The 71,696-nt window shown below is 47.8% G+C and overlaps 1 protein-coding gene and 1 non-coding gene across 2 annotated transcripts; one reads left to right on the top strand and one right to left on the bottom strand.

The window, feature by feature from the left end:
• Window positions 1-19,878: 19,878 nt before the first annotated feature.
• Window positions 19,879-67,045, bottom strand: SFRP1 (secreted frizzled related protein 1). The gene is made up of 3 exons (XM_050800427.1): window positions 66,189-67,045; window positions 61,074-61,151; window positions 19,879-23,417 (listed from the first exon to the last, which is right to left on the bottom strand). Exons 1-3 carry the CDS (start codon window positions 66,730-66,732, stop codon window positions 23,095-23,097), a joined length of 945 nt encoding a protein of 314 aa, XP_050656384.1. The 5' UTR covers window positions 66,733-67,045; the 3' UTR covers window positions 19,879-23,094.
• On the top strand, window positions 55,675-55,781 carry LOC126961895 (U6 spliceosomal RNA). The gene has a single exon (XR_007728478.1). It is a non-coding gene; the product is annotated as a U6 spliceosomal RNA (small nuclear RNA).
• Window positions 67,046-71,696: the final 4,651 nt, after the last annotated feature.

The following is a 71,696-nucleotide window of genomic DNA, read 5'->3' as shown; positions in this document are numbered from 1 at the left end:
TTTGCCCTATGACCTCATTTCTCTTATGCATCTAAGAAGAATGGTTGATTTTTCAGTTTGTTCAGCTCTTATTGTTAGGACAGAGTGGCAACTTCTAAGTTCCTTATATGGAGAACAGAAAACCAGGAGTTGCATTTTTCATTTCAGATACTACATTTTTCCACTCTAGAATTTGTTTGTTTTTTTTATATCTTCTATTTCTCTCTCCATTATCTTCATATTTTCCACTAGATTTTTAAGCATATTTATAATGGGTTTTTTAAAATAAATTTTTATTTTAGAATAATTTTAGATTTGTAGGAAAGTTGTAAAGGTAATATAAAGTTACTGTACACCATTCCCTAGATTCCCTTAATGTTAACATCTTGCATGACTATGGCACATCTGTTAAAAGTATGTGTTTTAGCCGAGCACAGTGGCTCACGCCTGTAATCCCAGCACTTTGGGAGGCCGAGGCCGGCAGATCACTTGAGGTCGGGAGTTCAAGATCAGCCTGGCCAACATCGTGAAACCCCATCTTTATTAAAAATACAAAACTTAGCTGGACGTGGTGGCACACATCTATAATTCCAGCTACTTGGGAGGCTGAGGTGGGAGAATTGCTTGAACCCAGGAGGTAGAGGTTGCAGTGACTCGCCACTGCAGTCTAGCCTGGGCGATACAGTGAGACCCTGTCTAGAAAAAAAAAACAAAACAAAAGTATGTGTTGTGAGTTAAACTGAATTCCCCAAAAAAGATATTGAAGTCCTAACCCCTGGTACCTGTGAATGTGACCTTATTTGCAAATAGGGTTTTTGTAAATGTCATTAGTTAGGTTAAAGTGAGGTCATACATACTAGAGTACAGTGGACCCTAACTCCAATATGACTGGAATACTTATAAGAAGAGACACACAACAAGAAGGCTGTGTTATGAAGGAGGCATAGACTGGAGTGATGCATCCACAAGCCAAGGAATCCCAGGGTTCGCCAGTGACTACCAGAAGGCAGAGAGAGGCCGGAATGATTTCTCCCTAAAGCCCTTCAGAAAAAGCACCATCCTGCCAACATCTTCCTAACAGACTCAAGGCTCCAGAACTGTGAGAAATACATTTCTATTATTTTAAGCCACTCTGTTTCTAATACTTTGTTACACAGTCCTAGAAAATTAATACAAGGAAGATACTAACATTGGTACATTACTATACAGCAAATTCCAGACTTTGTTCAGTTTTCACCACTTTTCCCCTTAATGTCCTTTTTCTGTTCTAGAATCCAGTCCAGGAGACTGTGTTTGCATTCAGACACTGCATTTATCCTGTCTCCTCTGGACTGGGACACTTTCCAAACTTTGCTTTCCATGATCTTAAAAGTACTGGTCAGCATTTTGTACGTGCTTCTCAGTTAGAGTTTCTTTGATATTTTTCCTCGTGTTAGGCTCGAGATATATGGGGTTGGGTTTTTTTTAAAAAAAATACCAGAGAGGTGAAGTGCCCTCTTATAACATCATATAGGGGATAAATGATATTAACCAGATATATCAGCAGGTATATAAACCTTGATCAACTGGTGAAGATCGTATCTGTCAGATCTCTGGCTGTGAAGTTACCATTTTCCCCTTCCATCCTCTATTCCTTGCAAGTGAGTCACTAAGTCCGGTCACACTCAAGCGGATGGAAATAGGGAAAATTAAATTTCTTTTCTGCTAATTCCACACGTCTGTCATTTCTAGGTTTCTTTTGACTACTTTTTTCTCTCCTGGCTATGGGTCACATTTTTCCTGCTTCTTTGCAAATCTAGTGATTTTGTGAATGTTACATTCTTGAATGTCAGATTTTGTTGCATTTCTTTCAAGAGTGTTGGACTTTATTCTGGCTTTCGGGTAAGTTATTCACACATCAGTTGAGTAGTTTGGGCTTTAAAAAAAAGAAAACCTTTTTATCAGGTAGGAGGTCTAGAGAAGTGTTACTCTAGATTAGTGAAGTACCACTCCCAAGATGTATACCTTCTGCGGCTGTTCTAGTATTAAACTAGGCTTCTCCAAGCTACCTGGTGGAATTGAATGAGTCCCAGTCCTGTGTAAGCTCTGGAGATCTCTTGGCCAGCAGCCTCTCAGCAATTGTTCTTTCCCTAGTGGTTGTTCTTTGCCCAATCTCAAAGATGCCATCCTGCTCAGCCCCAGACTCAAGAGGACCCCTCTGCACATTTCTGGAGTCACTTTCTGAGTAGTTTATTCATCTCTATTCTCTGCCTCAAAAGTCCCAGCTCCCTCAGCCTCCAGAACTCCAATCTCTGCCTCAACAAGACCACTGGGGATTCACTCTCCCTGCACCCTCATTCAGAAATCCCCCACAAGCAAAGAGTCAGGGAAATTATAGGGCTTACTTGCTTCATTTTCCTTCTCCCAGCAATCACAGTCTCAGGCTACCCACTACCCAGTGTCTGACAATTGTCATTGCACGTGTCTTTCTTGTCCAGTTTTTCAGCTGTGCATGACAGGGAGACAACTGCAGATGCTGTTACCACTCGTGGCAGGGGTGCTTCTAAGTTTCTTTCTTCCCTTTCTTTCTTTCTTTCTTTCTTTCTTTCTTTCTTTCTTTTTTTTTTTTTTTTTTTTTTTTTTTGGCAGAGTTTCACTCTTGTTGCCCAGGCTGGAGTGTGCAATGGTGCAATCTTGGCTCACTGCAACCTCCGCCTGCTGGGTTCAAGCGATTCTTCTACCTCAGCCTCCCGAGTAACTGAAGTTTCCATAGTTCTTCTCTGCCCTCCAGTCCCTGAGAGGAGTAACCGCTTGCTATAGTCCCTGCCTTGTAATACCTTAGGAGTCGGTTGAGCCTTTTCAGTTTTCCAATACAACCAGAGAGCTGTGTCGCTAACAGGGATTTACACTGCGCTCTCTCTCCACAGTAGTAATGTGTGTTTCCATCTCCCATGAGGACTGCCCACCTTCCTTCAGTGTAAAAGAGAGAGATGGAGCGGAGGGCTGGTGGTTTGGTGACAGGTGATATAGATGTTCACCTTTTTCTGCCAAAAGCAAAGGGGCCTACAACTAGAGGGGAGGCCCAGGAAGAGTTCCCAGGGGAGCCCACAAGGTGTTCCCTGGAGTTGAGAGGCCCCAGGTCAGGTGTCCAACCTTTACAGGAGAGCCAGACGGCCAAAGCATGGGTTGCTATGTGGAAGGGCCAGCGATGAGAGGGTTGTCCTGGAGTGCCTGCCAGGGACTGGCAGGGCCACAGAGCCAGGTGCTTCCTCTGGGTAAGCCATGCTAGCCAGGCACGGTGGCTCATGCCTGCAATCCCAGCACTTTGGGAGGCCAAGTCAGGAGGAGCAATTGAGGGCAGGAGTTTGAGACCAGCCGGGGCCACATAGCAAGACCCTGTCTCTACAAGATATAAAAATAAATTAGCTGGGCCTAATGGGCTTAATGGTGCCTGCCTGTGGTCCCAGCTACTCAGGAGGCTGAGGCAGAAGGATCACTTGAACCAGGGAGATCAAGGCTGCAGTGAACCATGACCTCAGCACTGCACTCTAGCCTGGGTGACAGAGTGAGACCCTGTTTCAAAAATAAAATAAAATAAAATGAAAAATAAAGGCCGTGTTCACAAGAGCACCCTCCAGGACCAGATAGCCCCAGCAGACAGGTACAGGCCGGGCCTCCAGGAGCAGGAACTGAGGGAACAGTGTCACGTGGAAGATGGGAGGTCCCCAAGGGGAGGGGAGAGAGTGTCCAATAATTCCTAGAAGTCCCCAGAGAGAAAGCATCGCCTTGGGCACCAACCGGCCCAGTTAGAAGGCACCTACTCAGTTCCTATCGCCAGCCAGGGATGACCATTTCACCCCTTTATTGCTCCCCACCTCCCTCTCACCCACCTCCCAACAAGCAGGAGAGCCAGCAGCGGCTGTTGAACTAAGTCTGGTCTGAAACTGCCTCTTTGACTATTTTAAGTTTGGCCTCAAGTTCTTTCCGTGCATAGTGAGCTGTAAGCTACCTGGAGGCTAAACAGACTGCAGCCTACTCTTGTGCCAATCACCGAGTTTCTGGCAATTGAAGGCGGCCAACTGTTCAGACTCTGTTCACACAAGGCAAGTGCCCAGCTGCAATCACCCTGCTGTTTCTGCACCTCACTTCTGTGTTCTGGTCCTCACTTTCCCTTCTTTGTCCATAAACTTTCTTCCACCACATGGCTATGTTGGAGCTTCTCGGAACCTATTCTGCTCCCGGGTCGGCCCAATGTGTGAATCATTCTTTGTTCAATTAAAGTCTGTTAAATTTAATGTTTTTTTAAAAAAATTTAATGCTGTTCAAATTTACAAGAAAAAACCAAACAACCCCATCAAAAAGTGGGCAAAAGATATGAACACACATTTCTCAAAAGAAGACATGCATACAGCCAACAGGCACATGAAAAAATGCTCGTCATCACTGGCCATCAGAGAAATGCAAATCAAAACCATAATGAGATACCATCTCACACCAGTTAGAATGGCGATCATTAAAAAGTCAGGAAACAACAGGTGCTGGAGAGGATGTGGAGAAATAGGAACACTTTTACACTGTTAGTGGGATTGTAAACTAGTTCAACCATTGTGGAAAACAGTCTGGCGATTCCTCAAGGATCTAGAACTAGAAATACCATATGACCCAGCCATCCCATTACTGGGTATATACCCAAAGGATTATAAATCATGCTGCTATAAAGACACATGCACACGTATGCTTATTGCGGCACTATTCACAATAGCAAAGACTTGGAATCAACCCAAAAGTCCATCAGTGACAGACTGGATTAAGAAAATGTGGCACATATACACCATGGAATACTATGCAGCCATAAAAAAGGATGAGTTCGTGTCCTTTGTAGGGACATGGATGCAGCTGGAAACCATCATTCTCAGCAAACTATCGCAAGAATAGAAAACCAAACGCCACATGTTCTCACTTATAGGTTGGAATTGAACAATGAGATCACCTGGACTCTGGAAGGGGAACATCACACACCGGGGCCTATTATGGGGAGGGGAGGAAGGGAGAGGGATGGCATTGGGAGTTATACCTGATGTAAATGACGATTGGTGCTGACGAGTTGATGGGTGCAGCATACCAACATGGCACAAGTATACATATGTAACAAACCTGCATGTTGTGCACATGTACCCTAGAACTTAAAGTATAATAAAAAAAAAATTTAATGTTGTTTAAGGTTTTTCTTTTATCACGGAGGAGGAAGAGGCATGGAGAGGGAAAAGACATACCCCTTCCTCTACTGTAGGTTTAGGAGGCTATGGGGCAGGGGAAGTGGAAAGTTTAACTTCAATAAGAACGTTAAGGCCGGGTGCGGTGGCTCGCGCCTGGAATCCCAGCACTTTGGGAGGCTGGGGCATGCAGATCACTTGAGGCCAGAAGTTCAAGACCAGCCATGACCAACATGGTAAAACTCTGTCTCTACTAAAAATACAAAAATAAACCAGGCGTGGTGGTGCACACCTGTGGTCCCAGCTACTCAGGAGGCTGAGGCAGGAGAATCACTTGAAACTGGGAGGAGGAAGTTGCAGTAAGCCAGGATGGCGCCACTGTACTCCAGCCTGGGTAACAGAGTGAGACTCTGTCTCAAACAAAAACTAAAATAAAATTAAATTAAAACATTTAAAAACTCCCTTAGATTAGTCTGGACTATTTGGCACAGGAAGACGAGACGGTGTCTTAGTACCTGCAAAGGACCAGAAAGCAATGGAATCTAAATGAGGCCCCCACGACAGGGATCCAATGGAGCAGGCGGGAAAGGCAATCAGGTGGAAAATAGAAAACTATTTCATTATTTCAGCTCCAGCCTAACTCCTTCAGTAAACCAGTTACAAATATTAGACGCATAAAAATCTTCATAGGAAAAGAGATGGAAGCCCAGAGTCCTGAACAAAGAGCAGGTTGCTGCTCTAACTTCCCTCAGTGCCCCGCCACCCCGTGGCTTCCCCTCCCAGCCACCCTTAGTTCCCCTGCACCCCACCCCATGGCTTCCCCTGCAGGCTGCTCTGTCTTTCCTGAGTCCCCCACCCCATGGCCTCACCTGCAGGCTGGTGGCAGTCCTCAGCTCTAGACCTTCCCCATGACCCAAGGGTACTCTCAGGGTGGAGCCAGAAACACCAGCCCTAGCTCCCACACATACCTGAAGACCTGTGTCCCTGCCTAACCATGTGGGATCCTAGCACAGGTATGTAGATATGACAGGCACCTGCACTCCAGCTGAAGAGAAGAAATAGATCAGGTGTCAGTCAGCAGCCCTCAGCAAAGCATATGAGTCTAGAGCACGCGTCACCCTAGGAAAATGGAGCCTCTTCCATGAAGAACATCTTCTCAAACCACCTGTCAGAAAGACCAGTTGTTTTTCTGTCCAATCTGTCACAGATCTATATTTTGTAAAGTGCAATACAAATGAGTTATTAGGAGAAATTGAATAAAAACAAAGCACACAAAATGCAAGCTGAAGATGTGTATTATTAGATTGGATGGACATAAAATTACTCCATCAAATAACAATTTCTGTACTTATTTCTTCATGGACCAGGCACAGCCAGTTCACAGACCACGCTGTGAGCAGCCCCAGCCCAGCCAGGGACTGTTCATGGCAGCCAGCCCTGGCCACTGCACTGCCCAGGAGGCCGGTCATGAAAACTTGCAGGCCATTTGGCAGACCTAGGCCATGCCTTTCGTGTCTCCCTGCTGGCCTCTCCGCCTCCTTAAAGCCACTTCTGATTAGAGCAGTCCCCCTGGCATCAGCCGTCAGCAGACCGCCCAGCATGGATCCACGTCCTCCTTCTCTGACTGCTGTGCCCTCTTCCTGCCCTCGCGTATCCAGTCCTGACCACTCTCAGCCTCCACTTCACTGCCCCACCTTGTGAGTCCTCCCGATACCGTCACTCTGAGGATTTTCAGGGGAGTTCATCCACACTTCTCTTATTTCTCATTTCACTTCCTACTCAGCACTGGGGTTCTTACACCAACCTCTTACCTTCCCTGTGAGATTGTAAAATCCTTGGAGGTAGAATTCATTTCTGACTTATCTTTGCATCCTTCCTAAGAGTTGGTACAGTGGCTACTGTCAAACCACTGACTTTTATTAATGATTGAAAACAGTAAGGCCAGTCGTAGTGGCTCACGCCTGTGATCTCAATACTTCAAGAGGCCAAGGTGGGAGGTCAGGCATTTGAGAACAGCCTGGCCAACACAGGGAAACCCCATCTCTACCAAAAAATACAACAATTAGCCAGATGTGGTGGTGTGCGCCTGTAGTCCCAACTACTCTGGAGGCTGAGGCAGGAGAATCACTTGAACCCACGAGGCAGAGGCTGCAGTGAGCTGAGATCACACCACTCCAGCCTGGGTGACAGAGTGAGACCCTGTCTCAAATTAAAAAAAAAAAATATATATATATATATATATATATATATATAAAACTCTCCCTGAGTCTGGATGGAGTCATTTGGACAGAGATAAGCAGCTGTTTGTCTGTTCTTCCTACCTCGAGTGCCAGTAAGGCCCAGACCCTGAAGGCTCCCAGCCCGGGAAGTTCCCTCAGCACTGGGGAAAAGGGTCGGTTGCTAAGTGGACACTTTGACTTGCTCTGTGCCTCTCTGAGCCCTTCAGAAAATGAGGACACCAGCTGTCCCCTGTCTCAGTTGAGCAGGACGTCTCCTTTCATTTCTCCTGGGCCTCTTACTCCCTAGCAGGGTGTCAGAGCCCACTGCCAGTTGTCCCAGGATGGGGAAGCGGCCCCGACAGATGGAAGATAGCTCAGTGCTGTGTGAAGGGAAACGGCTTTTGTTTCAGCCCCCGGTGTGTGTGGCAGGCACGAGGCATGATGACAGGGTGATGAGCTGTGGAAGGAATGCACCACAAGGCTGGAACACAATCGTGCTTTGTTTGTGTTCCTGCATCTGAGAATGCCCCTGGACTGATGGCAGCGACCAGGCCCAATGTGCCACATTTCATCCTACAGGCGCCAATCCACACCCCCCGCCCCCACAGCAGAGAGGTGGCTCTTCCTGCAATCCAGCCGTGATGCGCCTGCTGTAAATCAGCGTGGCTCCCCCCAAGTCAAAGGCCGTCTGAACAAGGTGACAGAGAAATGCAAGGAGGACGGACGGCGTCATCTGGCTCTGGCTTGGAGGAGGAGACAGCCTGGCCTCCCACAGCCGGGACAGGTTCCCTGTGTGCAGCGCCGCCTGCGAGAGGGTCCCCAGTGTGAACTCCTGCTGTATCACCCCTCAAAACCGGAGTCCTGTGCCAAGGACGGTATCTTTAGCTATGAAGGGGAGTCAAGAAAGAGAAAAATGAGGAGAAAGCAAGAAAAACAGAAAGAATGAGGACCGGGGGATAGAAGGAGGCAGAAGGGGAGAAATGAAGGAAGAAGATTTTTAAAAATTAAAAAAAAAGAATGGACACAGCAAACCACCATGGCACATGTATACCTATGTAACAAACCTGCACGTTCTGCACATATATCCAAGAACTTAAAGTAAAATTAAAAAAAAAAAAAAAAAGAGTGTGCGCAGGGTGCCTCCTCTTTACAAAACTGTCAGAAAAAAAAAAAAAAAAAGGTATGGACAAGAAAGAAAAGACGGGAAAAAGTAAGGACGTTTTTAAAAGGGGGAGAATAGACAGCAAGTAAGAAACGATGTTGGCAGTAACGGCTTTTGAGAGCCTCACTGATTGATAGAAAATATTTCTTAGATAGGTTTCCCCTCTAGGAGAGGACTCTTCGTCCTAGCTCCCTCCTCTCATGCTGGCCAGGAGCAGGGCTGCAGAGGAAGCTGTGAGTTTCTCAGAGAAACTCTTCCTTCTAGGCAGCCAAAGTCCTGGGAGAACCAAGAAAGCAAATTCCAAGTTCCACTCTATCCCACAGGGAGGCTGCAAAGTGGTGTCATCTCTCAGACGAAGTCAGCTGAGCTGGCTGGAAAGTGTGTAAGAGTGTGTGTGTGTATGTGTGTGTGTGTGTGTACGCACGTGCTTGCAACTTGTCTGCCAGAGTTGGAAAATCAGAGGTCTGATCACTTTTGACTCTGGTGTAGGTGTTTTCCTCTTGTAATCCTCAGTGCAGTGAGCAGAAGGTGGTTGAAAACACACTCTGTGAAGTTTTTTTTCCATTAGGAGGTCACTAAACTGCATAACTCAGAAATAAGGTTCTGCTGCACACATAGCTTTCAACTTACATATTCCTGGACTTTGGACATCTTTTGTCCCAGAAATGAGAGAAGTAACAATATTTTAAAATTATTTTTAATTTTTAATTGTGGTAAAATACATATAACATAAAATGTACCATCTTAACCACTTTAAGTGTACGGTTCTGTGGCATTAAGTACATTCACGTTATTGTGCAACCATCACCACTGTCCCTCCATAGAACTCTTGCAAAACTGACACTCTCTACCCATTAAACAATAACTCCTCATTTCTCCTTCCCCCAGCCCCTGGCAACCTTCAACCTATTTTCTGTCTCTTTGACTTTGACTAACGCAGATACCTCACATAAGTGTAATTATATAGTATTTGTCTTTTTGAGACTGGCTTATTTCACTTAACATCATGTCCTCAAGGTGCATCCACATTGTAGCATGTCAGAATTTCCTTCATTCTTGGAAAAAGCGAATACTATTATGTAGCACGTATAGAGCACATTTTGTTTTCCCACTCATCTACCTTTTGGCTATTATGATTAATGCTGCTATGAACATAGATGTACAAATAACTCTTTGAGTCCCTGATTTCAGTTATTTTAGGTATACACTCAGAAGTGGAAACTGCTATACTGTTTTCCACAGTAACTGCAGTGTTTTACATTCCCATCAACAGTGCACAAGGGTTCCAATCAATTTCTCCACATCCTTGCCAACACTTGTTTTTTTCCGTTGTTTATTTTAAGAGATTGGGTCTTGCTATGTTGCCCAGGCTGGCCTCGAATTTCAGGACTCAAGTGATCCTCCTCCCTTGGCCTCCTTAGTAGCTGGGATTATAGGCACATGCCACCACACCCAGCTAATTTCTGTTTTTGATAGTAGCCACGCAAATGGGAAGGAAGTAATATCCCATTGTGGTTTTGGTTTGCATTTCTCTACTGATTAGTAATGTTGAACGTCTTTTACTTGTTTATCTGCCATTTGTATATCTTCTTTAGAGAATTGTCTATTCAGGTCCTTTGTGAATTGTTTAATCAGGTCATTTGGTTTTTGTTGTTGTAGAGTTGTAGGAGTTCTTTATGTAGTCTGGGTATTAATCCCTTATGAAATGTATGATTTTCAAATATTTTCTCCCATGCTGTGGGTTGCCTTTTCACTCTGTTGATTGTGTCCTTTGATGCAAAGAAGCAGTACTTTAAGTCAACTGCAATACTATGGCACTTCTCAAGATGCCACTAAATGTGAGAAAGAGGCCGGGCGTGGTGGCTCATGCCTGTAATCCCAGCATTTTGGGAGGCCGAGGCAGGTGGATCACAAGGTCAAGAGACCAAGATCATCCTGGCCAACATAGTGAAACCCCATCTCTACTAAAAATACAAAAATTAGCTTGACATGGTGGTGTGTGCCTGTTGTCCCAGCTACTCGGGAGGCTGAGGCAGGAGAATCACTTGAACCCAGGAGGCGGAGGTTGCAGTGAGCCGAGATCGTGCCACTGCACTCCAGCCTGGCAACAGAGCGAGACTCTGTCTCAAACAAACAAACAAAAAAATTAGAAACAACAAGATAAAACCATGCCCTGATGACTATAAAGTGTGTGCACCCCCATCCATCAGTATTTCAGCCTAGCCTCACCAGAGCTCATTGACCAAGTTAGGACAAAATCCACCTCTTCCGTTCCCTTCCCTATCAGAGTCTGTATGTGAGGTTCCCAGAAATTCCTTCTTTGCAGATCTATGGCTTTTTTGTTGTTTCGTTGTCTGATTGGGTTTTGTTTTGATGTTGGTGGTGTTTTGGTTTGTATCTCTGCCTTCTGACTATGGTTTTTCAAGTCCTGCAGCAAGGAATCTTGCAGAATTAACTTCACATAAAAGATTCAAATGAACAACTTATTCAGAAGAAAACATCCCAGGTTTGCTGGCCGGCTCAGCTCTCCACACTTTGCACTGGCAGGGATCATTCTAAAAAGTGATCCCAAGGGGAGTGAGCCAGATGCAGACATTTAACTGTTCTGCAAGATAAGGACTTGAAAGCATCTTATAAGTGAGCGCTCAGCATTCAAGGTCCTGGCTCTAAGTTTTATGAGCCCTAATTCTGATCCAGTGTCAGCCGCTGGATTCTCAGCCAAAGAAATACTGGAAAACCAGCTTTTCTTCAATTTCATTCGTATGTCAGCCGCTGATGGACATCGTCTGTGAAGCCAGACCAACCTTTAAAACATCCAAATATACTGGAATGAGTGCATCATTTTCCTTTAGTAATGGAAAAGCAAAGCTAGTTTAATGGAAGATGACGTCAACCCAATAGTGCCAACAGGGGGTGGGGGAGAGGCTCCCAGGCAGGGACAGGAAAGGTCCTGGAGTGCTGCCCAACTCTCCCCACTTTAAAGTCACTTGCCTTTCCCCAGGGAGCCCCACCAGGCCATGCTCTGCCACATTCTGAAGTCTAATTGGTTCATTTCATTCCTCTTCTTTCTTAACCACCCCGTACAAGTTTCTTGAATTTAAGGCAAGTGCCAGGCACTGTACTAAGGTCAATGGCAGTGGGGAGGGAGACACAGAGCTCATATTACACATGGCAGCTGCCCTCATGGTGCTGACAGACAAGTGGAAGCGATGAAGAGACGTTCAAGAAAAAGAGTGATCAATACAAGCCGGGCGGGGAGTGGTTTACATCTGTAATCCCAGCACTTTGGGAGGCCGAGGCAGGCCTCACCTGAGGTCAGGAGTTCGAGACCAGCCTGGGCAACATGGTGAAAACCCTTCTCTATAAAAATACAAAAAATTAGACGGGTGTGGTGGTGGGCTCCTGTAATCCCAGCTACTCTCAGGAGGCTGAGGCAGGAGAATCGCTTGAACCTGGGAGGCAGAGGTTGCAGTGAGCTGAGATCATGCCACTGCACTCCAGCCTGGGCAACAGAGTGAGACTCCGTCTCAAAAAAAAAAAAAAAAAAAAAAAAGGTGATCAATACAAAGCAGACTTGGTACCACAGTTTAACATTCCACTCGACCCCAAGTATGGTAGGGGCTTCCAGCAGAGGGGCCAGTGAGGAGAGGCAGTCCCAGTGGTCTAGCATTGGAGCCACATTGTACACACAGACACCAACGTAAACATAAGCACACATCGCAATGCCAGCACCCACACACGTTGACACTGATATGCACCCACACGCATAAACACGCACCCTAAAACAGAGATGTGCTCTTCCCACACCAGTGCAGGGATACATTTTTTTTTTTTAACATTCCTCTCCTAAAAGAAATGATAAATGGGTTGGGCATAGTGGCTCGTAACTGAAATTCCAGTGCTTTGGGAGGCCAAGGCAGGAAGATTACTTGAGTTGGAGACCAGCCTGGGCAACATAGCAAGATGCCATCTCTACAAAAAATACAAAAATTAGCCAGGCATGGTGATGCACTCCTGTAGCTTCAGCTATTCAGGAGGCTGAGCTGGGAGGACTGCTTGAGCCCAGGAGTTTGAGGCTGCAGTGAGCTATGATCATGCCACTGCACTCCAGCCCGGGGCAACAGGGCAAGACCTGTATCTAACATAAGTAAATAAATAAATAAGAAATGATAAATGGACAAAAGCCCTGGGCTTCCTAAAGCAGTCTGGAGGCCCAAGAAGACAGCACGGCTGAATTTATAACATATCGCTATCTTTTGCCCCATTCTAGACAGGTTTCATATGCACCTTATAAAAAGTACACCGCAAGTTCCTTGGGGTGGGGTGGGGTTTTAGAGGAGTAGATTAATGTTCATGGGAGGTAGCTGCTAGAATTCCAGGTGAGGAAGAGAGGCACCAAGCTCAGAGTGTTTTTTGTAGAATTCCAAGTCCTCTCTGCAGATGTTCATTTATTCTTGTAAGTGGATGCTGGGCTTTTGTTTTATGTACCCTGGCTCAATTTCAGCGCAGGTCAAGTTCAAATGCTTCATGCAGCGTGGACAGTGATGAGCCTTGAGAAAGTCCAGGTGGTTCTGATTAGGTCTGGAAGCACACAACTCGTCCAATAGAGAACCCAATCAATTGCAAAGGTCTAGGTCCCTGTTCCTGCCTCCTGGGTCCAAGTTTCATTCCTGTTGGAATGTAACTTCCCGATCAAAGACAAAATCTTTGATTCCTTCTTCCCACCTACCCTCCCAACAAAAAGTCACCAAGAAAAAAAAAAAAAAAAAAAGCTGGCTTGGAATTGAGGCTCCAGAGGTTTATTTGGACACCACCCACCCTTTGTAAATCAACATTTTAACGAGTTAAGTGCACATGAATCAGAAACACAGGGTCACATTTCCTCTGAAATACTTGGGGGTGGGGGTGCAAAATGCACTCCGAATTTGGCCTAGTCCAGAATCAAGAGGCAGGCCAGGCCCTTGTCAAGATTCTCTCATCCCAGCATTTGGCCCAGCTGCTGGCACCAGTACACCCAGCCGTCCTCAGCTGGGTCAGGACTGAGCAGAATGGTGCTTACATGCCCTGCCAGCCACAGCACTAGGATAATCCATGCCAACCCCACAGAATGGGAGGCAAGCGATACTGAGAACAATGAAGGGGTCTGACATGGAAATTTCAGTAGGAAACAAGCAATTACATGAGAACAAACATTCCCAGTGCCACTTACAACAATTGGAACACAAGAGTGATTATAAAAATGAGAGCAACAAATTGAAAGCTGGGGCAGCTTGCACCTTAAAACAAATTGTCCTCCTGGGGCAGAGCTGCGACCCTCTCCCTGGGCAACTGTATGACTCTGTATTTGTGTGTGTTTGTGTGTGTGTGTGTGTGTGTCTAACACATGAATTTTATTTGCCTTGACTTAGAGACTAGATCTTTTATCCCTGCATTAGAAACCACTTCTCCTGAGCAAACTGGTTTCCATCCACCAGGCAGGGAGGAAACAGTGAGAAAACTAGAGAGGATTTTCTCACTGTGGGAAAACATGCACAGCAGGGGAAAAGGCCCATCTTCTCCAACTCAGGGCAGAGGCAGGTTTTCAATGAAGAGGGCCTAGGAAAGAAATATTTTGCGTGGAGCCAAATGTACCAGGACACACCAGCTTTCCTTGTTTTCTTCATCAAGATCCACAGAACAGTCAAGCTAGTTCCTAGGGTTCGAAAGGTACATTATTTTCTTCCATCGGTTGAGTGAAAATCGGTGCAAGTCTCTGGGTCCTCGTACACATCTACTCAGTCTCCATTATGGGATGCCTTCCTTATCCAGCTCCAGCCTGTGTTTCTCATTCGCAGCTGTTGGTTCTGGCACTGCAGGGAGGAGGCGTCTGAAAATAAGGCGGCAGCCTGGGGAAGTCGGAGAGAACGCAGGGAGTTTCTGCGTGCAGTGGCTGGCAAGGGGTGGGCAGAGCTAGCAAGGCTTCACACTGACATACATTACAATTTACAGGCTGGTGCTTATTTTTTTCTCTAGGCAACTACTGGCTGCCTCCTGCTCCTCTTCTTCTGTAGGGCCCTTGGGCCTCCCTCAAGCCTGGCCCAGTTCAGGGCCTGATTTGTACAGCTAGAAATCGTTGAGCAACCTGTCAAGACTAGCAGCCAAGTTTGGATTCCCATGGCCTTAACTGCTGGCCTTGGGAGGGAGCACTGACCCCAGAGGAATCCAGCTAAATCTGTGGAACCCACCCTGGTTGTCCTTGGGCCACACTGTGAAACAGGCACTTGAGTTGTGGGTTGGGTTGTGGCATGTGATCTCTTTATTCCTTCAGATGATGGGCCTACTCATCTAGGTGATGGGACAAGATTACCCAGATTTGCATAAGCCCCCCCCAGAGAACTAGGCAGCAAAAATGGAAACTGAGGCCCCTAAACCACCCTTCCACCCTCAATCCATTCCCAGGTACAAACAATAACAGCAGATGCTAGTGTAAATCATTAAGAGGTGCAATGGATGGCCGAGCACGGTGGCTCATGCCTGTAATCCCAACACTTTGGGAGGTGGAGGCAGGAGATTGCTTGCATCCAGGATTTCAAGACCAGCCTGAGCAACATAGTGAGACTTGTCTCTACAAAAAATTTTGAAAATTAGTGCGGCTTGGTGGCTTATGCCTGTAGTACCAGTTAATCAGAAGGCTGAAGTGGAAGGATTGTCTGAGCCTGGAAGGTTAAGGCTGCAGTAAGCCAAGATCACACCACTGAACTCCAGCCTGGGCAACAGAGCAAAACCTGTCTCAAAATAAAAAAAAAAAACTAAAATAAAATAAAAAGTGCAGTAGAGATGGGGATCATGTGCAAAGCATTTTAGCAGAATCTCCTGTTTTCTTTCTAATTCTCTTCCTTATAAGGAAATTTACTGTGCAGTTCTGGGTTTTTTTCTTCTATTTCAATAAATTTAGGGGTACAGATTGTTTTTTGTTACATGGATGAATTTTATAGTGAAGTCTGGGCTTTTAATGTAACCATCACCTAAACAGTGTACCTGTCCCAATAGGTAATTTCTCATTCCTCACCCCACTCCCACCATCTGCTGTTCTGTGTCTCCAATATCCATTATACCACTCTGGTGCCCCTGTATACCCACAGCATAGCTTCCACTTATAAGTGAGAATATGCCAATATTTGGTTTTCCATTCCTGAGTTACTTCACTTAGGATAGTGGCCACTAGCTCCATGCAAGTTGCTGCAAAAGACATTATTTCATTTTCTATGGCTGAGTAGTATTCCATGGTGTGTGTATACCACATTTCCAATATTCACCCATTGGTTGATGGGCACTTAGGTTGATTCCCTATCTTTGCAACTGTGAATTGTGCCGTAACAAACATACAAGTGTAGGTGTTTTTTTGATATAATGACTTTTCTTCCTTTAGGTAGATACCCAGCAGTAAGATTGCTAGAGCTAATGGTAGCTCTATTTTCAGTTCTTTGAGAAATCTCCATAGTGTTTTCCACAGAGGTTATACTAATATTCCCATCAACAGTGTATAAGCATTCCCTTTTCACTGCATCCGTGCCAAGCTCTGGGTTCTGATTGCTTTATTTATATTTAAGCCTGACACCCAGGGGTCTCAGAGAAGCTGGATCCCTGGATCCCACCTGGCCAGCCAATGGGCAGGCTTCCTGAGGGTTCACAGCTGTAGGACTGTGGACTCAGGCACTCCAGGGAAGCAGGAGATAAGAACTTCTCCTTAGTGCTTACAATTGCCACATCAGAACTTAGCTGAAATCCCAGGGATCGGATCCTGAATCCTTCCTCACCAGCCCCCATCCACCAGTCCCCTTACTCAGGTGATAGGACGGTCATCCTGATGATAACCACGTGGTGGGTTTCAGCTGTGGAAAATTCCTGGGCCCTTTCTCCTTCTTCCCACCTCCTCCTTCCCTTAAGCACACACACATGCAGCTTTCCCTTCCTTTATTTAAGCAAACAACTCTCCATGATTAGGGACAGCCCCTTCTTATCTAAATAGTCTGCAGATATATGAAGACACAGGTGCTTTCTGTTCCTATTCGGAGCTTGTTTTGGTGCCGGTCTTCTCCAAACCTACAGCAAGAGGCCTCCCTTAGACCTTGCTGACAGCAATTCCTACCGCCTGCTCCCCTAATAAGTCAGCCCAGGAGGTAGGCTGTCCTCAATGTATCAGGGGTGGGATTTTCCCTCCAAAGACTTCAATTTCCCCCCTCTTTATTGGCTCCTCCCATAACCTGAGGTTGAAACTGCCCAGACATGATCAAACGGAACAAGAAAAGTCCCAATTCTGTTGTCAAATTCCTATATAACTTTAGCTGTCCAGGTAAATACCACCAGTTGGTTAACTCCACCAATCCCTGGTGGATCTGGGGATGGGGGTTGGGGACTGGGAAGTTTGGTAAAGGGCACAGTCCAGAATGCTAATAGGTGGGGGAAATAAGAAGGGACCTGTGAGTTTCTATAATGAGCCGAGTCTGAAGGAAAAGAATTAACCCTTAAGGTCTGGGACAAGAATGAAATCTAATGAGTGGGTTGAGAAGATCAGCCCCAGCTTTGGGTTTATAAGCGTGACTCTCTGGTTTGATTTTCTTCCCATTCCAAAGCGTGGTCAATATTTTGAGTCCCTAGGAGATGGGCTGTGCTGATTATAGAGATGGTGATACTATAACAGGGGGTGAGGACGCGCCTGAAACCATCAACCTGTTAGAGCTTCCCTACGCAAAGTACACTCTGCACACTGACAGCTTCACAGCTTCAGCCTCACCCGGCTACTCAAGGAAACATGGTACATATACACTATGGAATACTACACAGCCATAGAAAATAACAAAATCATGTCCTTTGCAGTCACATCCAAATGCCACATGTTCTTACTTATAAGAGGGAGCTAAACAATGGGTCCACATGGACATTAGGATAGAGAGAATCAACTCTGGGGACTCCAAAAGGAGGAAGGGCGGGGGTAAGAATTGGGAAATTTCCTGTTGGGTACTATGTCCATTATCTGAGTAATAGAGTCAATAGAAGCCCAAACCTCAGCATCAGGCAATTTACCCTTGTAACAAAGCTGCACATGTGCCTCCAAATCCAAAATTTATATTTAAATTTTTTAAAGATTATTCAAATGTTAATATGGCCAACTAGTAGTTCACAAAAAAAAGAATAATTATATAACGTAATCTTTGGATTAAGAAAAATAACCTCTTTTGATATTAAAAGCATTACGAGTCATGTGTGCTTTAGGTATTTATGGATTATTTGACAAAGCTCCATTGGCTAGGCCATGTATGTCTTTATACAAATAAAACTGGGAAAAAATTAGGAAAAAAAAAAAAAAAAAAGAAAAGAAATGCAGAATTCAAGCCTGCCTCAGACCTACCCTTCAGAATTGGCATTTTAACACTGGTGCTCAAGTGACTCACATACATATTAAAATATGAGAAACACTCCTTGGACGGCCAAATGTACCCAGCTTTAAGGAAAGAGGGCTCATTTCCCCTTGCATTTAACTTGCCTCTATTAGCTGATGCCAGGTAAGATGAACTCACAGAGCTTCAGAAGGGACTGCAGCAATATGAAGTGTGGATGTGGGGAGAGGGAGATCACAAAATAACCTCCTGCCTCTCATCCCCAGGCCACGCAGGTCCTATGAGAATGTTTTGCAAAGATCCCGTGGACTGCTGCCATCAGAGAAACCTAGCACCTTGGTTCTAGAGCCCCTTTGCCAACCTTCCCAAACTTTCCCAATCAGAATGTCTGGGGGGAGGAGCCAAGACCCGCACATTAGCAAGCTCTCCTTGGTGATACTCACATAGGCTGAAATTTAAGAACAATTCTCCCTCTGCCCTTCAATTGCTATTGGATGATTAGTACAATGTCCCTCCGTCAGGAGCAAAAGTGAATTGCTAGCATTTCTGGACCCAAGGTGAGGAGACAGCTTTTGAAGTTAAGACAAGCCTACCTCTGTGTCCCTTGGTCTTTTATACCTCCTGCCTAGGGGAGTGCCCAAATTGTTCATTGAAGAGGTGCAGCTGCCATGCAGCTTGAGGACAAGCCTGTGGTTCCCAGTGTTGCCAGCGTCTCTGAGGCACAAGCCTCAAGCAGTCCTGACCCTTGGGTACCCCAAACTCCACCACAGTGACTCCAGCAGCTGGAGCTGAGATACCTTTGCACACACTTCATCATCCTTTCGCAGATTTAAAAAAAATGGAAATGGTGGGTCATGGTGGTGACCTTCAGGGTGCGGGGGGCGGGGGGGCTGGCAATGACATCTTCACCCAGCCTGAATAAATTTTCTTTCTTATTAACCACAGGGGAACTAAAAGGAAATATGGACATTTTCCATAGCTGGGCTAGTATCTCACTATTTCACCAGTCAGATACATTAGTATGTGAGAATCTTTCTGGACTAGAGCATGACTTTGATAGAATGTTTACAAGTCCTCATACCACATCTTAAAAGAAGTTGTGTCTCTGTGCTTGGGTGTGGATTTGGGTAACTTGGGAATATTTTATCACTTCTGGGTAAAACTGCCCATTGTCTGCGGTTTGGAGGTGACTTATTGATCAGGGAACTACGTCCGTTGAAGTTGTCACTGTAATTGCTTGCAGAATTAGAAGTCACATGGAAGAATTCCTTAGTCAAGAAGCACATAACCTAACATGAAACAGCTTGGGCTGGGTGTGGTGCAGCACTCTGAGTCCAAAGGGAAGCTCGGCAGGGAGCGCAGACATCACGCCTACGCAAGTGGGATGCAGGAGCCCTGGGTTATAATTCCAACCAGGCGAGTGACCTGGGAGTCCCAAACTAGTTGGGAAATCCCAGCTATAACCCCATCTTATGTTAAAAGGGTGCATATGTTCCTCTCCAAGGCCTCCTAAGTGTCTAAGACCCCAGATACGAACAAGTTTTCCAATTCTAGTTGGTAATTCTAACATTGAGTTGAGCCGGAGGGGAAACAGCATGTTTCCATGAGAAACATGGAAAAGAAATTCAGGCAGGGCCGAAAGCTACATTCTTGTAGAGCAAGCATTTAACCTTCTCTCTGATCTGAAACACACACAGCCAGGAGAAACACTTCTGGAAGTTATTTCTAGGAGCAGATGGTAAATGGGAGGGGGGGGCCGTGGGTAGCCTGTGGTGCCTCCCAAGTTCTCCTTCAGCCCACCCACACCCAGTTACCATTTGCAAGCTGTTGAACTGGGACCAGAAAGCATCACTGAAGAAACTCAAGAGGAGAAAGATACATGTGCTTCACTGGAGAGGGTGAGAAGTGTATGGCTGAGTGGGAAAAAAAAAAAGTCACAGCTCACAGTATCATTGATTAATTGAGTGATTTTAGTCAAGTGAATATTGATACATGGCTGAAAAAGCATGAAAATAAAATGAACACGTACGGGAATTACTATTAACAAACGCGATAACATCAAAACATCTGGTAAAATGCAGTTAAAAAAACAACACAAATGAAATGGAATGTAAAACATTTTCACAGTATTCAAAGCTTTTGTAGAGACTTAGGCTCTAAAAGAGGAGTACTACAGGAAGAAACTAGAGGAAACGGGAATTTCATCCATGTCCTGTGTATCTGCTGGTGACAGGTCAGAACGGCCAGTATGTTATTCCCTGCAGGCTGCCTAGGGTGCTCCCCTGAAACAGATCGCCTGAGCCTCCTGCAGCTATGAAGTTACGACACAGCAACCGGCTACTCAGAGTCTGATGAGGAAAAACAGATTTTAGGTTTGGGAAATGGGATTGCTGTAATTCACACATCCAAATGCAAACTGAAGCTCTGATTGAATTCTGCCCTGGGGAGAACTTGGTGCTAACCCACAGGCACCAAGAGCCAAGTGTTACAGGGGATATTTTAAAAACAAAATGTTTTTGGAATCCTCACCCTCCATGCTATCTTCTAAGATAACTACAAATATTCTTCAAAGATTTAACTGAGTTCTGCCAAGGACCTCCCAGGACTCCATCCAGAACGATTATTGTAAAGCTTTACAAATCCCACCTTGGCCCTAGTGATAATTAGCAAATCACATGCAGACCTCCTCTCTCGGAAACCAATGACCGGGCCAATCAGTCTGCACATTGGTTGTGTTAGATACTTTGTGGAGAAAAACAAAGGTTCGTGAGAGTGCAGCTCTGGGCCTACAGATAGCCTCCCTTTTGGTTCTGAAATTGCTGATGTGATAGAGACAAAGCTGCTTTGGGTCTAAAACCTTCAATAAAGTGACTAACGACACTCAAGGTCCTGGGACTCTGAGGTGGTGGTAAAACCTGCAGCTGCAATTCACATTTCCCATTCATTTTGAGCTATTTCTGAAGCTGTTGCTTCCTATCTGAGAATTCCCATTTAGAGAGCTGCACAGCACAGTCACCTGCTCTTCTGTATTCTGTGGTAACTGCTAATGTTCCAGGTAAACCCCTCCACTAAGGACTCTGCCGCAGAGAGAGGGCCTGGTTGCATGAGGCACTTTGTCAAAATGAGCAGATACATATGAGCACTGAACTCTGGAGTGAATCAAACAGAACTAAGACCCATATCCATGCACTCAGGAACTTGCTCTGAATTTCAGTTTGACAACAGAAAAGTAGGATATTTCTAATTAGCTAATATATATATACACATTGTTTAATCATCCAAAATTTCAGGCAAATCACTTAAGGTCCCCAACACTTTACAACGAAAGGTCAGAGAGAACCCCACAAAAAAAGGTGTTAAAAGAATAGGATCACTAAGTGTGACAGGTTAATTATATCAGGATAACTCTCAGGTAGGTAACTAGGCGGGCATGCTGATTTTCATACTGGAATCTTCAAGAGTTAACAGAATCTACTATCCTTTCCTCTGGGTCAGGCTAGGGCCGCAGGGGGCCACTTTACAGCCTCACTGCAGCATCCTCACTGGGTATAAGCATCGGCCCAGAGGGACAATCATAAAAGTCCTCAAAGTATTGCCGAGAATTGAGAATCCGGCTTTGGGGGAAGAAATTAATATGCATTTTTTAGAACTACTTCCTGTACATTGGACAAGAGAGGTAAGTTGTCTAAGTGAACTGGCTTATATACATCACTGATTAAACATAAGGGCTTTGAGAAATATCTCAGGGCACTTGTGAAAAACTGCAGAGATGTTTTGCTTTTGAAACTCTCTCATTGGATGGGGACACCCCACCCATGTCAACTTTCTGTCTGCAGAAATGAAAAAAATATATGTAAAAAGTGCAGGGGGACAGACAGGCAGACTGTTCTGAATTTCTTCAATCTATAGGCAATCAAGTTCAAAGGAACTGTTTCTTTACAGGAAAGAAAAGAACGGAAAGCTCTGTGAGTTTTGCTAGGGGGTGTTAGGTTCTAGGGCAACCAAGGACTCTTCAGGAAGGAGAGCCACACGGCTACACTACCAGTGAAATCCACCTCCCTTGGCAAATGCCTGGGGTGAGCTGCTCCTCTGGGAAGCAGCCTCGGACGGATCAGGAGACCTTGTTCTAGCACACCTTCTAAATGCTCAATGCTCAATGTAGACTGTTTTAAACCCTTGAAAAATAAGTGTGTGTTTTTCATTGTTCTTTTAAAAATGCGAAAAGGAAAAAACATGAGATTAGAATCCTAAGCTCTTCACCCAATTTCACAATTCACCCTGACTAGCAATTTGCTGGACTGTTCTAAAAATGTTTTTCATTTGTTTCTTTTTTAACTATGTGTTTTGAAAACTACATCCTTCTCAGCCCGAAAATCATCATCTCTCTCAGGCTCACTGTGGTTTCCTTTTTCTGACACGAAGGCAGGTACAGGCTGCCCCTCCACATGTCTTGGGGATAAGATCATACCCTGGGCTCATAGGAACCGAAACTTTGGGGCATCTGAGACTAGCTGATTCAGATCCAAAGACAATCACACGGAAAGACTGTGGGCAAAGCCGGAGATGTGTCTCCCCCGGTCCCTTTGCTGTCACTATTACATAATGGACTTGCACTTTTCCTCCCTGCACTTACCACTTTCTGGGCTTGACTTTAACTGTAAGTGTGGTATGGGTCTGTTTCCATTTAAAGCAGACAGAAAGAAACTACTCTGGACCTGAAAGCAACGTGACTTGCCAATTATTAGAATTTTCTAGTTGAAAGGCATAGATCAGCCAGTAGATCCACACCAACAAGTTGCCAAATGCAGTTTTTGCTGCTGGCTCTCACTTTCTGCCCAATCCCCCTTTTTGTATTTTAGTGACTACATCACTGGTGGAAATGGTTTGTCACCTCCTCCTGTGCAGTGGCTGCTGCTCCATACTGTGGATCTTAAAAACCTTCCTAATCTAAATGACCCTTGCCTTACCTGGCCATGGCTACCCTGGGGTTTGGAGCGTGGCTATGGAGGGAAGGGAGCGGGAATGCTGCAAGAACAAGCCGACTGGATTACAATGTCCACTACCGACAGGCGCAGTGCGTGTGTGTGGCCCACAGGATTCCCGGGGCACTGTCCCCCTGCCCCCACCCCACCCGAGGCTCCCTCCCCGCCCCGCCCCCGTGAGAATCACTTAAACACGGACTGAAAGGTGGGGCACTCGTGGTTTTTCATTTTCTTCATGAAGTTTTTGAACTCTTTGTTTTTCTTGTCCCACTTGTGGATGGCTGTCAGCAAGTACTGGCTCTTCACCTTGCGGCCCATGATGAGGAAGTGGTGGCTGAGGTTGTCCAGCTGGTGGCAGGGACAGTCGGCCCCATTCTTCAGGTACAGCACGAGCTTCTTTAGGTCCTTCTTCTTGATGGGCCCCAACTTCAGAGGCTTCTTCTTCTTGGGGACAATCTTCTTGTCACCATTTTCTTTTTTCACTTCTTTTATTTTCATCCTCAGTGCTAGAGATGGAGAGGACAGAAGAAAAGAGGGGAAGAGAAAGCATTTAGAACACAGCTTTTCTTTTTTTGATCCTCCAAGTGATTGCATTTTATCATTTTATTTTATTTTTTGCTTATACTTTCTTCTTTCAAATATATATATATATTTAATTTTAGATTCAGGGGCACACGCGCAGAGTTGGTTTCATGGGGATATTGCATGATGCTGAGGTTTGGGCTTCTAATAATCCCATCACCCAAGCAGAAATTACAGTGTCAGTCATCCTCCCTCACGTCTTTTGGACTCTCCAGTGTTTACTGTAGAACAAAGCTTTTCATCTAGAACAATAACCCAAGTGTACAGCTGAGGTGGAGGAGAAAATGAAAGGCAAGTAACAAGTCAAGAAACCGGCAGTTTTATCCATAAAAACCAAGGTCTGTAATCCCAGCACTTTGGGAGGCCAAAGCGGGTGTATCACCTGAGGTCAGGAGTTCAAGACCAGCCTGGCCAGCATGGTGAAACCCCATCTCTACTAAACATACAAAAATTAGCCAGGCACGGTGGCAGGTGTCCATAATCCCAGCTACTAAGGAGGCTGAAGCAGTTGAATTGTTTGAACCCGGGGGGCAGAGGTTGCAGTGAGCCAAGATTGCGCCACCGCACTCCAGACTGAGGGACAAAGCAAGACTCCATCTCAAAAATAAAAATAAAAATAAAGGTCTCAGTTACCCATTCTGCCACCGCCTCCGCCCCGTATTCTGTGATATCCAGTAGTATCTCTCTGTAATGGCCATCGGTACCAGGAGATCCTCAAATAAATTTCAAAACTAAATCACATTGCTCTTTTTAAAAATACAGTGACTCAGAATATCATGCACTGCTTTAAGAGAAAAAAGGGTCCTATAACCCAATTTAATCCACACGATCTGATGCTATTGATCTCAGCATTCAAAAACAAAAAACCCCGAGTGTTTTTGCTTTTTATTGTTGTCTTTGTGGAGACAGGGTCTCAGTCTATTGCCCAGGCTGGAGTGCAGTGTCTCGATCTCAGCTCACTGCAGCCCCAAATTCCGGGGCTCAAGCAATTCTTCCACCTCAGCCTCCCAAGTAGCTGAGATTACAGGCATGCACCATCATGTCTGGCTGATTTTTTTTTTTTTTTTTTGAGACGGGTCTCACTATGTTGCCCAGAACTTCTGGACTCAAGAAATCCTCCCTCCTCAGCCTCCCAAAGTGTTGGGATTACAGGTATGAGCCACCATGCCTGACCATGAGGGTTTCTTTTTGTTTGGTTTTGTTTTGAAGAGCAAGTTACTGGTTTAGTATTTTAACATTGAAAAACCTATAATTCCTTGAAAATTGAGTCTTATAAAATGACAGGCAGAACTATGTGTGTGCACTCAGCAAGGGAAAGTTAAAGATTGCTTCAAATGGTCATGCTTCCTGCATTAAACATCAACGTCCAACCACAGCATGGGAGAAATCAGTTTCTACTACTGGGTCTCTATGGCGGTAAGATAGCAGGTACTGCTAGTATCAGTCAGTCGCCAATCAACTACTAATCCCCACTGACAGGCAGTACTGATCTTCTGCCAACTGAGAAGACCTACACAAAATCCAAATCTACTTTGACCTCCTGGCAGATTAGAGCAAGTCCTGGTGAAGTCCTAATTGATAAATCCAGGTGATGAGCTCTCTTCAAATCCAATATGGTACCAGGGCTGCTTCTGTTCTCAACTCCCAGGAGGATGGGAAACTGGTCCATTCACCAGCTCTGCTTTCTCTTTTCTCTGTCCCAATGGACATTGAATTAACGGTGTTAACCTGTGAGCTACATCCTGTAGCAATGGCTCCACAGGGGCTACTGATGAAGATAAATGAGCGTGGACGCGCTCTATAAACAAAGCAGCGAACACACAGTGTCGCTGGTACAATCAACTCCCCTTTAAGACTGGCCAACCCCAGATATTCCCAAAGGAGTTGGAAATCACTTTCTAGGTGCCAGTCACCAGGTAATTCGCATATCCTCTGAATTCTTTTTAATAGAAAATTACCAAGGCCCCTCTTTTTAATGACACAAGGCTTCCACCCACACACCCTGTGGAAAGTCTTGAACCTGAACTAAATCACAATGGCTAACAATTACGAAAGCATGTGACCTGCCAGAACACATGCTAAGTATTTTCCGTGCATTTCCTCAAGTTAATTCTAACAACTCCAGGAGGAAGGCATAATTATTTTCCCATCTAATAGATGAGAAAACTGAGGCACAGGGGGTTAAGTTGACTTGCCTAAAGTCACTAATCCTAAGTTGAAACCCATGTCTAAATGTGCACTTTTAATCTGGATGTTGTCCATGCTGACTCTATGGTTCCAAAATTCTTTAGAATGAACGGCAAACTTAGAGTACTGATTAAATAAATGGACCAAGAAGATCATGGAGAGGAGTTCAGACCCTCTTCCCAGTTTCACCTACATTTCAAAATGACTTCACTTATGAAATGGCAAAAGATGCCTCCTGGTTGAAAAGACTTCTCTGGCAAAGGAGAAACTGCGTTTGTGAAAGCTTTATTATTTAATATTTTAATTTATTTTATTCATTAGAGATGGGAGAAATCAATACACACTCCAGCTGACAAGGCAGGTGCCCTCTTTTCTGCAGAGAATTGAGCCATCATAATACAGTACCCACCATGTGCTGGGCTCTGAAGATGAGAATGGGATATGTCTATCTATGACTCCTTGTTTAATACTCCCAGCAACCACGTTAAGAAGGCATCAATAGTACTTCATTACAATCAAGGAGAAGGACTCAGGTTAAGTAAAACAGCATGAGGCCACAGTTTGTAAGAGACAGAATCAGGATCAGAAGCCACACCTAACCCCAAAACCACTCTCTCCTGCCATACATACCACAACCCGGTTAGAAATGATATTGCTTCAGTGGAAACTATTTCACTCTTCTGATCGTGTTGCTTTCAATCACACTTCAAATCAAAAATTAATGTTCCTTTGCCATGACCGTGTAAAGGAATGTAGTTTATACAGGTGGGGGAGCAGCGAGGGAGGAGAAATCAGAGTATGGGAATGTGTTACACATTAGACTTGACTTCTTGTCTTGCCACTTGGCCCCTTTCTTTTTTGAGGTGGGGAGAGCAGGGAAGAAGGCACATATGGCCAGAAATTACTAACATCTTTCCATCTTTCAAGGGTTTGCTTTAGGGGTGCAGATTACCAACAATGTTGAAAAGATCATGAGCCGTCCCAGGTGGATTTTTCCTCGTGAGTGTGTGTGCAGACTCCCACCATGCTGCATCCCACGGCTGCTGGGGCGAGGGCAGGTGCTGGCCCAGGAGCAGCCCGGAACTGATCACCACCACCCCATCCCAGGGCCCCAATGATGTTGCCCATGGGCTGAATTTGCAATGTACATGGTGGTGGTGGACAAACAGAAGCCCAGAAGGTAGCAGCTGGGGCAACCACTGGATACAGTCCAGGTCCTGGGTTCTTCTTTGAGTCTCAGTTCTCTGTAAAGTGCAGGGCACCATACAACTGCAGGCTTGGTGGATCAACCATCCGAGGAGCCCCTGCTGGGTACTTCCAGGAAACGGCAAGGCTTATCTCCAGCACTATCCCCACCCTGTGCTCCCTCCATGCTTCCCTCATTGCGCACCCTGCTGTGCCTGGAGGATAGGGCTAAGACTAAACTACCACCTTGGGCCCTGGATCTCAGCTCCCTGTAACAGCTAGACCCTGATCTAAAACCAAACAACAAAATTTAAAAATGATGTGCTTTTTTTCTTAAGCAACAGTTTCAACATCCTCCAAGGGTAAGACATGATTCCCACCTAGGCATCGGTGCCAGCAAGAATTCAGAGACCCAGAAACTTTGAAAACTCAAAATTTGAGGCTGCAACAAGGGCCTGTCTGGGTCTTTCTTGGGAAATCTTAAAATAATCCATTACATTTGAGTAGGCCATTATGCTTTCATTCCACCTGCAGTCACCCAAACCATTTTTGCTCACAACTCATACTTCCTTGGTAGGCTCCCCTAAGAAGCCTGGCCCTATTTGGGAAGCTGAAATGAGAATAAGGAAGTCATCACACACCATCCCAAACCCTCACATTCTTCAAAGCCGTCTCTTCCTCCTGACTCCCTGCTTCTACGAATGGTGCCTCCAACCCTCCCAAGCCTGAGACATCCTACCCATGACTTTGAACGTAAGGCAACCATTGGCCCAAAGCCAGTCATTTCATAACCAGTCCTGTGGAATGGCTGTAGGAATCCAGGAAGGGTCTGTGGGGAAAGGTGGCATGGGGTTGCATTAGGAATCAACCTATAACTCATCTGAGTGCAGATGATAGTAGCAATGAAGGGTAAAGTACAGAGAGAAAGAAGGACTCCAAGGAGCACCTTCGTCGGGTGAAAGGAAGAAGAGTTACTGTAAATGCCATGAGAGGCCCCACTGGGAAACCAGGCAGCCCAGTGTCATGAAAACCACAGGGTCCATTTAAATGGAGGAAACACCCGTCAACCCTAAGGGCCGAAGAGCTTAAGAATGAGTCTGAAACTAGACCACTTAACTGGATGATTAGGGGGCCATGGCAGCCCACAGGAGGCCAGGATCCAGAGTGGTAAGGGCAAATTCCAGAGAGCAAAAATCCAATGGGAAGGGAAAACGGAAGGGAAAAGAAGACAGAAGCCATCCCACCAAGCTTCCGGACTGAGTGTGAAGGAGCATTCCCAGGCACACTAGGATTAGACTGAGCACATGCAATCGTTCCCACTCTTCTTGAACTCAGTTTAAAATTATAGTCAAAAAAACAAGTTACAAACACATGCAAGAAAGTGGTAAAGGAAACATGATCGTATCAACAACATTTTGTATGATAGAAAGTAAATGGATGGTAGAATCTAGCTTAAAAGGGAGAAGAAAAGCTAAATGCAGACAGGGATGCCAGTAAAGTACAGAGAAAAGAAGAAAAGGAGGGACAGACAGGGACACCAGTAAGACACAAGCCCATCAGCAGAGCAGGTTGCACAAATGCTCCTGAACTGGGGCCCCCGGACACTCCTGAACTCCATCACAGAGGCTGTCAATGTTGGGATTGGCAGCAAGTTCACATAGGGACACTCAGACCCACTCCCCTGGGCCTTGAGTCCAGGTGGCTGCCCTCACCAACTCCAGCAATAGCCACGGGCTTCATTCCACACAGAAGGCCTGTAGTCCCAGCTACTCGGGAGGCTGAGGTAGGAGAATCGCTTGAACCCAGGAGGTAGAGGTTTCAGTGAGCTGAGATTGCACCACTGCACTCCAGCCTGGGTGACAAAGCAAGACTCCATCTCAAAAAAAAAAAAAAAGGAAAGGAAAAACAAAGAAGGCCTGAACCTGCAGACAGCCTGCGGCTGGGGTACACTAGACACAGAAGAGGACAGGACAGGGTGCTGCTGTGTGAACACCAAAGGGTTACATGAACGTCTGCATATTGAAGAATGAGACACTCGCGTCTTACAACACTACATTTATATGCCTGTGTCAGAAGATTGGGTGGTTTTTCTCTAAAGAAATTATTAGGCTGTTGCAAAAGTAGTCGCGGTCTTTGCCATTACTTTCAGTTGCAAAAACCATAGTTACTTCTGCATCAACCTAAGAGTAGTTCAAAAGAAAAGACCTATGGGCCCTCCGCAAAATTCTCCAGTGAGGCCCAACAAATCACAGGCCCTGCATGTACACAAAGAGCTTCCAACTTCGTGTCTCACTGTTAAATTCAAATGGACAGTCAAGGACTGGCAGGTATTTAAGGAAAGCCTCCAAATGTGAATGGCAAAGACCGAACATTCAAAACAGAAAAGGAAGAAAAGGAATTCAGAGATAACAGAGACAATGCAGGGAGTATTAAAAAAAAAAAAAATTTCACTTTTTGCCTTGTTGCACTCCTAAAAGCAAGATGGGTCACCAGTGGCTCTCCTGGAGTCACCCAAAAAAATTAGGCCAGGGTTCTCGCTCTTGTCATTACGGCCTCAACATGTGCTGCCAGTGTTTCCATCAGTATGCAGAGGAGGTAGGCTTCATTAAGTTACACTAAGTGAGCTTCTTTGAATGGATTATCCAGCACATCCACCAAATGAAAGAAACCATGGTAGCTCTCTGTACATAAAATAAAATTTAAAAAAAAAAACTTTAAAAATTGATAATGTGGCCAGGCATGGTGGCCCACACCTGTAATCTCAGCACTTAGGGAGGCTGAGGCAAGCAGATCACTTGAACCCAAGAGTTAGAGACCAGCCTGGGCAACATAGTGAGACCTCGTCTCTACCAAAAAAAAAAAAAATTAGCCAGGTATGGTGGTGCATGCCTGTAGTCCCAGCTACTTAGGAAGCCGAGGTGAGAAGATCACCTGAGTCTGGGGAGATTGAGGCTGCAGTGAGCTATAATTGCACCCCTGCACTCCAGCCTAGGTGAGAGAGTGAGACCCTCCCTCAAAAAAATTGTTTTAAATGATAATAAATTAGATAAGACTTTTGTATTCCTAAAACAAGAACAGAAAGCTATTAAAAGGAATGTTCAGAGACTAGGAAAGATTACTTGAAAATTTAAAATATACGAAGAAATGTATAATTCAAGATAAGTAAAAAGATGTAAAAGAAAGAAAATAAATATGCAGTACACTACATGGCTCAGCTGCAAATAATATTTACACAATTCTAATAAATTAAACATTCAATATTAACCAAAAGTGTGATATAACTATATTGGAAAGATAGTATAAAAGAGATAAATCTTTAACTTCAATAACAGAAAATCAATAAATAATGGTTTTAAGATAAGGTTGAAGAGGCCAGGCATAGTGGCTCACGCCTGTAATCCCAGCACTTTGGGAGGCCAAGGCAGGTCGATCACTTGGAGCCAAGAGTTCAAGACCAGGCCAGCCCAGCCAACATGGCAAAACCCCATCTCTACTGAAAATACAAAAATTAGCCTGTGTAGTGGCATGTGCCTAAAATTCCTGCTAATTGGGAGGCTGAGGTAGGAGAATCACTTGAACTCAGGAGGCAGACGTTGCAGTGAGCTGAGATCACACCACTGCACTCCAGGCTAGGTCACAGAGCCCAACTGTCTAAAAAACTTTTTTTCAAGAATATTTTTAAAACTTTTTTTAAAAGATAAAGTTGAAGAAATTTCCTGAAAAGATGAACAAAAATGACAAAGAAATGGGAAATAGAGGAAAGAAAAAGACAGAGAATCAATCCAAGAGTTTCAACATCTGAAAAAGGGTATTATATAGCAAGAGAGAACCAAGAAAACAAATGGGAGAAAATACCAAAGAAATAATGCAAGAAAACTTTCCAGAATTCATTTCCTCAGGTTAAACAACACCCAGCTCAAATCATGACATTTAGAAATATGAAGGACAAAAAGAACTCTTAAAATCTTCAAGAGAAAAGAGTAGACATCTAACACAAAGGATCAGTATCCCAGTTGCACTGGATTTATCAATGCAGACACTAGAAGCTGGAGGATAATGAATCAATGCCTTTAAAATTGCCAAAGTTTATACTGGGGCAAGCTATCAATCAGCATGCGAGAGTAGAATAAAAACATCTTCAGGCATTAAAAGGTTTTAAAACATCATCTTCCATGTGTCTTTTCTTAGGAAACTACTCAATGATGTGCTCTACAAAAATGCAGAATTTTTAAATTTATAAAATATATTATTAACCAGGCACAGTGGCTCACACCTGTAATCCTAGCACTTTGGGAGGCCGAGGCAGGCAGATTGCCTGAGTTCAAGAGTTCGAGACCAGCCTGGGCAACATGGCAAAACTCTGTCTCTACTAAAAATACAAACACTTAGCCAGGCATGGTGGTGCGCACCTGTAGGCCCATCTACTCGGGAGGCTGAGGCAGGAGAATTGCTTAAACTAGGGAGGCAGAGGCTGCAGTGAGCTGAGATCATGCCACTCCAGCCTAGACAACAGAGTAAGACTCTGTCTCAAAAAAAAAAAAAAAAAAAAAGCATTATTAATGTTACTTTTGATTGAAAAGCAATAATTGTATACACTTATGGGTTACAATGTGATGTTTTGTATATGAGAAGGAATGATTAAATCAAGCTAATTAGCATGTCCATCATCTCACTTACCTATTTTTAAAAATGCAGAATTAAACAAGACACAGGATTCAGGAAACCAAAGGTCTAACCTAAGAAAGGAAAAGGAAGGCTTAGGATGGTTTTTCCAGAACAACTGTGTGGCAGGCTGTGATGTGCTTGGATTGAGGGATGCTGAGAAGGCTGGCGACGTGTGTGTGTCTCAGAGGGTGTTTCAGATGAGACTGACACGTGAGTCAGTGGGCTGGGAGAGTAAGATTCAGATCTCAATGTGGGCTGGCACCACCCAATCAGCTGTGAGGGCAGTCAGAATAAAGAAGGGAGAAGAAGATGGGTATTCAGCTTGTGGAGTTTCCACTCTCCCTCCCTTCCCAATAATGGCTGTTTCTCTCCTCCTGCCCTTGCACATCAGACTCCATGTTTTTCGGCTCTGGGACTTTGGAGCTTGCACCAGTGGCCTCCTGGGGGCTCTCAGGCTTTCAGCCTCAGACTGGGGGCTGCATTGTTCTGAGGCTTCTCTGGTTCTCCAGCTTGCAGACAGCCAATCGTGAGACTCTTCCGATCCTGTGAACCAATGCCCCTAATTAACTCCCTCTCCCATTTCCTGTTGATTCTGTTTCTCTGAAGAATCCTGTCTAACAAACAGGCATAAAGCTCCATCAGCCCAGACCAACGGCAGGAAAGAGAACTCAGGCCGATTTCCTGATGCATATCTGCCAGAAAGCTTTTGCGATGTAAAAGAAAGGAAATAAATATGCAGTACACTACACGGCTCAGGTGCAAATAATATTTACATAATTATAATAAATTAAACACTGAATATTAACCAAAAATGTGATATAACTATACTGGAAAGACAGTGTAAGAGAGATAAATCTTTAACTTCAATAACAGAAAATCAATAAAGAATGTTTAAATATTAAAAATAAGAAATCAAATTATAAACATGTTATTTATTTGCGCCAGTTTGCTGAATATGAAGAAATCACTAAAATCCTTGAAAATTATTACTTCTAGGTCATAGGAACTAGAGGTGGGAAGGGAACTGCAGCTTTTGTTAAAAACCTTTGGTTCCAATTTAACTTTTTAAACCATATTTATTTTGAATCAAAAATTTTAAATTTAAAAGACTTACTGTCTAATAAAGAATGTCAGTATATACAAAATGTAAATGAACCACAAAATGTCAGATCATGAAGGAAATACAGAGATTTTACATCTCCAGACCCTTCACCCTCCATTCAACTGGAGCAACTTGGCTATAGTTAGGACTTCTTAAGGGTTTTGAGTAAGAATTCTGCTTTCTCAACCAGCTTTTTGTTTCCTTTTTTTTTTCTTTTTTGAGAAGGAGGAGGGAGGCAGTCCACTGATTTAGTCAATCCCCATCATTTTTCACATAACAAAATTAAGTGGGTTAGAATGCGAATTATTTACTTAGAACTGGAAGATACATTAAATCTGGTTCAACCGACGCTCAAAAGTGAAGTCATTTGTCAGTATTTGCCTGGAACCTGCTCCCTGCCTCTCTGCCCAGAGCTTTGTGTTTTACACGGCAGTTCCTCCAGTAGGAGAACAAGAGGGGATGAATGGGGGCCTAGCCATCTGGGACGACGGGGCAAGCAGTTGGATCAATTTTTTCCAAAAGGTGATGATAATAAAAAATCACCCAGAGGCAGATACCAGACCACACATTCTGATTCCTAAGAGACTTACTTTTTCCCTACATTGCTTTCTCTTTCAGAGGGGCCTAAAGTTCCCAAAGAGACAGATGACCTGAGAAGTAGAGGGCAAGCTAGTCACAGTGAGACTGGCAAACTCTTTTTTTTTTTTTTTTTAGACAGAGTTTTGCTCTTTCGCCCAGGCTGGAGTGTGGTGGCAGAATTTCGGCTCACTGCAACCTCCGTCTCCTGGGTTCAAGCAATTCTCCTGCCTCAGCCTCCCAAGGAACTGGGACGACAGGTGCACACTGCCATGCCCGGCTAATTTTTTGTATTTTTAGTAGAGATGGGGTGTCACCATGTTAGCTAGGATGGTCTTGATCTCCTGACCTCGTGATCCAAGACGCAAACTCTTTAAGAGACAGGATCTCGCTCTGTCGCCTAGGCTGGAGTGCGGTGGTGCCATCACAGCTCACTGCCGCCTTGATCTTCTGGGCTCAAGTGATCTTTCAACATCAGCCTCCTAAGTAGCTGTGACTACAAACATCCAGCACCACACCCGGCTAATTTTTTAATTTTTGTGTAGAAACAGGTTCTTGCCATCTTTCCCAGGGTGATCTCGAACTCCTGAGCTCAAATGATCCTCCCACCTCAGCCTCTCAAAGTGCTCTCAAAGATATGAGCCACCATACCATTCTGTAAACTCTACAAAGTGGCTTAGCCCAGCTTGGTTGATTGGGAAGGGCCCATAGACAGGCACCCCAGTGCACCAGTCCCGTGGGACTGCTCCACCCCTCCTACCCCACAGAGCCTCCAGGTGGAAAAGTCTGTTCATATACCAAAGCCTCACTAAACTGTGAAGACAGAGCACCGGTTTCTGCCTCCCAGCCCCAGATCACACATGTCTTGGGTAAGTAACCCTGAGGCCTGAGGCAGAAAGCACCCTCCCCAAGTCCGATTGTGCAAATGAGATTCAGTAACAGCGTTTGGCTGAAAGCAACCACAACCTCCTTCCAACACTCAGCAGAGGTCTGGGCACCATGGCGAGCTGGCTTTGCGGCGCTAGGGCCCAGATAAGTCCTACTGACAATGGCCTTGCAATGGCAGCTTAACAGACCCCTCTGTTCCCAGCAGGAGCCGATGTCTGGCATCATTAATTCGTTTAGCAGAGAAAGGGGCTTGTGCTTTGTCACAATAACTCAGCGTCTTTCCCCTGACCACAAGCCACATGCTGCATACTTAGACGCATTTGCTGACTACAAGACATACGTTACACACAAGAAAAGAAAAAAACTAAACTAAAAGAACAAGATCCAAAGCAGATTTCTTTTTCTCTCATCTCCAACAAACAAACAAACAAACAAAAAATAGCAGATGTGGAAAATGCTCCTGAGTGGCTCATGTGGGACAAATTATTTAACTGAAGTTGCCCTGTTTTCTGGACTCCAGACACCTTGGGAAGACGGCCAGGCAGGAGAGTAGAGATTGCAACTTTGCAGAGCCCTTTCCCCAATACTCACATATGAACATACACACGCAAGCTCGTGTACAGATGCGCACACACACGCCGGCATCATCAATGCATACACACCAGCAGAATCAGTGTCAGTCATCCAGAATCCTGCTGCTAACTGCTTGATTTCCTGGATTGTGTTAAATCCCCACTGAGTTCAGCTAATGGTGCAAAATGAAAACCCCATTCTGAGAGCAAAATGTTGCCTGATGTGGTTTCATCTGGGAAGCCACGCATCTTGGGGAGCAAGGGCTTGGGCCTCAGAGTGGATCAGAGAAGAACTGGGGCTCCTCCCCTTCCCAGTGTGCACCTTAGCCTCTTCCACCCCCAGCCGCCCCCAACCCCCCACCACCGCCACCCCCCCACCACCGCCACCACCCTGCGCTGGAGGGAGAGAGAAAAGAATAGGAGAATCACTTAAATAAAGTCCATCACTAGGATTGATAGAATCTTGGCTCTGAGTCCAGGCAAACCTGCCAAGGCAAACAGCTTTTCCTACCATGGGGTCACTGGTTTTTCATTCCTCTCCAATCTACCCCCTGGTGTTTGCCCAAACTGCAAGTTGAAATGTGGGATGGTCTCCTGGGAGGGAAAAGATAGGGAGTGGAATTCAGAAAAGCCACAAACTATCCCTCGCTCTGAGAGATGCTGGAGTGAGCATCATCAGAATCACCTGGAGGATTGTTAAAAATGCAGACCGCTGGGCTCCACCCCTGGAGCTCCTGAGTCAGCAGCCATGAGATGGGGCCCAGGAATCTGCATTGCTTTTTATTTTTAGAGACCAAGTCTCACTCTATCGCCCAGGTCAGAGTACAGTGGTGCGATCACAGCTCACTGCAGCCTTGAGCTCCAGGGCTCAAGAGATCCTCCTGAGTAACTGGGACTATAGGCATGAGCCACCACACCACCTAATTTAAAAAAAAAAAAAAAAAAAAAACTTTAGTTTTGTACAGATGGTGTCTCACTATGTTTCCAAGGCTGGTCTCAAACTTCTGGCCTCAAGAGATCCTCCCACCTTGGCCTCTCAAAGTGCTGGAATTACAGGCATGAGCCACTGTGCCTGGTCAGGAATGTGCATTTCTAACAAGTCCCCAAGTGATGTTAATGCTGCTGGTCTGGGGATCACACTTGAGAACCACTGGTTTAAAGAGTCTGAGGGTTGGGACAGGGTGGGTTGTTTGATTTGTCACTTTGGTTATTCACAGTGGTACATTTTAAGGACTCTTTCTTGGATGATATCTAAATATCCTAGAGGCCCAGGACAGCCCCCCAAACCCACTGGAGCTCAGGTGGAAGCCAGCAAAATTGGCACAGGCCTGTCCAAGACACAGCGGAGCTAAGGCAAGGTGGTCAGCACTACTTACAGAATTGCTGAGGTCTATTCCAGAGCTGTGGGTGCTTGCAAAGTCAAGAAAACAAGAGCTTGGAGAGCAAGAAGCAGGACATTTAGAGGAAAGGACCCCAAGTGGAGAGTCAGCAGACCCCAGCTGACCAACTCCACCACCCACGTTTTAGTGGATTAGACTCCACCATTAACCTTTAGCATAAACTTGGGTAAAATCATTTTTCTTCTCTGGCTCCCAGCGTAGCCATTTGCAAAATGAATATGTTCATTCATTGAGATGGACCCATTCATCTCAGTCTCCCTGCCTGCAATGGCGAGCTACAGCTGCATCTTCCTATTTCCTTTCCCTGTCTTTGAAATCCAGTAGAGAATCCCAGACCACACAATAGGAACATCCCACATCTCAGATGGCAACAATGCCCAAGCCGCTCCACCCCCAGAGGCCTTGCTTGTATGTGCCCGAGGCCAGCCCCGCAGGGCAGATAGCAGCACAAGAGCACCATCTTGGTCACAAAGTTGTCTGAACTCAAAGACAGCTCCCGAAAAACACCTGACACACTCCACACAAAATAATCAGCAGGTCTTCGTGCCATCCCATGTGACAGATGGGGAGCAGAGGCCTAGGGGGCTGCTGACCCCTTCACTGAGAGGCCCCTGACAAAGTTAGTCCAATGCCTCTGCAAAATGGCAGCAGGTGCACCTCACTCTTCTCCCTTTATCATGTTCTCGGTTTATTCCCTCTGAAGGAAGGGGGTGCAGGTCACCTGTGCTTCAGGCTAAGCTACAGACCATCTTCTCCCTGATGCCTCCCCAGCCCAGTCTAGCCTTGACCTTCCTGGGTCTCCTTTCCTCAACATTGATGCAGCAGAGCTCTGCAGGAGAACGACCCAGGAGTGTTCCCACCTCTCCTCCTCCCCTCTGCGACCTCATGTAGGACATGGCCCACAACTCATCCACTCTCTGTTCAATGACTAGTGCAATGCCCGATGCATCAGGCGGCTCAGCTAAACACTCATGGGGCACACAAATGAACAGAGAAATGGAAAGAGCTCAGCCACTGCCTGGATGTTCACAGACTCACTCGTGAGACTGGAACTCTCTGCGCAGACCTCCACTTCAGCACTAACAACAACAGCAAGAGCCAGTGGTCACTGAGTGCCCGCCCAGGCCGGGGTCTGGTCTATGCACCTATCAGTAGACGCACTCCAGGACACCTCTAACAGCCTAGAAGGCAGATACTCCAATAATGACATCCAGTTTCTAGATGAAGACACCGGGACAGAAAGGTTCAAGTCCCACAACTAGTCCATGGCAGAGCTGGACTTTGATCCCAGAGGCCTGGCTCACAACATATAAATACTATCAGAAGCAAAATGAACCACATAAGCAGAACAGGAGGCCTCTGTCTTGGGGGTCCCCTTTCTACTGGGGATAGCTGCTTTTCAGGCCTAGGGGCAGAGAAGGGTCTCACTGGCCCCTTTTCCCTCCAAGAGCTTTCTAGGCATAAAGGGATTTAGAGAGGGAAACATCCCTCTGATCCATCATAGACAGCTCCAAAATACAAAGCTAAGAAAGCACAAAAAATGCCTATGTCCAAAATCCTTCATCCTCGCCATCACACGATTCTCTCCAAAGCAAAAATAGAGGCCTCGTCTCTCTGGACCTGATAGTGTCACAATCACAGTTCAAGGTTCTTGCTTATTCCCATTTCTGACCCCACCTATTTATCCAACTTTCTATACCTGAATAGTCTCTTTCTTTTTTTCAGCTTTCTAGGCTTTATGTCAACAGCAGGAAGGCTTGAAGACAGAGGCACCCTGGCGGCCTGCTCCGACTCCAGCCCTTGGTGGGCATGAGGTCCAGTCTGAGCCTGGGCCCAAGTCGCACACCTTCCCCAGCATAAGATGGGCAGCACCGGGCTTCCCTCCCAACCCCGGGGGGGTGCAGGGGGAGGGCTGACAGAGCTCATACAGTTTTCCTTTGTGGGGTGGAGGGTCGGGGGGCAGTGCAGCAAAGCCCTGCCAGAGGCACACAATCATCCAGTGAGATGGCAACGTACACCAAACAGGATGCAGAGGAACGCTGGCCTCTCAAAGCTGAAAAGTGTCTTGGCCTGAGGCAGGTCTGGCTGAAGCCAAGAATCTAAAAAGTTAAGAGGAATCGGCACCCAGTCCTATCTCAAAGCCGGCCTTACCTCTGTTTTCTAGACTTTGCACTCCCTGCCCTACTCCGCTGGCATGCATTCAGGGCAGCCAGGTGGCATCGACCTCAAGCTGAATGCCCTGACACCTGCTTCCAGGTCCCCGAACCCTCCCTGGGTCTTTCCTTCCTCTCAACCCATCCGGAGCCTACACACAAGTCACAAGGCAGAGGTTCTGAGAGCTGAAGGGAGCAAGCGGCAATAAAATCCCGTAAGACCCCTACTCTGCACGCCCTTTCTGCTTCTTCAGGAAGCCATTTCTTGAGAAGAAACAAATGAAAAGCTTTCCCGTGGCGGCAGGGGCTGCTGACCCACGGGGCCAAATTAGCACCCACAGAGGGACAAACAGCCCCAGCCCTAGAGGAGACCACAGAAGGCTACTGGATGGGCCAAGACTCGGGGCACACAGAGACAGAGCTTTGCAGGAACGAGCGCTCAGCCCGCAATCTGGAACACCTTCCCCAACTCCCAGATGCGCCCCTAGCATGCAGAAGGCAAGTGCTTTCTAAGTATCTCTACCAAGTGGCTCCACAACGGACAGATTCTTTTAATGTTCCAAGTACTCTCCAGGGACCATGCTTCTCTTCCTGCTGAAGACAGTCAACATCCAGGTTTGGGGGCCAAGGCTGAGTCCCATGGGACAGGCCCATGAGCTCCCAGCAGGCATGACCACCTCTAATGTATACAGCTCCCTCTCCTCTATTTCCTTTTCCTGCCTCTCTTGCCTCCTGCCAAATGCTCCTACCTCATTTGTGGCCTTCCACCCCATGCAGGGAGGGAGTGGGAGTCCTCTCTACTGCACCTCCTCCCCAAAGCCTCCAGCGTGCATCAGGGCTGCTATCACAGCCCACCTCACCAGCCTTCACCAGCAAGCTTTGCCCTGTTATGCAGCTGGACACATCCAGTGGGCCGGGCAGGCCCTTCAAGGATTTGCCAGTGGAGTGGGAATGCAGTGCCCCTCACTCCCTCAGCGTTGGGGGATTGATGTTGCAGCCACAGACAGGGGAAAATAAAAGACAAATGTCAGCTTGCACACACCCATAGCTAGAGGCAAAGTCCCTTCAGAGCACAGAAGGGTTCAGCTCACGGCTGCCATCCAAAGAGTTCAGACACATTGAGGATGCGGAGGCAGCTAGTCAGTCCTCAGGAGCTATCCAAGCACCGTTGTGGCTCCTGTCTCTTGTGGATGGATGTGTCTAAAGGGGCATAATATAAACAACAGTCACAGGGTCAATCCATCATTGACTGAGGGCTCACTGTGAAGCCATCCCTCACACACCGCACACACCCTGGCTGAGCACGATCAGTAACCTGAGGAGCTGCGTGCTGTGTGCAGGGGAAACCCCCACAGCCTATGGGGTGATGAATTTCATATACATGGCCAACTGGGAAAGGCACAGTCTCAAAATCTAGGATCCCCTTCCAACCTTGCTGACCGCTCTCTGGTGTTCTCACCTACCCTGACCATGATTTGCCCAGAGCACCTCTGGCAAATGCGTATGTCGTGCCTCATGGTCAACAAATAAACAGCTTTCAAAGGGTCCTCATTTGTATGTAGAGCTTGAAATTAGCTGCTAAGACAATTCACAAGACTGCTGGAGACCTTCAGAGCACTCAGGGCCAGGGACGCAAGAGGTGGCCCCTCCATTCCTCTCATCACCCTATAGGACTGGGTTGCTAAGGGCCTTTTGGGTAGCTGATTGGTTGCCTCCCACATCTGCCTCTCACTGTCCCTGGTTTGCCTGCATGGCAAAGGGACTCTCACCCAAAGTGTTCAGATGTGTGCACCTTGTAACTCTGTGTTTTGTAACGTTAAAAATTAGGTTTTGGCCACGCAGGGTGACTCAGGCCTATAATCCCAACACTCTGGAAGGCCAAGGTAGGGGGATGGCTTGAGCCCAGGAGTTTGAGACCAGCCTGGGCAACATAGCAAGACTCAGTCTCTACATTTTTTTCTAACTAGTCGGGTTTGGTCGTGTGGGTCTGTAGTCCCAGCTACTCAGAAGGCTGAGGTGGGAGGACTGCTTGAACCCAGGAGGTCAGGCTATGATGGTGCCACTGCACTCCAATCTGGGAGGGAGAGCAAGACCCTGCCTCCAAAAACACAAAAGAAAAAAAATGCTTGTTTGGAAATCTGAAATAGAAATAAATTAATAAATTTTAAAATAAAATAAAAATAAACTCAAGCATGGGAAAGCATTTTGAACACGGCAACATGTTCCTCTTACTTTTAATTCTGCATTATTTGGACATTTTTTATTTTATACCATGTGAATACATTGCCTTTTCGAAACTAAATATTCAAAAATAAATTATATACACAAATATATGTACAGAGTTATATACATGTTTATCTATACTTTATTCATCCATTCATTTATTATTTTCCTGGCTTTCTGTCCAATTTTAAAGTACTGCCCTGCTTTCAGGAAAAGCCAGAGACATGCAAATAAAGTTTTTTTACACTGATCGGGCCAAAATAACTCCAGCTTTAGAAATTTTGATTCATTTCCCTATGTTCTTTCAAGAAGCTCTCTGTGGCGATCTACAATCTCATTCTTCTTCATTCCACTCCAAAAGAATGAAGATTCCAACGTATCTCACAGATAAGAGCACTGCTGAATTTAGATTCTTGCTTTTACTACATGACCTTGGACGACATGACTCTCCATCCTGTTTCTTCCTTTCTTTCTAGATGTAGATTTCAATATCTTTCTTTATTAAGTTTCAAGTCAGTCATGTCTCTGTTTTTCCTTCCCTTTGCTACAGTAAAAAGTACTTTTCCCTGACAAGTGTCAGAATTAGACCACCAGGTAGGTGTCACATCTATCTCCTCCTCCGAGTCCCCTTCAGAGTGTGTGTGCCTCCCATAGAATGGGAGTAGGGTGATCTTTAGGCCTTGTCCCGCGAATAGGTCACGGTCTCTGCATTAGACAGACCTGGTGGCCAGGTAAGAAACCCCATAAGACCATCTAGACAGAAAACGTGCAGGCCCCCGATTGCTGTTTCAGCCATGCTCAAGATTTACTTAAAGACAATCCAATGAAGTGATCAGAAGATCAGGCCAAAGTCAGCAGCTAAACTTGTAAAAATCATTCAGATCAACGCTATTTTTACAGAAACTAAAAGAAAACTTAAACTCCTCCAACTTTCTTTTCTTTTCTTTTCTTTTTTTTTCTGAGACAGAGTTTCACTCTGTCACCCAGGCTGGAGTGCAGTCGCACAAAATCGGCTCACTGTAACCTCTGCCTCCCGGGTTCAAGTGATTCTCCTGCCTCAGCCTCCCGAGAGTAGCTGGGATTACAGGCACCCACCACCACATCTGCCTAATTTTTGTATTTTTAGTAGAGACAGGGTTTCGCCATGTTGGTCAGGCTGGTCTCTAACTCCTGACCTCAGGTGATCCACCCGCCTCGGCCTCCCAAAGTGCTGGGATTACAGGTGTGAGCCACCATGCCTGGCCAAACTCCTCCAATTTTCTTGTATCTATTGATGAGTTGGGCTAATACAAAGAGTTCATTAGAGCTTGTTCCTTTGCTCAGCCTGACTGTTCCATCCAACCTACTGCTGTACACAAGGTGTCCTAGCTGGGTCAGGGGACCCTCTGGGGGACTGCCTACAGCCCCACCAGCATTACCTGTTTGCCATGGCAAACTTAAAGACTGTCAGCAAGTAGGATCCAAACCTAGGCAGGCACATCTAGAGTGGCTGACCGGAGCCTCATCACTGAGTGAGGATGGGAAGCTAGATAATCCAAGAATAGTAAGAATCTGGTTCATTAGCCCAGACTCAAATAGAAGAGGAGGAGGAGAACGGCAGCTCCAGGTGCAGCACAGTGGCTATTATGGAAACCAGCCACAACTGTGGGAAGAAAGTGCTGGGTAAACACACTGAAGAGCTCTTTCACTAGAGGCTGGGATACACCAGGGCCCGGAGAACATTGCCGGAGGGCCCCTCCCACAGCGAACCCCACTCATGCGCTGGGCACAGTGCTCTGGTGGCACTGTGATGGCTGAAAGCGCCACGGGGACCCTCAGGCTGGCAATGGAGCTACCACTCAGGAGATGCTGGGCTGCAAATAGCCAGGGACCTCCAGCATGGCTGACAGCAGCCAGGACAGCCGCTCAGGGCAGCAGCAAATGAAGTGACTGCACCTGCAGGACCACACCTGCTCACTCCACAGAGCCCAGCCTGCAGGACCACACCTGCTCACTCTACAGAGTCCAGGGAGGGTGGCATAGGGGGAGGGGTCTCCCTTGCCTCCTCCGAAGAGCATTCTGGGGTGAGGCAGAGGCAAAGCCTCTGGGAGCAGCTAGAAAGTGCAGGCAAGTGCAGGCTGGCAGGCTGACATGGCCTGCCATCATGCGTACTCCCAGGCTGTGAGGCCAGGGCCAATGCTCCAGTCCAGGGAGAAAGTACAGATTCAGTGTCTCATTGAGTTCACTCTGCCCTTCTTCCCTGAGGTCAGACACTCACTCTTCCCTATGTCCCACAGATGCACCCCAAGAGTAAGTGTAGGCCAAGCCAGCCTGACACTTAGTCCCCTCTGCTTCCAACCTGGTGGCCTATGCTGCCTGGTTTTCCACAATGGAGTTCCAGGTGAGATTTCCTCTGAAGACAAATTGTGCTTTGTGGCACATGAGTGTTTAAGGAACACGAACTTCACATATAACTGCACAGAATATTAAAGCACAATGGGATTTAAGAGGCCATCTAACCAAAGTCTCATTTTACCGATCAGAAAACTAAGGCCCAGAGAGAAAATGAGGCCCCCAGCCCCTCAGCCGTCACCATCTGAGCTTGCACCAGAACCAGGACTCCCGACTCCCTGGAGCCACTGCTGTCCCCTGCCCCTCGTTCCCCACACACTATTCCCTTCAGGCACACATTTCTGGAAGGGTGACGTCCCAGCCCCTCAGGTTCCAGCCCCACAGGCTCAATCAGCCTCCCTCCTTTCTTCCACAAATGCAAGCAAGTCGCTCCCCACTTCCCTGCCAGAACAAAATGCCAAAAACCAGAGAACTAAGCCCCACTATAGGCTGAAGAAGTGCAGCCCCAGCTTACTATCAGATAAGTCATTTCCTGACAGAAATGCAGCTGCAGTGAGGCAGGAAAGCCGGGAGCCAGGGACCCTGAGGTCAGCCCGCCTGGCCGCACTCATCCCAGGACCATAGTCAGATACAACAGCCGGGCTGTGGCCCAGCCCTCCAGCCCTTCCAACTCAGGAAGCACTGAACCCCTGCGAGTGCCAGGGAGTGCCCCTGCCCTGCCTCCTCTGAAGAGCATTCTGGGGTGAGGCAGGGACCTAGGACAGACAGGCGTGCTCAGTTAGCTCAAGCAGAATGGAGGCTCCACCAGATGGGATGGCCAGGTCCAGGCTGGGGTCAGGAGTGCCAATGATCCCTCCCAGCCGCCTTGGAAGTGGCCACCCTTTGGTGTTCTGTGTGGAGTTTTGGGGTGTGAGTCCCCAGGAACTCTCAGGCTGAGGGCTCCAGAGGAGGCACAGGCAACGTTTCCACTCCAACTCAGGGTCCTCATTCTATGGAACCAGGCAGGGGGAGGGCGTGGGTGGGTAAGGCAGAAGCGCAGAGTTTCCAGCTGGCCCAGACCTGATTCCTGGCACCACCCCACTCCCAAAGAGCATCGGGAATGGGGGGACAGGGATGGGGACGATGAACCCAAGAGAGAGAAACACTCTGTGTTCCTCCCTGGGCTTGCCTGTTCCCGACTTCGAGTAATCATCCAAAACAAGGAAACCTGCCAGGAGATACATTAAGTCTGTAAGCGAAGAAGGCTCCGGGCAAAGAGCTGTCAGTCACAGGGAAAACCCAACACAATACATGGATTCTACTCCTGTTCCGAGGCAGGGGCGGTTCCCACTCAACCTTCCCACTGCCTCCCCCGCTGCACACACACACGCGGACACAACTGTGAAGGCAAAAAAGGATTTGTTTTCCAAAGTCACCAGGAAAATCGACACCAAAGGAGGCAGAGGGAGTATGGGGCCGGTGGCTCCTCCTTGGATGAAAGAAGCAGGGGCAGGGGGAGGGGGTTCAGCCCCGGGCTTGGACTTCATTCCACGTCCACGGGGCCTCCTTGCTGGCAACTGGAGGTCCGTTCCCAAAGAGTCACGGCCACTAGAATGCTCCAGGCCATCTGGCCTTCCTCTCCAAGACACGCAACGTGGAATGACTCCAGGATTCCGTCTTTACATACCCTGGCGTCATCCCTTTCTTCACTGAAGAGTGGGTCCACACACGAGATCCGGGGCAGCTAGGAACTAATTTCAAGGGTGGGATTCGTACACTGCTGGTGACCTAAAGAGATGGGGTCCCTAGTTGGCTCCTCCACCCTCCTCAGGAAGATCATCTTACACTCCACCAGAAGAAAGGTTTACCCACCAACACAGCCAACTTCTGGGGAGAAGTCACGAGCCGGAAAGCACACAGTGAGTGCCCTAAGCGTGGCATCGGAAGGACTGAAAGAGTCCTGTGGGTCATGCCTCTGGCTTCCTGTTCAGTGCAGGCCTCCAGGTATCGCAGCTAAAAGGCCGCCAGGTCTCTGAATAACTTCCACAGTGGGACCCTACCACGGAACAAGGCAGTCCGCCCCTCTGCGGAACAAAGTTTCATTTCCTCAAGCCCAGTTCTGCCGGTGCCACACGGGAGTGTTCCCTTTGCTGGACTGCACAGCCTTGGCCCTCACATCTGTTTTCCTCCTGACACCTGCAGTCCTAAGAGGTGGACATCCTGAAACACATGGGCTTGTCCATTTGAAGGGGGAATATGGGGAAGAGAATGGCCAGGCCCCAAGAAAGTGGGAAATGTCTAGGAATGACAGGCGTGCCAGCTCGTTTTCTCTCAGCTCACAGTTCCTCTTACACAAAATCTCTGCCATCGGCCGCCATGGCCGAAGCGATGCTGAGTGCTCATTCTAAATGCTGGCATCGGCTCAGAGGAATAGCATGGAGGGTGGGTTAGAGCACCAGGTCACGTGCCACTGCAGGCTGGTGGCCCCGATGCATCCATCCCACCTGTACCAGGGCCTGCTGTGGGCTCCGTTCCCTCTTTGGGGGTGAGCCTGACTCTACATCTCAAGCCTGGATTTTTCAAGCATCCTCTCTGATTTAATGCTTTCAATCTCAGGGTCTTCAGCTAATATTTGCTCTCCCTGTGAGTCCACAGAGAAGGTGAGCGGATAGATCGGTGTGTATTATTATAACCTCTGAAGTTCTTTTTAAACTTCTCTGAGAAATACATTACCTTTACTATCCTGGCTTCAATTTGGTATATCTATAAAATGCATTCACCTGCTATGGTTTAAGGAAAGTGCAGCATGTGTCACAAATGCTTTAAGGGAAGGGACCAGGGCGTACTGACAGCCTTCACATAAACAGGAAGCCCTTCCAGGGATGCCACACGGAGCTGTGAGAGGGCAGCTGGGACTGGCCGCCACGGGGTGAATGACGAGTTAGAGGAGAACTGCACTTTGTACACTGGACATGGTAGCTCATGCCTATAGGCAGGAGGATAACTTGAGGCCAGGAGTTCAAGACCAGCCTGGGCAACATAGCGAGACCCCGTTTCTATTTTTAAAAAATTAAAAATTTGGCAGGGCACAGAGGCTCATGCCTGTAATCTCAGCACTTTGGGAGGCTGAGGCAGGTGGATCACCTGCGGTCAGGAGTTCAAGACCAGCCTGGCCAACATGGTGAAACCCTGTCTCTACTAAAAATACAAAAATTAGCCAGGTGTGGTGGTGGGTGCCTGTAATCCCAGCTACTCAGGAGGCTGAGGCAGGAGAATCACTTGAACCCGGGAGGCAGAGGTTGTAGTGAGCCGAGATCACACCATCACACTCCAGCCTGGATGCCAGAGTGAGACTCTGTCTCCAAAAAAATAAAATAAAAATAAAAATTAGCCACGCGTTGTGGTATGCACCTGTAGTCCCTGTACTTGGGAGGCAGAGGCAGAAATATCGCTTGAGCCCAGGAGTTCGAGGCTGCACTGAGCTATGATTGTGCCACTGCAGTCCAGCCTGGGCAACAGAGACCCTGTCCAATAAATAAAAACTACATTGCACTTTGTAGTTTCCAAGACTCTTCCATACACACCAGCTCCGTGGGGGATGCATGATGGCCATCATTCGGCAAATGAGAAAACTGTGGTTCCACGCACTGCCTTTGGCCAAAGCCATGTGACTAGTAAATTGTGGGCAGGAATGAAAACTCAGTTCTGAGTTTTAGAAAGTAACTGCTTCCAAACTGCTTCCCCAAAGGAGGCTCTCTCCTACCCTATGCAGTGGAAGGGGCTCCTATGACATCCGTCGCTGGGTTTCTGAGAACACGGGAAGCAGCAGCAGCACGGAGACACATTCAGGAGAGAGGCTGCAAATGCGGGGACCAGCCCAAGAAGATGGCACTGGGACCACGATGCCCAGCAGCTCCCAGCCCTGGTCAGAGACCACTGATCCACAGTTTATACAATGCACTGCCCTTTGCAGTGGTCCTACGCCCTCCACTGCACCCCCAACTCTACCCTTCAATGAATTTGTCCAACTCAGTTTCCATCTGCTCCACCCTCTCAGGCACATAGAGGCTCCTCTTCCCCATGCACTCAAGGTGAAGGCCAGTGTTCCCAGGGGCCTTGCCTGGGGAGCAGGAGGTGCCAACCAAGATTTTACACCTAGAGAGCAGGTCACAGAGTTTTTGCCACAGAACAAAACCACCCAACTGCAGAGCTGGAGAATATCACAGATCACCTATGGTGACCCCTTCAACACGCCTAAGGAAACAGGCTCGGAGATTTGAGCTGACTGGCCAAAGTCACAAACAGTTCAGTAGCAGTGCAGAAACTAGGTGCCAGGACTCCAGAACTTGTGTTATTTTTTTTTCTTACCCCATATTTTATCTTCTAATGCAAGTCTTTGTTTTTGTTTTTTAACAAGTGGGTAAACTGAGCCACCAAGTGCTTTGGTGACTTGCGGGCGCTGACACAGTAGGTGGTAGAACCAGGCACTGGGCTCACACCTGTACAACTCCTAAGGCTACAAGTGTTCTTTCCAATGCACTCTTTAAATCCTAGGCATTACAGCACAGCCTTTATGCTAATCCCTGCTAACCGCTGGAATCAGCTAAGGAAGTGACTCCTGCCCGGAGAACCAGCAGTTCTAAATGGACTTGCTGCAAACACTGAAACTTAAACAAAAGAGGTCTATTTGGCACTCAAAGTAATAAACAAAATACCAAGACCATAGGAGTGTTCCCCAAACTTACAAAGATGGCACTCAGTTTGTATAATGGCATCACTGCAGAGAAATCCCTCCTGGGCTTCTCAGAAACTCTTCTGGAGGATGGTGGATTAGCAGCATGTTCTAGACAGTGTCTCTCTCAAGTGCTGGGGGACGAAGTGAGCCTCGGGCCTCACCAGTGGAGACCAACTCCCTGGGAAGGTCAGATCAGCTGGAAAAGGCAGCTGCCTGGCACAACCACGCTCACCAGGCAGATGTGCTATGCACACACAGACAGACACGCAGGAGGGCACATGTACACAGCCCATCACACCACACACTACCCACATCTGTCTACACCCACACTTCACAGATTGACCCATACACAGGCAAACACAGACACAAACACACATGTGTGCACAGCAGGTGATCCCTTGTGTCCCCCGGCTATACACAGGCATCAACAGACACCCACATCTCGCAGACATAGCCCCATGTGCACAGAGGCATAAACACACACATACCACACACGCACCTCCCCTTGTCCCTTATTGTCACTGCAGCCTCTCCTGCCTCCCTCTTTCAGGGAAGCTCCAGACACCTGGGCTAACCCAGCCCCACAGGCCCTCATGAATGCCATTCCCAGTGCAATGCTTTAGGGCTGGCTCCGGAGGCACTGTGCCTCCTGCCCCTGATCTGGAAACAAGGTCTGGAAAGAAAAGTCAGGGCCATTTATGGGTCCTGACAACGGCTCTTGGTAATGGCCAGTCCTGCGGTGACCCAAGTATGAGTTGATTACAGGTTCTGGCTCCCACTCTGCACACGCAGAACGCAGGTGTCCCGGGGCACTGACCGCTGCAGATGGCCCCTTCCCTGACGGCCAGGGCAGCTGTGCTGACCTCATCAGCCACCTCCCGAGGGCTCCTTCAAGTGGGTGGCCCTGAGCAGGCCCGGACCCAACAGGCACCACCCTGAGTCCTCTCCTCAGGGACATGGCTCCAGGGCTCCTCTCTCCCTCCCACCCTCACTCAGAGGCTCCCTGTCCAAAACGTCTCACCACTGGTGTCTGCAGTTCTGCCATTAGGACTTCATTATTTGATTAATGAGGTCTTCCTCTTCTTGTCCTCCTCTTCCTCCTCCTTTTCTCTCTCTTTTTTTTTTTTTTTTTTTTTTTGAGGTCTTTTTTAAAGATATAAGACAGTCATGTTTTAAAATAGGTTCCCAGTGTCTCTGTGTTGCCAACAAGGCCAAATCTCCATTCTGTAAGAAAGCAGTCAGATAGCTGCACAAGCTGTCTTTTGCCTGTTTTGTCATCATTTCTAGACACTCGCCACCACAGCCTGATAAGCTAACCACAAAAAGATTCACCACTCCCCAGTGCAGCGTCGCAGCTCCTGGTCTGATCTCCGCTGGGATTATCTTCCTAGGCCCACCTTTGCTGCCTGACAAATGCCTACCAGGTCCATGGAGGACAAATGCCTATCAGGTCCATGGAGGACAAATGCCTACCAGGTCCATGGAGGACAGCACAGGGTCTCTCATCTCTGCAGCTCCCCTTTCTCATTTCCTTGAAGACCAGCTCCCTGCTCTATGCTCCCGTGGCTCCCAGCTCTTCTCTATCACAGGCATCTCTGCATCTCCTGACCTCCTCTAGATGGTAAGTCCTGGCAGAGCAGAACTACTTCCCAGTCACACCCCATGACCATTTTCTGGACACTCACCAGCGTGGAGCCTAGCACGCATACCATGCAATTAGCCTTGACTGGGTCTGTGACACTAACATGAGATTAGGTTAATCCAGGCGTTTCCTCCCTGAGGCAGGAAACACCATGAGGAGCAGCACAAAGGCACTGTGAGCCAGGGCTGGAGCATGGACAGAGGCACCTTGGCGAAGCCTGTGACAAACCCAAAGCTTCTGCCTCAAACAGGCCCCAGGAGTGCAGACAGCAAGGTACCCCAGTGTGGCCAGGGGCCCCTCAATACAGACACCCTCAACCTCTCCTCCAAAACTCACCAGCCCCCGTCTGGCCAGCCCGAGGCTCACTGCAGGGCTTCACACTCATAACACACTTCAAAGGCAACACACCCCAGGCAGAATTACACCATTAAAAACCTCCGCTCCTGGACTCAGGTGTGCAGGTAAAAGCTATCTATGGCCAACAGAGTTTTCACCTTCCTTACCCAGGGCTTAACTTGGGTTCAGAGCACTTGGAGGGAGGAGACGGCTGCAGAATTCTTTGCAGCAAGGACCCCATAGCAGCCCCTTTTGGCTCTGATTATTGATATGGTTAGGATTTGTGTCCCCACCCAAATCTCTTCTTGAACTATAATCCCCAGGTGTTGAGGGAAAGATTTGGTGGGAGGTGACTGGATCACAGGGACAGTTTCCCCCATGCTGTTCTCATGATAGTGAGTGAGTTCTCACAAGAGCTGATGGTTTTATAAGGGGTTCTTCCCCCTTCACTTCCTTCACACACTCTCACCTGCCGCCATGTAGAACGTGCCTGCTCCCCCTTATGCCATGGCTGTAAGTTTCCTGAGGTCTCCCCAGCCATGTGGACCTGTGAGTCAATTAAGCCTCTTTTCTTTATAAAGTATCCAGAATGGTGTAGTATCTTTATAGCCTGTGAGAACAAACTAATACAATTATGGAGACTTCCCTCTTCCCAAGCCCTGGGAAGAAATGATATCAACACTTCTGTTTACACAGCTAAAATCTTTCTAGATGTGGATTCTAGTCAACAGGTGTGGTATAGACTAAGCAGGACTCAGTAAAAGCCCAACGATTGTTGAATTATCTCTGCAAGAGTGCACACCTTCTGCAGGTGGTTAGATTTTCAAAAGAAAACACATGCACAAACACACATCATGAGCCTATTTTTAAATGAGTGTGTGTTAAGAGTAAAGACCCTGTAACCAGAGAGTTTGGGTGCCGGCTGGCATTTGGCACTGTGCGGACATCTTGGCTTCTAGTGCCTCTACATCTCAGAACAAAGGTCGGGACTCTTTCCAGCCAGCCCTGCATCCTGTAAGTGGAAGCAGTGGTTGCGGGTAACGTGGAGATGAGAGGCCGCTCTCAAGGCTCAAATCTTGCCTGTGCACTTCTCAGCACCTTGCCCAGGGCTGACAACAAGTACTTACCTGACTGAACTCCTTCCCCTCGCAGCTATGCACTCCCTGGGTGTCATCTCTGACTCAGGCCCATGGCCACAACCACGAGGGAACCCTGAAACACATGGGCCATTCATTCCAACTGCTGCACCACAGGAGCAGGTGCAGCCTTGCTGGGACCTCATCACCCTTTGAGCTGGGTACACAGACAGCTGCAAATCGGAAGAAGCAACTCCCCCTCCCATACCTCGATCCAGCTTTTGAGTCCCCACGCTGTGGGCCAGGGCTAACCAGAACACAGAATGGGGAGTGAGTTGTTATAACTGACAAATGACAAACCAACATTCTCCTCTGTATTTATTTACCAGCTTAGGTTTCATCAGTTGAAGAATTACTACTTGCTTTGAGTCTTAACTCCCTTTCCCTGTCCTCGTCTCCTGACACCAGGAATGCCCTCCTCTACTTTCTCCATTAATCTTCAGCCTGACAGTTAGATCCTCATCTCCTCCAAGAAACTTCCCTGAATTTCTCCAGGCCCCACCGAACACCCCTCCCTCCTTCAGGCCTGAGAGCTAGAACTACACACAAAGGCATCTGAAGATACAAAGAACAGAGACAAACAAGCATGGCAAAGGCCTGTCTCACCCACCAGATTCTTGGGGGTTTTGTGGGGGGGTTTGTTTTTGTTTCTGTTTTGAGACAAGGTCTCGCCCTGTTTCAGACCCAGGCTGGAGTGCAGTGTCCTGAACACAGCTCACTGCAACCTCGACCTCGCAGGCTCAAACGCACGTCCCACCAAGTAGCTGGGACCACAATGTGCCACCACATCTGGCTATTTTTTTATTTTTTGTAGAGACAGGGTCTTGAACTCCTGGGCTCAATCTTCCTGCCTCAGCCTCTCAAAGCACTGGGATTACGGGCGTGAGCCACCACACTTGGCCTCCAGATTCTTAAATATGTTGAGGGCAAGAACAGGGTCCTCCATATGGTGCTGAGACCAAAGGAAAAGTGGAGGGTGCCCAGGCTGTCTATGAGCCTGAGAGGCAAGCACAGCGGGCTGGCACGGCCACCCTATGGAGTACCGCAGGAGGGAATGCGCTCTCCGGGCACCAGCTGTTCTCAGGGTTTAAAGTGCTTATCCAGGCTTGTTTCTAGCTCTGGTGCCACAGACATACAGTTGGGGATTTCCTTCAGCCATAAGCCATTCCCCAAAGCTGAATGCATCCGTTGCGGAAGACGCCAGTGTGAAATAATTTTCAAAGAGCTCACAAAGAGAAGAGAACACATCTGAGGTAGTCCCAAAAGGAAATGTCCTGCGGAGAAAGCTGATGGAAGGGCTAGAGAAAACAAGAGAGAGAAAATCCCCCTCATAATCCTGCCTGAATGAGAAAGAACATCATTTAGAGAAGCTGGTTTCTCGTTTTCTCCCCACTGCCAAAGTACTATTTTGGCATCTCTTTACAACTCACAGACATCCTTTCAGAATTTGTAAATGATTTCCCTTAATTCCTGCCCTACAGAAAATACCTCTTTTATGCCTTCAAATATATGCAAGTCAGTAAGCATCTATTACCTGCACATCAGTCCCTAAGAACTGTCAAATAACCTCAGCTCTCAGGCTCACAGCCCCCCAAACCTAACAGACCAACACCTTTTACATTGAAGACTCAAACATCTATATGGAAGCTCTGCACATGCACCGAGATCCCAACCCCAAAAGCCCAAACAGACACAAATGTCACCTTCTCTCAGGAGTCCCCAGTTCTTGCTCCTGCCCCTTTGAGGAGTTGAGATGAGAAGGACCCAGGGTGCAGCATGAGTTATGGGAGCTACCCACAACCATCTTAAACTCAGCCCTGCAGGAAGAACCCCAAGGCTAGTGGGACACAGAAACTCCAGCATCTGGGGCTGGCTGGGACTGTAAGAACAAGAAGTTTATAATCCAGCAGTCTCCCTGAAAAAACCACTATCATTCACTACAGGCCGGTGCAGTGGCTCACGCCTGGAATCCCAGCACTTTGGGAGGCCAAGGTGGGCGGATCATGAGGTCAGGAGCTTGAGACAAGCCTGGCCAACATGGTGAAACCCTGTCTCTACTAAAAATACAAAAATTAGCCAGGCATGGTGGCGCACGCCTGTAATCCCAGCTACTCAGGAGGCTGAGGCAGGAGAATTGCTTGAACCCAGGAGGCAGAGGTTTCAGTGAGCTGAGATCACGACACTGCATTCCAGCCTAGACGAGAAAGAGAGACTCCATCTCAAAAAAAAAAAAAAAAAAAAAAAAGAAAAAAAATTAGCCGAGCGTAGTGGTGGGTGCCTGTAATCCCACCTACTTGGGAGGCTGAGGCAGAAGAAATGCTTGAACCCAGGAGGCAGAGGTTGCAATGAGCCAAGATCACACCACTGCACGCCAGCCTGGGCAACAAGAACAAGAGGCTGTCAAAAAAAAAAAAAAAAAAAGAAAAAAAAAAAAGAAATCACTACAGTACCTTCCCTGGAAAGACTTGGAAGACTTCATTTCATCTCTTCCCCATCATCACCATTCATGTGTCCATCCACCCCCTCACTTAAATATGTGCTGCGGCACTCACAGAACTCGACTTACCTAATTCCCATATGGGTCTCCCACAGCCACCCACTAGCAAAGCCAGAGACACTGGGGGAGCATCTGCAGCAAAAAAATTTTTTTTTGCCACTGTCATTAACACTCAGCAGAATCCAGAAGATGACTTCACCCCCTACCACCACGCCCTGATCCCGGCTCCCAAATCAGTCAACATGTCCAGCCCCTGCCAAAGTGGTTCAACAAATGTCTATTTTCAAAGAAACCTAAGCTGGCTGCTTCTGGTTCACTGTCCTCGTAACTCATCACCAACTATTTGTGGGATGCGAAGGGGAACCATCCTGAGCCTGCCCCCTCTGAATTAGGAAGTCCCCAGGTGACAGCAGTAAGAGGCACTCAAACCCAGGGAGGCTCACGCTACAGGGGCAGCTCCTGCACACACTGACGATGGGGCAAGTCCCTCTTCTTGGTCGCCCAGACAGACAGACTGCGGTGCCAGGTCCTCTGAGCACGGTGGGAGTGACAAGCACGAGCGGCAGGCCAGACCCCCTACACAGCAAAGCTATAGTTCAAATATGTATTGTATGTGTCTGGTTTTCACACGGAGTTTGCAACCTGCCAGTTAGTAGTGTTTACCTTGGTAAAAATTCACGGGAAATCTTAGTCGGAACAGGCCCAGAGTTTATTTTACTGCCAGATAAATAACTTTCTTTGATAAATCATCCATGTGACAGTGTTCCTGAAAGACTAAACAAAGATTTCAAGCACAATCTATAGGCCTTTGAGAAGCCTTCCAAAGCGAACGCATGTTTAATTGGCTGCCCTAAGGTCGAGGCAGGCCAATGGTCTGACATTTCCTTGGCCATTTGTTCTTCTTAAACACATACACACACACACACACACACACACACACACACACACAGATTGGAGCTTGCAGCACATTTCTGCAAAACTGGATGAAACTTACCAATATTTAAATGCTCATTCGCCTTATAATGCATAGTCTATTTTTTGGTTAAAGGAAGTGAATATCACAAGGCAGGTATTGGGGTCAGGGAAGGGAAAACTGTCCCAGAGATACTGCTGGAGAAAAAAGGGGACAGAGGGAAGTAAAACAGCACAAAGGGGCTCTGAAGTCCCTCATACATAAGTCCTGCTAAATTAGAAGGAGAACATGTTAGGTACAGGGTTTCTAAAAAACACACAAATGAAACTTCAGTGGGCCTATCCTGGAACACCAGGCAGTCACAGCTCCCACATTCAGCCCTCATCACTGTCTGGAGGCTTCCAGGTTTACCTTGACATAAGGATGTCATCTCACTAAAACCCATATCTCCTAACTTCTAGTTAGGGTTTGGCTCTCCGAGGGGGAGTTGTTTGTTATTGTTATTGTTAACTACAGCACCTTGAAGCTGCATAAAGCAGTTTTTTTGTGGGTTTTTTTTTTCTTTTGAGAAAGAGTTTCACACTGTCGTCCAGACTGGAGTGCAGCAGCGCAATCTCAACTCACTGCAACCTTGGTCTCTAGGTTCAAGCGATTCTTCTGCCTCAGCCTCCTGAGTAGCTGGGATTACAGGCGCCTGCCACCATCCCCAGCTAATTTTTGTATTTTTAGTAGAGATGGGGTTTTGCCATTTTGGCCAGGCTGGTCTTGAACTTCTGACCTCAGGTGATCCACCCACCTTGGCCTCCCAAAGTGCTGGGATTACAGGCATGAGCCACCGCGCCCGGCAGCCTAAAGCTATTAAAGGTCTTCCAAATGGGTTTTTAAAAACACTTCTTCAGTTGAATCCTCTGTTAACCAGAGAATTAACTAGCATATTCCATTCTTCTTCCTAAAACACTTCTCCCCCAACAAGCTGATTTCATTAGTGCTAGAATTTTCCTTCCTGGGCTAAATTTCATCCTAAAACAATTCTTTCCAATAAGAAGATTTAATAATTATTACAGATTGAACAGCCACCGTATTCCAGGAACTGTGCACACTTGATTAAATCCAATTCTCCCAACACAGTCATGTAGGAATTCTCATCCATAGTTGGCTGATGAGGAGCCAGGCTGAGGGAGCTGAAGAGACTTTCTGGTGGTCGCTTAGCTTAATGGGTTGGGATTTAATCCATCTGTTTGGCCCAGAGCCCGTGTTCTTTCCATTCTGCTACACTGCCGGCTTTCCCACCAATAAGGGAGCCACTGATTGCTGAGCTCCTTCTGTGTGCTGGGCACAGACATCAGTCCATTTAAATTCTACAAACCCTGAGGGTAAAGGAGCACCTGATGCCCCTGCCCAGGAAGCTCCTCAACTACTGTCCACCGTGATGGGTGTGAGAGGATGGGAAGGAGCAAGGGTGTGCAATCTGGCCTGGCTGCCAGGGAAGTGCTGGTGGGCAGTAACAGGGTTCCAGGTACAGTGCTCCTGGGTCATTGAATGCCTAACTCCTTTACTTTTTTTGTCTTATTGCCTTCAGTCAGTAAGGTGAGGGCATGGACTGTCTGATCTCTGATGTCCTATCCAACTCAACACTGCTTTACAATGGCAAAGTGGTACAGGGGCTCACTTCAGTAGCACACACGGTAAAACTGGAACAATACAGAGAAGATTCACATGGCCACCGTGCAAGAAAAACATGTGAGTTCATGAAGTGTTCTGTATTTTCAAAGGATAAGATGTAGGATACAGTCTTCAGTAGCACAGCTAGGCAACTATAGTTAACGATCATTTACTGTACATTTCAAATTACCTAGAAGAGTAGATTTGGAACATTTCCAACACAAAGATCAGGATTTCAGGTAGTAGATATCCCAATTACTCAATTTTTTTTTTTTTTTTTTTTTTTTTGAGACAGAGTCCTGCTTTGTTGCCCAGGCTGGAGTACAGTGGTGTGATCATGGCTCACTGTAGCCTCAAATTCCTGGGTTCAAGCAATCCTCCCACCTCAGCCTCCCAAGTAGCTGGGACTACAGGTGTGTGCCAGCATACCCAGTTAATATTTAATTTGTAATGGGGATGGGGTTTCAGTATGTTTCCTGCGGTGTTGAGGCTAGTCTAGAACTCCTGACCTCAAGCAGTCCTTCTGCCTCACCCTCCCAAAGCACTGAGATTACAGATGTGAGACAGCATGCCCAGCCCCAGTTACCCAGGTTTGATCATTACACATTGGATGCTTTTATCAAAATATCAAACATACTCCATAAATATGTGCAACTCTTTTATATCCATTAAAAAAAATTTAAGTGGTACAGGTGAGCAACACAGCACCCAAAGAAACGGGCAGTTCGCATGAGCTGTGAACAGCCCCCTCGTCCCACTCGTCCCTTGTCCCTTCTTCTTTACCCACCTCCAGAAAAGCTTCAGAAAATAAAGGTGAACTTGAGGGCAAATCCTTCTCTCCACTCCCCTTCTTACGAGAGTTTGTAGTCGTATCCAAAGATGAGGACATGATGCATAGTAAAATAAGCCAGATGCAAGAAGACAAACACTGGCTCAGCCTCCATCTCTTCACTGCCCGCCCACCCCCACCCCCCACCTCCCAGGCACAAGAAGGCTGCTCAGAAAGAGACACGGGCTCTCAGCTGGGAGTCACACCTCTAGTGCACTGAGCAATCGACCAATCTCAGGTTTTTACGCGCCTAAAACATCCTAACTGCTCCATTTCGTACAGATCTGTGGATAGGATATGTATCTTCAGTAACAATAAAACTCAGTTGTTTTCCACCTACGAATTCCACCCCCAGGGTAACAATTCCTTCCATATCTAATTTTATTTGACCGAATGAGATTCTGGATGCTTATATGCTCAGTCACCCAAAACAGGGCATGTAGTTTTCCCTGAACTTAATACACAAGTTGCCGATACCCACCTTGAAAAGAGCCTTCTCCTTTAAAAAAAAAAAAAAAAAAAAAAAAGAGTCCATCATGCCTGTAATCCCAGCATTTTGGGAGGCCAAGGTGAGGGGATCACTTGGGGTCAAGAGTTCAAGACCAGCCTGGCCAACATGGTGAAACCCCATCTCTACTAAAAATACAAAAATTAGCCAGGTGTGGTGGCGGGCGCCTGTAGTCCCAGCTACTTGGGAGACTGAGGCAGGAGAACTGCTTGAGCCCGGGGGGGGCAGAGATTGCAGTGAGCTGAGATCACGCCACTGCACTCCAGCCAGGGTAGAGCAAGACTCAGTCTCAAAAAAAAAAAAAAAAAATTCCAACATCCACATCCAGTATCCCCTGTCATTCATACACTCAGCTGACAAACTTTCATTTTATGTCTACCATGTATAAGACACTGTGCCGGGGACTATTTGAGTGCAAATGGGCCTTACTTTGTTCATTCCAAGACACAGGTTTTCTGCGCATTTCTGCAAGAAGTATTTTTTTTGTTTTTCTGTTTTTTCTGTCAGTAGTGCAAACTGAATAGTGTGTCTCACAATACCTTCTCCCACCAGGTAAAACATGGCATCAGATACAGAGGCTGCTCTCGGGCAGCCTGCAGGTGCTGCAGTGACTGTGCTAGCAGCCAGCTTGCTTCATCTTTGGGAGGAAACCCAAGGTTTACTGTGGAAAGGCTGAGCCTACTTTCTGCAAGAGCTCAAACTTCCCATCAGACTAAAACGCTGTCCCCCAAACAGCAGCACAGCCAAGACACCTTGAAAGAAGTTGGAGGCAGAGTGAGAACAGATTAGTGGAGGTATGGAGGTGCAGGAAACTCTTTCTACTAGGAAATACTCGCTAATGCTAACTGTGAAAGCTGATGTTCTTTTCCTTCCTATTTGACTAACCTTAATGTTGCATAGTACAGCTTTTCTCTTTAGGAGGAAATATATATATGGAAAAAAGAATCCTTCCAGATGGCAAGGAAAGTTTCTAGGGGCAAAGAAATCCTTTTCCATAAGGAGAAAATACTGGGCTGAAGAAATTGCCACCTGAACTCTCAAGCTCAAAACACTGAAGAAAGCAGTACAAGTGGAAGCTCTGAACTCTCCTAGCAGAAGTATATCACCATGCAGATTGCCCCCACAAAAGCTTACGGGTGTTTACAGATACTGCAGAAGAAGCCAGAGAAAGTGGCCAGAGGCAGGAATTAACCTCACCGCAATTATAAATAAATCAGATCCTCATATCCCTGGAATAAACCAATCCAAAGGGAAGACGGCTGTGGGTGCTGAGCTGTTAACAGCAAGATGATTAGTGTGGCGGCTCGCAAATACTATATTGGGCTATTTAAGAGGCAAGAGTGGCACCCTGTTGTCACAGAGCAGGAAAAGCAGAGAGAGAACAAAAAACAGAGCCCTGCGAGCTGACGGAAGCCAGCAGACAGGCCGGTCGCCATGTTCAATGCGGTGACTTTGCCCAGTCTAAGTCTTGGCTCCCACATCTGGTGCTTGATCCAGGTTGATCAGCTGCACTTCTGAGCATCAGCACCCAGGCTTTTCTGCTCATGTTTTTTTCCTATTGGGGAAAAAATGTGCCCTGAACTGAGGGGGCACAGGGCTGGAGACACGAGTGACTAAGCAGATCTGCCAAGGGGTTAAAGCGCATTGCATGGGGAGAAGGTCAGGGGTCAGATATGCCCAGCTCCACAGAGGCTGCCAGGGACCAGAGATGCAGTGGCAGGTGGACGAGGGTGCTGCTTACCCAGGGAAATGCACCCCCTTATTCCTGGAGCTCACAGAGAGCTTTCCAGCACCCTGATGTCTTCCCACTGAGGATGTCAGGGCCACTTAATGCAAAGTTTGATCCCTGGAAGAGGGAGTCAAGCATTCTCTTTCTTCTCTGCTGTGTGTCAGCTTGCATTGTTCAATTTCTTTGTTTCCTAACTGAATCCCATCATTGTGGCTGACTGCCTCACTTACTTGAAGTGAGCTGAGCTAGGAAACACGTTTCTCGACAAGGGTGCATTCTCTGAGGTGCTAAGAAGGGCAGAGCTAAGCTCAGCCCCTGCAGAGAGAGAAAGAAAAAAAATTCCTATATATTGTTTTATGAGAACATTACAGACAAAAAACCAAAAAGGTTTCTCCTGCAACCAGCTCAAAAAAGCCTGCCATACACCATACGCACACTAAGGAGGTCAGTGCCTCCGTGGCGAAGCTCAGAGGCTGTGCATTGACTCTTAAGTGACAAGGCCAGGTGGCAGAGTATAAAAGGACTCCAGTTGGGAAAGTCAAATTCCTTCTTTATCAAATAAGAGGACTGGATAAGATCTAGGTCTAGGAGGAACCCAAAAGTTCTGTGAACCCAAGAAGAAAATATTGTCAGGGCTAAAGGAACCCAATCCCAAACAGCTAATCACTCAGATTCCACAAACCCTGATTGGTTATCGACATGAGATCCTCCATCCTCTTCTGTGTACAGGATGCTGGCTGATTTGACAGGTGTCTGCTGCCATGGGAAGAAGATGTCCGTTCCAGGTGAGTTACCTGAGTGCCCTCTAGACTCCTGCCCTACACCTTAAGGTCAACCTTGCCAGATTCAAATTCTTTCCCAAGGCTTGCCTCTTCAGCCTATGTGGCAAAGGGTCTGAATCCGCCAATTTCTGTCTTTTTAAAAAAATAATACTCATGTGTTACATTTACTTAGAGGAAGAGTTTCACCCTCGATCCGTATCTATAGAACTCAAAAAGCACTCGGTATACAGGGAATCCTCACTGACAAATTTGAGTTAATGCAGAAACAGACAAGTAACTCACACTGCTGCATCATAGAGAACACATCAATCTTCCCCATCTGTGGAAATAAGACACACGGTCTCCAGTTCAGCTCTGGTGGCCATCTACATCCAGCTTCCATCTTCATCCACAATTGCAATACCCTGAGAATGACCGTCATGAGGCATGATTCCCTCCGACTTGCGTGTGTCCTCCCACGTGTGTGCAGCTTACTTTGACAGGGCTCTTTGCAGGAACATGTACTTTATCAGGTTTGATTAATGAAAACATGGCCTGGGATGCCTCCGAATGGACTCCCATCACCTATCTTTACACTTTTCCAGATAAGAATTCTGCAAGAAAGCCGATCTCAGGGACACAAGGCAGGAATTATGAGAAACACATTGTTCAGCATCACACTAATCCTTCTGAAAGTGTGGCTTGGCCAGAGCCACTTTTCTGCATCCATGTCAGATAGACGCGAGAGAGAGGGAGCTGGCCCTCCAAAGGGATGCCGTTTACATTTACTTGGCTCAGAGGAGAGACTCTCGGGGTGTGGTGAATTCGGGTCTTCTGTAGGTCAGACTATAACAGACCATCCCTGAAAGGCCCCAAGACCCCTGGCAGCTCCCCCACCTCCCCCTGATCCCCACCAGCTCCTCCTCCTCCTGGAGCTGAGAGTGCTGGTTCAGAATTCTCTTTCGATGGAGAGTGACGGGAAGAAGAGAGAAAAACCACACTACTGTGAGAATGTCCATTTTCTTTGCCTTGCAGAACCTGATAAGGACCCTCCTGTGAATCCCCTAAGCATTGAAATCTCCCCTCCCTGGGAAGGCACCCGGAGGGCAGCCGTTTAAATCCTGGACAGAGTCATGCTGACACCTAGGGGTAGATGTTAAAAAAAAAAAAAAAAAGAAAAAAAAGAGCCAGTCCAGAAAAAGCTGGGCCCAACCAGATGCAGGAACAGGTGGCAACTTGTACCTCCTGCAGCTTCCGAGAAGGAGCTGCTGTCCTTCCCTGCTCCTCTCGATCTGTCCCCAATTCAGCCTCCCTGCATGCCTAGAGAAGATCCCCAAAAATCTGTCCAGCGATCCCCCACAAAGGAGGGCAAAGTATGGCCTTCATAAAAATTGGCTGGGTCTGGACCCTGTCTAGTCTCCCATCTGCCTGAGAAAAGCAGCTATTTGGAGAGGAATGAGGTAGAGAATGTAGAAAGCTGCAAGGAGATACACCAGCAGAGCCTCCATCCGGCAGGGACACAGACCAGGAGGTTCCAAACCTTCCAGAGGCAGCTAGAAACGCTTTCTTACCAAACTCGCTGGCGCAGAGATGTTCAATGATGGCTTCGGATTTCAACTCGTTGTCACAGGGAGGACACACCGTTGTGCCTGGGAAAGGAAGTAGGGAGAAACGGAACTGTAAGTTACAGAGCAGGAAGGGAGCAGCCCCTGGGGAAGAGATCAGCCCTGGGTCCAGGCTGAAAGTGACTAAAGGTCTTCTGGAACTTATGAAGGGGACCTGAGAATTGAAAAGAAGAAGGCTTGAGCCCAGGGTCTACAATCAGAGCAGGCGCAGGTTTCTTGAAACATTTTGGCCCAGAGCTGCTAAATGTGACACAGTTATTTAAGCCAGCATGACCTGAGGCTGGGTGGGGGCAGGTCATGTGAATGATGACTTGTGGGACGCTGTGAGTGCCGGGAAAAGCTGGCTTACGAACTCACAGAGATCTCTTCCTGGCGTTTGTTTCCCATCCTCTCCCTTCTCCTTTCAATACCTCCCTCCGATTCCTGCCCCCTTCCCATTTCCACACTCCCAGCTAGCCTGCTGATCCCTCTGACCAGATCTCCGGGAGCCAAGAGAGAAAGAAACTCAGCCAGACTCACAAACTCCAGCCCTCAGCCCCTGAACACTTCCTCTCCAAAAGGGCCACCGCAGCAGGAGGCCAGGGCAGGCGGGCGGGGTGGGGCACTGGCAGGCACTGCCAAATGGGAGGACAGGGCTGGATAGGAAGGGCCCCTTTGGAGGCTCTTTCCTGGGCAACTGTGAAGTGCTTTGAAGAGGAGGTGTGTGGGGGCAGATGTGCATAACGCTGGGAGGCAGCTCCACTGCCTGGGAGGAGATATCTGAGGCCAGGGCAGAGGCCTCCTCCAAGCCAATATACTTCTGAAGTCGGAAGAGGTAAAGGACCCCTGCTTCCCAGGACAGAGGGAGAGCCGGACAGCGCTTTCCTCCAAGAGCTGAAGTGGCTTATCATCATTGTCATCATCCTCACCTATCAAGCAGCCTGGAGCTTACTGACTGTCTAGGAAATATCATGAGCACATTCTAGGGGCACCCCAACCCCAGGCACAGCACAGGAGGCCAAGCCAGGCTGGAGCTGAAGAGCACAGGAAAGTCACACCTGACACTGCACTCAGGGAGAGCAGGTGGGGCTTGGTGTGCTTGGAGCCCACTGTTCTTCATCCTCCTCCACCGCGGCTTCTGTGGCAGCATCTCCCTCCCCATCAGCTCCCGCTATGGCTCAGACATTGAAAGAGGCAAAGGCTCCACAAGTGGAAGAGAAGAGTGGACCTGCAGAGCACCCCCAGCTCAAGGCTGCCCTCAAGACACAGGTGCCCATAGACCACTCCCCACTTCCAAGCAGGGTCCCTGCAGGGCCCAGCAGAGACCCCATCCTTAGTTTTTATTGACACATTCTTCTCCCACCTTTATTCTGCACCCAGGAGCAAACACCTTCCAGATTCTCAGTGCGGTTAAGAACCACGCTCCAAGCAGACGATGGCATGACTGTCCTTAGCCCAGATGCTGGAAATCTGCTTTGCACCCAGAACTTGAGATTGGGTTCTAGAGGTGGTCATTCTCACAAAGGAGACAAGAATTTTGCATTATGGTTTTTGCTTCCGCTTGGGGAAGAGGAAGTGTGACAACATGGAAAAGACCAGGTTGCTTGCACAAGGAGAGTGAACTGTGCTTTTGGGTTTTCCTTGTTTAGGTTATTTTGAAAAAAGAAAAGTGGGATTTACACAAACACACATTGCAAGGTTCTGTGAATACAATCTTGACCAAATAGCAAAGTCACAGTGATCCGAATATAAAGGGCACATCTTGCCCACTCCACACACTCATTGCATCTCCTCTGGACGCTTGAAGTTCACCTGACCCAACCAGCCAAGGATGGCTCTGCACTTCTCAGGGACATTTTCCTCAGTCCCGTCAAATATGTTTTGACTTCAGTGCCTCTCAGAATGGCAGGAGCTCATTGGGGTGGGCTCTGTGTGTTTTTATCACGGCTTTCCCCTATCTCAGCTTTTCTAACGGCTGACTCTGGAGCAGCCTGATCCAGAGAGAGAAAGAGAAATGTGTGACACGGTATTAATCTGCACCTCATTGGTACGTCTTAGGGCCGTACAGGCTGCGTCTGCAGGAGAAATCCACCCAGTCATCCTTCTGAAAGGTGGAACTAAACAGCTGTTTTCAGGTGTATTTCAAATAATGTTTAAAGCAAATGAACAACAACAACAAAAAAAGTTTTGTGTTTATTAATATTTAAGGGGGTGTGGAGGAGACAGCCCAACAACTGAATCAGGATTAAGTGATTTTTGTAATATATCAATCCACACACACAAGTGCGCACGCTCTCTCTCGCTCTCTCTCTCTCTTTTTTCTTTCCCTCTCTCACATACAACCCCCACAATCTTCCCTGGCCAGTTCCTGGGGGTCCAAAAAGGAGCCCTAAGGAAGGCTTTCTGGGGAACTGAGGGCTCTGTGGCCTCTGCCAGGCTGATTAAATGCACGACATGCCCAAACAACAACAAAATCAAACCCAGTGCGCTGGCTCATACAACTTCAACCAGTAAAACCAGGCAGAGAAGGAAACAACAATGCATCAGCCTGGGAGTTCACAGTTCTAGTGGAAGTGCCAAATTTAGAAATAACTTCCCTAGCAAAAGAACAATTGCCTCTTCCATAACAGAAGCTGCTATGGCTTGGGTATCAGCCTTTGTGGGGGGAAAAATGTCAAGTCATTTCTCATTATCAGGTTTCTCCTTAGTAACACATGACCACGGAGAGCTGGCCAATACCCCAAAACTGAATATGCCCAAGTGTGTGAAAAGAAACTAGTATGCAAAGATACAACACTGCTTTGAAAATGCATTTTAATTTTAAAGAATAAAAGCATAAAGAATAAACGAATAAAAGAGTAGTGCATGCGTACTTATTCTCATCGGAAAGTACCAGTTATTACTCCACAGCCACAAGCCATAAGGTTATGAGGATCAGTAGTCATGTTTGTCTTGACCTGCCCTCTACACACCTACACACACACACACACACACACACGCCCCACCCTCCCCTCCACAGGGACCTCGGAGGAAATCACGTGGGGCTCCCTTACACCAGGGATTGCAGTCCTGGGGAGGATGGTGTGCCCTCTCAGGGCAGAGCCCCCCACCAAAACCACTGAGGGGAAAACCAGTTCCAAGCCCCACTCCCGACCGGCCCTCTCCCCGCTTTTCTCTTTGTTCCTCAAAGACCTGTCTTGAGAGGGTGACTACCTGAGCGCTGCTGGGAGGAGAGTGAGGACGGTTCCAAGCCAGGCTGAGAAGGGCGCCGACTGGTGGAACTGCAGCCAAGGGGCAAAAGGTGTCCGGAAGACAGCGATTATGGGGTTTCCCCACCCCATCACAGCCTTTTGGGGGCTGGGGTGAGGATTCTTTCCTCTCTTCTGCAGGCAACCCGTCCAATCCCCCCATGTTCCCTGTGGACTGCAGCACCTTTTCCGCAGCCGATCCCCCTAAGGTGTCCACTCATGTCTGCAGCCAGTCCCAGAAAGAGACCATCGGTGGCCATTGGGAATGGACTCCAGCTCAGGGCTGGGCACGGCCTCTCAGGGCAGGGCCGGGCTAATCCCCACTGGCTGAGGAAGGGGAGAAGGAAATTCCCGCAGGCTTCAGGGAATGGGTGCACGCCAACAGAACACAAGGCGCTTTGTTTGCTCCAGGTAACTGCTCAGTTCTCGCTCGCAAAGTGCAGATGTATCCGCTACCCACACTCCATTCCCACCACGAGTTGACCCTGAGAGCAGCGGTGCCCAGATCTGGCCACTGCGGACAATCAGTGCGTTTCCACCCAGCCATCTAATGTCAGTCACTGTGGACCCATCTCCTCCCTCCTTAGAATAAGCAAAAGCATCCAAAATTTGGGGTGTCCCTTTTCCCAACCTGCCCAAATCCTCACTCTGAGGAGCCAGGTGACTGTACGCCCCTCTTTTAGCATCAATAACAGAGTTAAAAAGACACTTTAGGTGAGCTAAGTGTAGGCAACCGTTCTCCCCACCCTAAAGGCCCTCCTCAAAAAGCCCTCAGGAAGCCTGTGTGTTGCTAAGCGCAGCTGGGGTACAGCTCCCCCATCCCTGACCCTCTCCACACCTCAGAGCCTAAACTTCGCTTCCAACGAATTCTGGGTTCAATTTACTGCTATCGAAGTCAGGCCTGTGATGTGCATATTTTATATTTATATTTATTTCATTTTGACTTCCCAGAATTTTTTTCTTCCCCCTCAAGAATAAGGGGGTTCTGAGAGGAACCTCAGGCCGGTCCCTCAGGCTATTAGGAAAGTCTCCAATTTGCAGGGCTGCTCTCCCCGGGAGGAGATGAACAATGAGCTAATTACATTTTTATCTTTCTAATGAGCTGAGGATTTGTGTAAATGAGAGAAGCAGGGGGTAAGCGAGAGGGAGGGAGAAAATACTTTCCACCCCCAGCCCTGCGAGGGCAGAGCTGGTACCTGGAAGGGGTGGAGAAACAGAAGCCTCCATGCTTCCTAAACTTTCTCAGCCAGTTCCGCAGCAATCCCGAAGCTACTTGACTGAATGACCAGGGAAGGAAAGGGCTTGGTTTGATTTTTTAAATCTTTGTCGAACCTATGAAAATAAACAAAAGCTGCGTCAAACATTCTCTCGGCCTTTCTGAACTTTCTACATTTTGGGTTTTGTTTTTTTCCTCCCGTCTAGGAGGTTAAAAACTTCGATGGGGTCTCGGAGTTCTCCCCGAGGAGAGGGAAGCTTCCCTGTTACTTAAAGCGCAAAGCTTTGCTTCAGGTATGGAAAAGGCGAAGCTGGATCCCAGGAAGATTGGCTCCGGAGACCACAGCGAGTCCCTGCGAGGCCGAGGCACAGATCCACCGCTCCTGGGCCAGCCCCGCCGTGCACCTGGGTCGCGAGGGGCGCTGAGCGATACCTGGGACAGACCAGACGCGCTTAGGAATCACGTGCACAGCATGCGAGCAACCTCGGGCCGTCAGTCCCCAGCGCCTGGACCCAGCGGCGGGCAGGCGTAGGGTGGCGCTGGTTCTCCTGCAGCCCCCGCCGGGGCAGTGGGGAGGAGGCGGGGGCGGCTCGCACACGTGGGAGGGGGCAGCCTTACCTTGGGGCTTGGAGGCTTCGGTGGCATTGGGCGGCGTCATGGCGATGCAGACGTCCCCTTCGGGGAACTTGTCACACTTGAGCATCTCGGGCCAGTAGAAGCCGAAGAACTGCATGACCGGCTCGCACGAGTCGCGCACGGCCTCGCAGAGCCAGCGGCACGGGTAGATGGGCCGATCCAGGCAGACGGGCGCGAACAGCGAGCAGAGGAAGACCTGGGTGCCGGCGTGGCAATTCTTGTTGAGCAGGGGCACCCAGCTGCTGGCCTGCTGCTTCACCTCCGCCATGGTCTCGTGCTCCAGCAGGTTGGGCAGCACCATCTTCTTGTAGCCTACGTTGTGGCACAGCCGCAGATCCGCAGGGATGTCCACGCACTGCGGCGGCTTGGTGTAGAAGCGCCCGCTCTGGTACGGGCCGATGTCCGACTGGAAGCTCACGTAGTCGTACTCGCTGGCCAAGCCCACTGCCAGGAGCGCGGCGCCCAGCGCCAGCAGCACTCCCAGGGCTGCCCCCCGGCAGCCCCCCGCGCTGCGCCCGCTGCCCATGCCGGCTCTGCTCCCTGTCCCCCGCGACGTCGGGGCTGCCTCCGCCGCCTCCCCGCGCGCGTCCCGCCGCAAACTTCCAGGGACCTCCTGGGACAAAAGGCGCAGTCCCCAGCGCTGTCCGGCTGTGCGGCCGCAAGCTGCTGCCCGGTCCCCCCAGCCGGTGGTGGCCCTTGGCCTGCGGTCGGAGGCGGCGCGGGCGGGGAGGCGGCCCTGCGGCTGGGTGCGCCCCGGCTCCAGGAGGCACAGCAAGCAGGAAGGCGCGGGGCGGCGGGCGCGCAGCACCGACTCGCGAGGCTGCAGGGCTGGAGTGCGCGGGGCTCCTACGGCCGAGCCCTCGGAGCCGCCCCGCGCAGCCAATCAGCTCCCGGCGGGGCGAGCCGCACTCGTTACCACGTCCGTCACCGGCGCGGGAGCCAATCGCCTCCCTTGCGAGCGGGTTCGGTTTACTAGAACCAGCCACAGCTCAACATCCCTTAAAAAACAAAACCAAAAATACATAAATGAAAGGGGGAGGAGGAAAGAGACAAGGGGAAAAAAAGAGGGGGAATGGATCGCGGCGTGGGGTGGAGAGAGACCAGGGCAGACCCTGTAATTAACTCGCACTGGCTTGCAGAGAAGCGAGGAGCCTGGATCATACTTAAACCCATGACATTATGAAGGCTTTTTTTTTTTTTTTTTTTTTTTGAGACGGAGTTTCGCTGTTGTTGCCCAAGTTGGAGTGCAGTGGCACGATCTCGGCTCATTGCAACCTCCGCCTCCCGGGTTCAAGCGATTCTCCTGCCTCAGCCTCCCGAGTAGCTGGGATTACAGCCGCGCGCCACCATGCCGGCTAATTTTTTGTATTTTTAGTAAAGACGGGGTTTCACCATGTTAGTCAGGCTGGTCTCGAAACTCCTCACCTCAGGTGATCCGCCTGCCCTCGGCCTCCCAAACTTTTTTTCTTTTTTCTTTTTCTTTTTTAACACTGTTTCCTAATTTCAACCAACAGCCCTTTAGACTAGAGGCTCCTCTCCTCGGTTCTCTAGCTGCGGTGCAGACAGTTCGTTTCCCAACTAACTGGGGGTCAGGAACGCTGAAGCGAGGGAGGTCTGCTTGTAAATCCCCAGCGGGCCTGGCTGGGCTCCCTGGAAGGCGAGGCGAAGGCGCAGTTGGAGTTGTTTGCTGTGAGCAGCGCCTCTCCAGGTGGGGCCGCCCATGGTGGCCCTCAACACTGGGGCAGTGGGTGGACTTTGCCCGGTGTGGCGGGAAGTCCTGCTAGCAACGGTATTAGCTTTGGGAGGACACTTTTTTAAACACACACAGATAGATAGATAGATAGATAGATAGATAGATAGATAGATAGATAGATAGATAGATAGATAGATAGATAGATGGATGGATGGATGGATGGATGGATGGATGGATGGATGGATAGATAGATAGATAGATAGATAGATAGATAGATAGATAGATAAATAGATTTAAATAGAAAAACTCTACTCAAGTCCTAGCCCAGGCGACAGCACATCTGTGTGTTTGTGGTGTGGAAAGCCAAAACATTAAAAACACATGTGCACTTATCAGCGTGGCTGGTGTGAATACCAAGTCCATCACTCAGACACATGCTAAGGTCAGACGCAGTCCAGGAACGTCAAGTCAGAACCAAGGGTCCCCACTAGGGCAGACGCCAAGAGGACAGCATCAGCACAAACAGCTGGGCCCCCAGGAACGGAAGTCTCTCTGCTACCCTCTACCTCGAATTCCTGAGAATTCTTCGTAGATTTCAAACATTCCCCTGAGAGGGAGGGTTAAGCTCCGGAGAGCTGGGAGTGAGACCCGGACTATCCCGGGACAGAAGACCACAGCAAACAGTTCATGAAGTTCCTGGAGTCTCCACACCTTCTGTTCCTAAGTGCGGGTGGAGAGAGGCCGATGTGTTCATAACCGAATCTGAGCGCACACCCCATGTGGCAAAGGGGCCACAGATCTTAGCGCTCCACAGAGACACCGTAGGAGGCGCTGCCTTGCCGGCCAGCTTGTTTGTAAAGCTCTAGGGAGCTTGCTTTGGACTCTGCAGACCTAATTTCTTGATGGACAGATTCCAAGTGAAACGACTAGAGTTTGTGAAGAAGCAGGGCTGTTTTCTTAAAGCAATCGTGCCCATACAGACACGGTGATTCCACGATGCACACAGGAGGCTTCTGCAGAGGGATGACTTCTCTGTCATTTCATGGCCAATGGAAGATGCCTTGACACCCAAGAGGTGACACGGGGGCTGGGAGGTAGACACAGAGAAGAGAAAGCAAGATTTGGATGGCCAAGGGTTAATCCCAAGACAATTGGTGAGGCCAGCCTGTGGAGCTGAGGAAGACATTCCTCACAGAGAATAGACCGCAGGAGACCCGGCAACTGTGTCTCAATTCAAGGGGCATTTAGAGAAAAATGCTGTTTGGTAGGGGGTCTTTTTGTCTCCTAGGGCCAGGTCCTCTGCCTCAAGCCAAATGTGTCTTTGCTCACTGAAAAGATGGGTGTTTGCAGATAACATCCTCTCACCTCTGAACCCAGGCTTAGCTGACGGCTCAGTCACATTTCAGTTTTCTCGAATGGCAGGAGGGCCTGTGTCTGTCCACCGTTAAATGCTGGAAATTCATCCAGGTGACTGCCCTAGAAGTCCCAAGTCAAGAGTAAATCTCACAAATCCATTCAGGGGAAGACCTCGCCCGTGTCTGTTCACTCCGCGTAGACTTTGATCACCTCCAGTTGCCACCTCCCCCACCCACCCCTAGTGGTCCTACTGCTTTACTGACCCCTGCTGGGAACACAATTGTCTCTGTGGAAAAGGGAGTGATGGGAGAAGACCCCAGAATCCTATATCCAGTGCACTCCTGACTCCTCCCAGACCCAGCTGGAAAGGAAAGACCCTAGACCTCAGTCCCACCGAGAGACTTTAATCCATTCCTGGGATGTGGGAGAGGGACCGCCCGCCCCCCACCCTTCCAGGCAATTCACATGCTGCATAACAGCGCCAGGCAGAACAACCTGAGGACTTTGTATTGTAGAGGTACATACAGTACTTTTGTCCTTTTACTTACTGTCAAATGTTTGCACTTCAAAATCCAGTCCCCTGTTTCCTAATGGCAACTGTGTGTGTGTTTGTGTGTGCATGCACTCCTGTGTGTACAGGAGAAGATTCTGGAACAAAGGTCCTTTAAACATGCAACTGACATGACAGAGCTCCCAGATATAAGGGTTCCTGAGTATGAGAACTGTGGGCCAGGAGACATATCCTCCCTTCTTCTTAAATGGCTTAAATAAACAGAGGCAAAATGCAGCTTTAACTTATGTTTCTCATTTCCCAAAAGTTCTGATTTTCCCACACTGCTAGATGCCCATGCATGAAGCCTGGAAGTACGTCCTCTGTTGCTTCAAAACACCAGCTTGAGGAGGCATTCGCAGTTCTTCAGCCTCCACAGAGGGTCACAGAGGGCCCCCCCAGGTGCCTCCCAGGTGGCCTCTTCCCACACAGAGAGCTTTTTCCTGGCTTCTCCTGGAAAAACTGGGAGGGGAGCCTTCCCAGCCATAGCTCCCATTGTGTTCCACTATCATATCATCAGTGATTTCTGCCATCCTCTCCAAAGATACACTCACCTCACTCTCCCTCAGCCAACAGCACTGGGGAGGGAGCTCCGCCTGAAGCTGGGTGTCCGTGGGTCAGGGGCAATGCCAAGGAAAGCATGCTGGCCCACAGTCAGAGGACACAGGCTACAGCCTCAGCTCTGCTCCTAACTGGCTGGGTTGACTCATGGGAATCACCCTTCCTCTTTCTGGCCTTAGTGTTCTCATCTGTGAAATGGAGCTATTAATGCCTACCCAGCTGCCCTGCTAGCTCACAAGTGTGAATTCTCAGCATGTAGGGTCACTCGAGGCACATCCTTAGACTTTCAAGCAAGTCTGAAAGGACCAAAATGGTATTCGATGTCAGATGCCGTGAAACCTGGTCATGCTCTTACTTGGACAAGCTTCTTCTGCATTCTGCCTCTGTAGATGTGTAATCCTGAGCCTTTTTAACTCTTTCAAGAACTGGCCTGACCTGCTACCTGAACTCTGGGAATGTCTGGGAAGCATCTTAAAAATTCGGAGTTGAAGGCAAATTCCAGCCCCATCTCTTCTTAGAGTAAGCACCCCTCCCTCTTCATCTTTTTTTTTTTTTTTTTTCAATACGGGGTCTCACTCTGTTCCCCAGGCTGGAGTGCAGTGGCAGGACCTTGGCTCACTGCAGCCTTGACCTCCTGGGCTCAGGCAATCCTCCCACCTCAGCCTCCCAAGTAGCTGGGACTACAGACGCAGGCCACTACACCCAGCTATTTTTTTATTTTTATTTTTATTTATTATTATTTTTTTTGGAGTGATGGGATTTTGCTATGTTATTCAGGCTGGTTTTGAACTCCTAGCCCCAAACAATCCTCCTGCCTCGGCCTCCCAGAGTGCTGGGATTACAGGCATGAGCCACCGCACCTAGTCCTCTGCACCATTCTTGACAGAAGCTAATGGAGCATTCCTTTTACTTGTTTGGGATATAGTCACCAAGTTCAAACAGTCCACGAGAATGTTCTTCCTTCCTTGAAGGGAAACTCTGCTCCCTATGATTTCTTACTAGGCCATCGTAGGATGAGTTCCTATCATAAGCAGCCAGGAAGACACCCTCAGCCAGCCCCAAACTGGGAGGCCAAGGTCACCATCCCTGCCCCTCTGTTCAGATGGTGACAACTGCCCACTCTCCAGGTGAGGCTCTGTCAAACTGGGCTTGACAATTTTTGTTCATTTATTACTACATTAATTAATTTATAATTTATATTATAAATATATTTATGGCTATAATTTGTATATAAATAAATGAAGATCTGCATACCACCTCCTAGAAAGAAGAGAACTAAAAATAAAAGGCATATTTTAAGAGGACTTTTTAAATAGAAATAAAAATATCA

The sequence above is a fragment of the Macaca thibetana genome, chromosome 8 (assembly GCF_024542745.1).
Source record: "Macaca thibetana thibetana isolate TM-01 chromosome 8, ASM2454274v1, whole genome shotgun sequence".
Taxonomy (NCBI): domain Eukaryota; kingdom Metazoa; phylum Chordata; class Mammalia; order Primates; family Cercopithecidae; genus Macaca; species Macaca thibetana.
This window is presented reverse-complemented; position numbering and strand designations above follow the sequence as displayed.

Coding starts and splice junctions, on each gene's coding strand:
- SFRP1 (XM_050800427.1), bottom strand. CDS start 66,732: ATGGGCAGCGGGCGCAGCGCGGGGGGCTGCCGGGGGGCAGCCCTGGGA. Junction 61,152..66,188: donor CGAAGCCTCCAAGCCCCAAG/GTAAGGCTGCCC, acceptor TTCCTTTCCCAG/GCACAACGGTGTGTCCTCCC. Junction 23,418..61,073: donor TCTCTGCGCCAGCGAGTTTG/GTAAGAAAGCGT, acceptor CTCCATCTCTAG/CACTGAGGATGAAAATAAAA.